At 36.6% G+C, this 72089-nt stretch overlaps 1 protein-coding gene across 2 annotated transcripts; it reads left to right on the forward strand.

Annotated features, from left to right (window-relative positions):
• Positions 1–5939: 5939 nt before the first annotated feature.
• PTAR1 (protein prenyltransferase alpha subunit repeat containing 1) lies at positions 5940–47415 on the forward strand. 2 transcript variants are annotated; one of them, XM_068552560.1, is made up of 8 exons: positions 5940–6123; positions 16003–16172; positions 27259–27325; positions 36401–36505; positions 38582–38795; positions 44034–44338; positions 46484–46518; positions 46600–47415. In XM_068552560.1, the coding sequence occupies exons 1-8, from the start codon at positions 6038–6040 to the stop codon at positions 46824–46826; spliced, it is 1209 nt and encodes a 402-aa protein (XP_068408661.1). In that variant the 5' UTR covers positions 5940–6037; the 3' UTR covers positions 46827–47415. The 2 variants fall into 2 exon arrangements, with proteins under 2 accessions (XP_068408661.1, XP_068408660.1); XM_068552559.1 differs by having other exon boundaries at positions 46484–47415.
• Positions 47416–72089: the final 24674 nt, after the last annotated feature.

Raw genomic sequence — 72089 nt, forward strand, 5'->3', positions numbered from 1 at the left:
AAATATGGTATATTTTTATTATAAAATTTCTGAGTTGAAAAATTAGCTTAAGAAGTGAGATGAAAAGAAGAGGAGATATAGCTCTGTCTTACTTTTAGGCAGTTACCGAAGAAGTCTCAACTAAACCTCTTTGGTAATAAACATGAAGCTTTTACTACTTTCCTAAATTTTCACTTATGATTTTTTAACCTAAGTCTATTACATGATTGTCATGTTTACACTGAAGAATAAGAAAAACACAAAGCAAAAAAATAACTTCTTAAGAATGTACTCATATTTGGATACTTCTTTCCCTTAGTGATCCACTAAATGGCATATTACTAAGAAATTCCTAGAAAAATTTGACATCTTCAGTACATGAGAAACATTGAATCCATCATAGAGACATACCCATCTCCCTAGCTGTTTCCATATGCAAGGCCTGGATTGGCTCTTCTTCTCTCCAGACATTTTCTCCTGTTCTTTTCTGAAGATTACATCATGGGTTTCCTGGGCCTCTGTGTTCGGGAAAAGAGGATAAAGGAAAAGGATGACATTTTGGAACTATCAAATGTCAAGAAAAATAAAACACCAGTTACTCAGCAACAAAAACCATATTATGCAATTAGTATCTTCATTCCTCTATCATCATGGATTCCAACATCAGTACTAACTGATCATTTAAAGTCATTGTCATGATAAGCATCTTTATAACATTTACCTACTTTGTCTGGTTAAAAAAAGTTCATGTTTTGATTAGGAAATTAATTATAATAGCAGTATAATTCTCTTTAGAATATTAAACAATAGAGTTTCATTTTGAAAGTTAGTATTAAGCTTCATCTTAGTTTACTATTGTGTTTTAATACTGATTTACCTGTAATGATGTTGTGTCAACTCATAGAAATAAGTAATAATTTGTATAGTGCTTCCCAGTTTAAAGGTGCTATCACATGCATTTTCTTATCTTCATCTCAACAATTATAATAGTGAAGTGTTACAGGGAACAATATTCAATATCTTATAATAACCTATAATGGAAAATAATCTGAAAAATATATATATATGTGTGTGTATATATATATATAACTGAATCACTTTGCTGTACACCCAAAACTAACACAATATTGTAAATCAATGATACTTTAATTATAAATAAATAGTAACAATAAAAAAGAATAATGAAGTACTAGATATATCAACTAAGTACAAGAATAGATGGCATTTGCAATTCATGATTTTGTGACTTTAAAAAAAATAGTTCTTGATCATACATGAAGTTTTGTATTTGGGAAAATAAACCTACACACTGAGGCAGAATGTATACCAAAACTCCCCTAAGTTTTATGTACATGTCTTTTTAAATTCATTTATTAATTTCTATTCCTTTTCTTGAAATGGTTTTTAATAAAAACTTTACAGATAACACTACTATTGATTTTTCTTAAGAATTCATAAAAAGACATTGATATTGTAACTTCTTGACTAGTATTATATTTCCCTTCTCCTATTTCTTTGTAAGTTCTTGGATTTTAAATATTAGGACAGTGATTAAGGTTGAGGTTGGGTATACTGTAAGTATATATTTAGTCACAATGGTAATATTATAATAAAGCACTTAAAATTGAGCACTTAATTATTTTAATGGAGGAAATAAACTTGTTTTTGTAATAATAGCACACGGTAAAAACATGTTTAGTACTATTTACACTCTATCTTGCATAATGTTACCATAGTAAAATGGACTTCAATCCAAATAATGGAGTAAATAAACAACACATCATAGTGATAAAAGTGGAATAATACAGAGCAAAGATGAAAACAGATTATAAGGTCATTTACAACTCTGCACAAAGATAATTACAGTTGACCCTTGAACAACAAGAGTTATTTTTTTTGCAGTTTATTGATTCTTTTATTTGAATTTTATTTTATTTTTTATACAGCAGGTTCTTATTAGTTATCTATTTTATACATATTAGTGTATACATGTCAATCCCAACCTCCCAATTCATCCCCCCCCACCCCACCCCGCTTTCCCCCCTTGGTGTCCATACGTTTGTTCTCTACATCTGTGTCTCTATTTCTGCCTGCAAACAGGTTCATCTGTACCATTTTACAAGAGTTTAAACTGTACAGGTCCACTTATACACAAATTTTTTTTTCAATAGTAAATACTACAGTACTGTGATCCAGGTTTGGCTGAATCCCCAGATACTGAACCACAGAAAAGGAGGAACTGGAACCAGGGATATGGAGGGCTGACTGTAAATTATACGCAGATTTTTGATTGTGTGGAGGGTCAGCTCCCCAAACTCTCACGTTGTTCAAAAGTCAACTGTACTAGGTCTGTCATTAAAACCACCTTGGTGTCTTTCTTCCCACCAGCGCCCGCAACACATACATTAGGTTTTTCATTGTAGAAAGTTTGGAACAACCAGAGTAATATAAAGAATGTATATTTATAAGTCTTAATTATCTCTAGTAGTTCTATCATATGGAGATAACCATTGTTAACATTTTACTTTATATCATCCCAGTCTAATACTTACATTATATTTATATTCTGTACAATTTGTTTTGTATATGATGAAATAAAATTCATTTTTTATGGCAAGATGAGAAAAATTTAAACATAAAATTTTCCTCTGCCTGGTTGGGCTTCCTCCCTCCCCTTTAGCATGTGTTGTGAATTTGTTAGCCAGACCTCCTTAGGAGATAATGTTGCTTCTTAATCTCACAAAGAGCCACAACTCCTTAAGAAAATAACCTTCCTTCTTAATCTTGTAAGGGGCCATGATAACCCATGACCCACTACTTTGTATGTGTAGATCTGGATTGTGTAAACTGTCAATGATACATTATTTGACGTATCACAACTTGTCTCAAAAACTTATATAACTATGCATTGAACTCTAATAAGTGGAACGGTTCTCAGAGCTTTCTGAAAGACTATCTCCTGGGTTATAATCCTCAGGTTGGCTTGAATAAAATTTTCCATTTCTTCCTTAGATCAACTATTGAATAATTTTTTGTCAACATATATATATGTTAATGCAAGTTCGTGTGCCCGACGCACAGTGAGGCCAAACAAACTGAAACGTCGGAGTGTGGAGCAGAGAAAGGTTTACTGCAAGGCCAGGCAAGGAGATGAGGTGGCTCAGGCCCTAAAAAGGCCCTAAGCTCCCCCAAAAGGTTTCTGCAAAGCACTTTTAAAAGCCAAGTGAGGGAGGAGGGTTGCAGGGTATGTGATCAGCTTATGCATAGTTCTCTGATTGGCTGATGGCGAGGTAGCAGGGTGGTGTCACAAGGGTTAACCTTATCAGTCCTTACGCTCCAGGAGGCCTGGGGCTATGTGCTCAAGGTCATCAAGTAGTTCTTCCATTTGGTGAGGGGGGGTGGGGGATGTTCACATCTGCAAAACAACTCAGGAAATTTGCATCAAATACTATTATCTAGGTACTTCATAGAGGAGCTAAAGCAGAGGATATGGGGGAAGGCCTGTCCTGGGAAGGCCCCATGGGGTCCTTCTCGGTTACATATATAATTGTCTTATATGCTGTTTTGGTACTTGTTTTTGTCATTATATATCTACATTTTCCCCCATCATCAAATAGTCTTTTAAAATATGAAAGGAATGATTTGGGGGAGGGTATGGGAGGACTGTCAAATACATTCACAGGACTGTCAAATAGTCTTCTAAAATATGAAAGGCATGATTTTGGGGAGATTAATTTTTAAGCGAGTCATGGTTGCTTAAAATCAATCTCTAAGAAAATTATTATGCATAAGAGATAGTTGGCTAATTAACAAATAAATATATCCATGTTTTTATTAACATATACTTTTAAAAACTTCTATTACAAAAATTATATTTTGTTCTTCGTGTTACTTAGAAAATTCTCCTATAAATATACTTCCTCCTAAGAGTTTGCTACATATTCTCCTAGTTACAATGAACTTTTAAATGACTAAACAGTATTTCATCATATAGATTTACTGTAATTTAATCAATCCCCAAAGTTGGGCATTTAAATTCATCATATCCTATTCTTATAAACATATCATTATTAAAGTCACATGAATTTCAATTCTCCTTTGAACCTCAGCTTCCTTATTGGCAAAATAAGGGAACTGGGTCAGAGTCCTAGTATGCTCTAACTATAAAAAATTCAAGTTCTAAACATAGCAGATCTTTAATAATTGGGTGAAACAATTTGTGAACTCTTAGAAGAAATATGACACATACAATTCACACCTTTCAAGGTAGTAGTGTGTGTCTGTGTGTGTGTGTGTGTGTGTGTGTGTGCTGGAAGGAGACACACCTAATCATATAGGATGTTATCTTCCTGGAATATCAATTTCACTTCAAGATTTGGGAATAAAGTTTGCTGTTGCTGTTGTTTTTCCTGCTAAATATATTAGAGTGAAATACAAAAATCACACTAATTTTTAAGATAAAAATAAATTCTTTGAAAAAAATGTCATATTTCTGAGTGTGTCCTTTAAGCTCTGCCCCAGAAGTCAGGATTTATTTCCCACTTTTACCAGGAAAGGATGCAAGGCTCTGATTAATCGAATAGGAAGAAGGCTTATCAGTGAACCCAAACCATTTCAGAATTGGTACTACATTTTAAGAGTAATTAGGACATTTGAAGTTGTCTTTGGCCCTGGAATCTAAATACAAATTCACTCCACTGCCTCATTTGAGAACTTGTCAATATGTTAAGGTTTGTTTGACTTTACTAAATCAAACCTGTCCATCTTGCTTTTCTGTAATTTTATGAAACTTCTAGCTCATTTCTTTTAAAACCAGAAGGCCAAAGTCCATACAGCAGGTGTAGCCTTTCTAAACGTACCCATAGGGAGTATCGACCACTGAATATAATTTATATTTCTCATTCACTGCTTTATAATTTTGCATCCAGTGGATGGTTTACTTTCACAATCATCAACCCTACTTCAAATGCTCTACGTATGTTTACATTAAACAGTGAGTTTGCTTTAAAAAAAAATAAAGTTTCTAAAAGATAAGACTTTAAGGGTTAAGTAAAAAGAACCAAAAGCAGCCGGATTTTTTCTAACACAGAGGTTGAAAGAAAATCTGATACGTGAAAATTTGAATTACAGCATTTCAAAATCCAAATGGACTAGAAAGCCAGTTTTTCTTATAAAAATTATTTATAGCAAGGCAAATAGCTATTAAGGGCAAACCTTGCCAGGGACTTGGTTTTTTAACTCCAAAACTAACACGCAACGTTCATAGGACACCAAATGACGTGCAAAGCAACGTACACTCGATGTAGAAAATCTAAAAAATACCTCTGTACTTTTACTCCCTATACGGAGAGAGCAAATAACTTTTCCTTTCCTTTCCTTTTTCCTCCTTTAATCCATTTATTAAACTTTTTAAATTAACTCTTTGAAAGCGTCTGCTTAGTGGCCGAAATTGGCACGCAGGTACAGAAGGAGGTCACCAATACGGTCCGGCTGGGCCTCATTCAGCCAAGAGCATCTCTGGACGGCCTCATCCCTCCAACTAAGAAAACACAGGGAACAAGCTCTCAGAAAGCCAAGGGACTAACTGCTTAAGAGGATCTTCACTCTCGGTTAAACTTTCCTCCAGGAGCATTCTGGGACTGGCTCCTTTCCTGAACAGCTGAGGACGGGTGGTCTGGGCGGGGTATTCAGGCCAGACCCTGACTCTGGGAGTGACCTTAGGACCCCTCCCTCCTCGGCCCCCAGCGGACTAGAAATTAAAATAAAATGTGTAATACAGCGACCTGAGGTAACTTTGCAAATGAGTCTGCAGCATCTTCTCGGGCGCTTAGAAACTCGCTTACGAGAGGAAGTCAGGGACCAAGCTGCCAGCCTCAGCCTCGTCAGGGTCCACACACCGGCCGACCGCGGGCTGACCCGGAAGTGCTCGGCGGCGGCCTCCACGGCGGGGGCAGGGGCGCGGCCAAACCGGCGCACACGGGCGCGCTCCCCGGGAACTCCCGCGGGTGGCTCGGCGCTTTCCCGGAGGCGCTCCCGAGCCGCCGCGGACGCCGCCAACATGGCCGAGACGAGCGAGGAGGTGGCCGTGCTGGTGCAGCGGGTGGTGAAGGACATCACCAACGCCTTCAGGAGGAACCCGCACATGTGAGTCGCGCGCCGGCGGTGCCCCCGCCTCCGCCGCCTCCGGGGGTCGTCGGGGGCGGGAGGGGGCGGGGCCAAGCCTCGAGCCGACCTCGGACTGCAGGTCTTGACCCGCGCGCTGCTCACAAGAGCCGACGGAGCCGGGTCGGGGCCCGACAGTTGTCGGCCGCCGCGGGGCCAGCATTCCGCTACCGGAAGAAGCTCTCGGGCGAGTCCTTAGAAGTGACCTCGGAAAATCAAAACGTTGCGACTTTGTTTGGTTCACCTCCCTCCCACCCCTTTCCCAGGAGTTCACGAAACTCGAAAGACTTCACCCGTGTGTCCACGTCCCACATCCGTTTAAAGTACACGGTGTGGGTCTGTATGTGCTTTGTTAACACAACTCTTTTGAGATTCATCCCGGACCTTGATAAGAAGGGGTTACTGATCATCTTATTCTCCATGGGCCAAAACCCCCTCAGTTTACTAGCCGAAGGTAGCTTGAGGCTGCTTTTGACTTTCGCCTCACCTGTCCCAAAATTATAGAGGAACTTCGATGAAACATTTTGTTTCGAAGGTGAACAGGGCATTCTCAAGAGAGTAGCTTCTGTAGGCACAGGTTGGGTCTGGTGGGAAGCAGATGAAACCTCGACACTTTTTAGCATTAGCTGATTCATAGTTACAGGAAGCATATTAACTCTTTTTTTATTCAAACGCTGCTGCCCTCTTTAAGTAGGACACCACAGAACTGACACATGTATCTTTTCCTCCTTCCTTTCCATTTTACTTGGAGTACTCCGGGAAGATCCCGTAAGAGACTGTATTCTCTCTGATACTTCTGCTTTTATGTAACGAAAAAGAAGCTGTTAAAGGAGAGATATATCTACACATTGTACAAAAGAGTAAGGAGGAAGCAAGAGAGTAGCTATTTTCCTATCCTTCCTCCCTTCCTCCCTCCTCCCCTCAAGAGAAAGAAACATGGAATCCAGTTTTACATTGTTTTCACTTTATCTAATTGCTTATGGAGTTTTTTTTTAAATATTTTATTCTTTAAACTGGAACGCATGAATTATTCTTTTTAAGCAGTCTAACTCCTTAAGCTTTTCCGCTGAAAAGAGGTGCCAAACCTTCATCTAAATGAAGTGTTCTTTTCCTTCAAGGTGATGCCCTCAGATGTCTTGCTCCCTCGTGGCACACAGTTGGAGACCTGCAACTGTGCCTCATTAAAAACAAGACACTGCTGGCCTCAAAACACACCTGCCACCTCTGACAGCGTACACTTCCTTTCCCCTTGTGACTGCTGCCTTTTTCAGAATGAGAGTGTTTGGAATGATTTCCTGGCAGTAACCATAGTGGGTACTGGGCCTTCTAAAGAATGCTTTGATGCCTTGTTGTATATCAGTCTTTCAGTCCCCTTTTGAGAATGAGAGCTTTAATGCAAATAAGAGACATTCTCAAAAAAAAAAAAAAGTTGGACAAATGAAATGACTATTTTCTCATCATTTGGGGTTATTTTTCTTAAAGAAATTGAGGAGTTAGAAAGAAGCCTAATAAGTAAAGTAATCATCTTACTTTGTCTTCTTTGAAGTAGACTAGAAAAGCATCAGTATTTCATATTTGAAAAAACTTGAGTTTGAGTGTTCATTGGCCTGGCAGGTTGACACAGTGCAGTTTGGAACACGTCCCAATTCTTCTGGATCATATTTACTGAAACTCATAATGGACTTTAATGCCCCCCCAGTCGCATTTTTTATGATGAGATCTCATCAGTGTGCTCTCTGCCAGTGCATAACTTATAATTATTAATAAGCATTTGGGTCATTCAGTATTTTTTAAAGTTTGAAATAATTTGGGCATTTGAAATAATATGAAATAATGATATAGATCTGAAATTTTTAAATAGCTTAACTCATTGTTTAATATTAATCTTCAGCTATATTTTAGTACATATTCCCTACAGTAGCAATATCTCCAGTAATATTACAATGCGTCTTTAAAAATGTCTTATAATTTGGACTTTTCAAAATTGCTCATACTTCCTCCCCTCATCTAACCCTTTTACTTCCAAAATGTATACGCTCTATTTCTAGTTAAAAGAAAAAGGCATCATTTACCTTAAAAGTTAGTACCTAGTTACACTTTTCAGTATTATAAAAGAAAGTTTTTCATTCTTTACTTTTTGTTTTCCTCTTTTCTACAAATACAAGATAGATCATAATTTTATTAGCCAACATCTACTACAGTAAATATATTGACTTTGTCTCTGGAAATTTCTAGCCAGTAGGAGTTGAAGATATAATGGGTGAAATGTGGATTTTGTTACTGGTGGGTATGGATAGGTTACCCTTTCTCAGCCTGTTTCTTCTTTCTTTTTTTAAAAATTTTATTTATTTTATTTATTTATTTTTGACTGCGTTGGGTCTTCGTTGCTGCGCACGGGCTTTCTCTAGTTGTGGTGAGTGGGGGCTATTCTTCGTTGCAGTGCGCGGGCTTCTCATTGCAGTGGCTTCTCTTGTTGCGGAGCATGGGCTCTAGAGGCTGATGAAAACATAGGAAAATCACCTCACACAGTGTCTTGCACTTAGATGCCACTAGGTAGATAGACTTAACCTGAATCCCTGTGTTCCTTAGGAAATATATTGGCCAACTGAATGATGAATGTGAAGCACTTTATAAACTGAAAAATACCATGAAAATGTTGTTTGTGTGGTTGACTCCTAGAGAATACTTTGGAAAAATAACTGAAGGCTTGACCCAGCGACAGGTATTAGCTTAATGTACAGACCCTGTGCTAGTGTGGAGGACAGCTGTTTACAGTGTAATTAGGGTCATGTCAAAGTTCTCTTATCCAGAAAGTTATTATTTTTTATTACTCTGTAATATTTATTGAATTCTCACTGTTTATGTAGCTACCATCTTCACAGTATGGAATAGGAAGAAGTATAAAATACAGTTCTTGTACTCAAGGCCCTCAGAAATATCTGTGATGTTGGAAATGTTCTTTATCTGTACTGTACAAATGGTAACCACTAGCCATATATAGCTATTGAGTGCTTGAAATGTGGCTAGTGTGAAAGAAGAACTAAATTTGAAGTTTTATTTAATTTTAATTGATTTATACATAATGGACACATATGCCTGGTGACCACTGTATTGCACAGTGCAGGTCTAGATGGAGACCTAAGACTTGTATGTGTGAACAGTGCATTTACCCTGCAAAGCAGTGTATAATAAGGGCTGGACTAGCAGTATGGTAAGCAAGTCGTACGTGAGTCTATTAGAAGTTAAAAGGGAAGCTGAGTATGTCTGGGCTAGTGCTCTTAGGGGAGGCGGGTTTTTGAGTGGCACTTGGAAGACAAGGTAGGATTTACAGTCTTGGAGACCTCTACAAGAAGCAGTGAATGGACTAAAAGTAACAAAATGTGATTGAAAAGATAAAGTAGGGACAGATTATGGAAGTCCTTGACTATCTGACTTAATTTCATTCATTCCATCGGTACATTCAGCAAAAGAATGTTTCTATTTGATAGATACAATGCTGGTCTCTAGGTATATGGGGCTAGGATTGGGGTATACATTGATGAACAAACCGCACTTGGTCCCTGCCCAGTGGAACTTTAAACAAATCAACACACAAGTTATGAAAAGAGCCCCAAAGGATAAGAAGGATAGTTTGAAAGAATAATAACAGAGAGGACTAATTTAGGATGGAAGGTCAAGATAGTTTTCCTGAGGAAATAGCAATTTGAGACATGAGGCTTGGATAAGAGTTGGCTCAGGGAAAATATACTTCCTAGGCAGTGGGTAGGCCCCAGTGAGAATTTTTGAGTAAGGCAGTAGTAATGAAAGGCAGTTTCACATCGTCTGCAAGTTGAAGTGAAGAATAGGAAAGCGTAGAATCATTAATTGACTTCTTACACTTGATTTTTATCTATTTATTTGAACAATAGTATAGTTGTAAAAGTTGGGTTTGCAGTCTCACAGTCCTGGATTTGAACCTTGGCTTGTTATTTACTAGCTGAGTAGTCTCAGATGAGACTCTTTCCTCATCTATAAAATGGAATTAAAATTCCTACTTTATAAGATTAATGTGTGGAATAAATGAAATAGTGTATGTAGAACCTAAAACAGAGCATTGCATATAATAAACACTCAGTAAACAATAGTAATTTGTGTATCTGTTTTCTAAATAGGGTCAGTAATATAATTTCAGTGATAGTAATCTTTAGAATTGAGAAAGCTTATGAGGTCTCTGAAATATCTTAATCACCAGTAAAGTTTTAGTTAACAATATGCAAGGGTCAGTTCTTTTAGATACTTTTCTAACTTTTTGGTCATTCTGGAAAGAATTCCAGTTTGAAGGAAAAAAAAATAACTATTAGATTAAAAAGGTTTGTACCATTTGCTGAATCTTGGGCTGTTGTCTCTTCAGTCTTTCCACATTACAGGGTTCAGTTTTAGTATTTGGGGACCATCCTTACCTCCCCGACAGGAAGCTGGTCAATATTACTTTTGTAAATAAGTGGACCTACTCCAGTTAGACTGATGTTTCTGAAAAGTACAGACAAGAGAAGCTGTCTAAACATGAGGAACAAGGTCAGTATCAGTGCTGTACGAACCTTGAACTTCATCTGGAAGTTAGTGGATCCCCATTGTGAAGTGAAGCACTAAGGGAGATATACCATGCTGTGGATGATCTTTTTAAGTAAATATGTAGGTTCATTCCATGTTGCTATTCCTTCGGAGCAGCCTTCGAAGGTAACCTAAAAAGTGAGCACTGTGGTTTCTCGTTGAGAAGACTGGAACTTGATCGCTGTCCCAAATTTTCATGTTTGTAAAAATCCCATGACCTTGTTAATGCAGATATTTACTTGAGTATCCTGGTTAAGCACCAGGAATCTAAATTGCCAGAAACCTAAAAAGAACAAAGAATGGAATGTGGTGGTAGTGAAAGAGTCAGAAATTTCTCTTATGAGACTATTTCATAAGGAAATAACTGGAGATGTATTTGATGTTTACAGCACATTCATTGCAACCATGAACGATACAAAAATTATATAAGAAAATGTTTAATGTGAATTGTTAAATAAAAAAAAAAAAAAGAATTATAGGGGCTTCCCTGGCAGTCCAGTGATTAAGATTCCGTGCTTCTACCACAGGGGAAACGGGTTCCATCCCTGGTCGGGAAACTAAGATCCTGCATGCCATGGGGCATGGCCAAATAAATAAATAAATACAATTTAAAAAAGGATTATAGAAGAGTATGTCCAATATAATCCCACTTTTGTAAACTACTTAGAAAAAAAGGATGCATACCCAACATTAGTGGTGGTAGAGGGATGACAAATGACTTTTAGGTTTTTTTTCCCTGAATTTTCCAACTTTGAGTATGAAATTAGAATTTAAATAGCCAGAAATCTTGCTAGAACTCTAAAAGGAGTTAATCTAAAGCCTGCTTGCTTTCACTGATGCCTTTATTTTCACTGTAGTGTCAAAGGTTTGGGGCTAAATAGTAGGAGATCCAGATTTTGAATTAAGCCACTAGCACTATGACCTTGAGTAATCACCTTAACCTCAGTGGATCTCAGTTCCTTCATCTGACAAAATGAGAGACTGGAGGAATGAAATCCCTTCCAGTTTCAAAATGATTCTGGAATTCTGTTCTAAATTGTCTGAAAAAAAGTGGGCTATGACCTAAGGGACTAGGCATAGGAGAAATCTGAAGTCAAACACACTGTTATTTGGAATCTTACTGACCTACCTTTATGAAGTACATGTTATATTTTTAGGAAGCAGCAAAGCACTGTATCTTAGGGTCAAATAACTTGACAAAGGCTTAACTTTCTTTGCTTTAGCTTCCCATTATCTGTTAACCAAGGAACTTTCCTGGTTGACCTCAGGCTCTTAACTGAATTAATGGTAATATACTTCATCTCTGCCTGGTACTTTGTAGCTTACCACAGTCTTTACATTGTATTATTTGCTTTTCATAACTGGCAGGGAAGGCATTGTTATTCCTGTATTTCAGATGAGGATACTGATGGCAAGTGCCTAGTCAAATTCACATTGATCAGTGGTAGAATGGAGACTAACTAGAACCCTGGACCTTAGAAGATTGAGTGCTTTTGTCTCACATCCTCCTACCTCTCTTTTAATGTTTCTTTTTTTTCATAGTGCTTTATATTCCCTGATACGACCATTTTCATTCTCTTTACATGAGAATAGCTTTTGGGTTTCTCAGTCATAAAATTTGAAAGCTGGATGAGACCTAGCAGCCCATTTCCCTTATTTAGAAATGTAATGCAATTCCTCTATTTTACAAATGAAGAAATTGAGGTCTACAGAGGCCAAGTGGCAGGAGATAGAGAGATATCTATATCATATTGACAAAGCTAGGATTTGGACCCACGGCATTAGAAGGAAATCAGAGGTAATGTTCTTCTGGAGAGTCAAGAAGTGATATTCTTTGAAAACTATTTGAATATTATCACTGAAGTGCACTGATAATCAGCGTTGCAGTAGCAGTTATTGAGCACCTGCTATATCCAAGGCATTCTTGTTTTTTAAAATTATTTCTTGGAAGGATAATAGCCAACTAAAGCAATGTGTTTTTATTTGTGCAGATGGTTCTGTACTTTCATTTAGGTACCAGATTATTAGTTGGGCATTTTATGTGTGGTGTAAATAGTGAGCAAGGCAGGTTTTTACATTGTGAATTTAAGTAAAAAGTCCTCCCCCCAAAATGGACTATACTCAGAAGCTAGGATTCTTTTATTCTTGTTACTCTAACATTCATATTGTTGACTTTTGCAGTTCTTTGTAGTGTTGTAGGTGGTTGTTAGATCTCAGAAAACAGACTTTCTTGAAATAATTACACTGAGTTTATTATTTTTTAACTATAATTCTAGTTTTCTTAAAATATTCTGTTTTACATAGTAATACCTGAACACCAGAAAATACCAGCCATTCAGACATGTATTTAGTCAGTTATAGATCTAGATGTGGCTAGTTGTCCTAATAGTGTGTTAGATTAGATTAGATTTCATATCACCAAATACAAAAATATATTTTGAAATACTGGACATTGGCCTCAGATGCTCTCTCAGCATTGCCCCATTCTTCCTAAGAACTTCATTTATATTACTAGAGTGGCAAAGTGTTAACATTTTATTATAGATATTGACACAACTCCCCAGCAAAACCATCAGCTTTGTGTAGTCTGGGACCACCTTGTTTTATTCATTTTTGCATTTTCAGAACCTAACACAGTATCCCATTCATTGTAGTACTCAGGAAATGTTTAGATAGTACTGGCATGGTGTATCAAAACACCCGAGTCAACTGAGTCAGTTGTCGGGACAAAAAGCCTTAGGTCCCAAAGTCTACTTGGGAGTTAAATCAGCTCAAAAGAATGGTTAGTGACTTGCAACCCCTAGAATACCCTCTTGTATTGATATATCCCTGTGTCACTAATAAAGTGATCAGTAGCAAGTAGGTTACTTCTGAGCTATCCAGTTTAGAGTTTCCAGGACGGACTTTATTTTAGTTCCACAGCCTCCCACCAGTTTGTGATGGTGGCCTAACAGATAGAGTGCTTTTCTTATAACCTGTAATTGAACAGTTTTCCTCTTTGCATTTGTCAGTCAACATACTGTCTTGGCAGGGGAATCCAAGGGCATAATAGATGCTGTCACACACAAGCTCTGAAAACCAGTTCTTTATTCTGTTTTTTAAAAACACATTTAAAAAAAATCTGCTTAGACGCTCTAAAAATATTTATGTCAACTGCTCTTGTTAAAAGGTTTCTTGTAAGTTATTCATTAATTAATGGAAGAACATACTATTTGAGAAAGGATGTTTCACATAGACAAGAACTGTAAGTTCTTTATAGTTGAAAGGAATGAGTGCAGGTTTTACAAAAATATTTTTGTGTTTGCTGGTTCATTTACTGTGTAAGTCAACTGCCCTATATATTGTTTATTAAATCTCTGCCTGTAATGTAAATTTTCTTTTTTTTTTTTATTGGAGTATAGTTGCTTTACAATGTTGTGTTAGTTTCTGCTGTACAACGAAGTGAATCAGCTATATGTATACGTATATCCCCATATCTCCTCCCTCTTGGACCTCCCTCCCACCCCACCCCCCATCCCACCCATCTAGGTCATCAGAGAGCACCGAGCTGAGCTCCCTGTGCTATACAGCAGGTTCCCACTAGCTATCTATGGTACACATGGTAGCGTATATATGTCAATCCTAATCTCCCAATTCATCCCACCCTTCCCTTCCCCCACTGTGTCCACATGTCCATTCTCTATGTCTGCATTTCTATTTCTGCCCTGCAAATAGGTTCATCTGTACCCTTTTTCTAGATTCCACATATATGCGTTAATATACGATATTTGTTTTTCTCTTTCTGACTTACTTCACTCTGTATGACAGACTCTAGGTCCATCCACATCTCTACAAATGACCCAATTTTATTCTTTTTTATGGCTGAGTAATATTCCTTATATATATGTACCACATCATCTTTACCCATTCATCTGTCGATGGACATTTAGGTTGCTTCCATGTCCTGGCTATTGTAAATAGTGCTGCATTGAACATTGTGGTACATGTATCTTTTTGAATTGCAGTTTTTTCAGGATATATGCCTAGTAGTGGGATTGCTGGGTCATATGGTAGTTCTATTTTTTGCCTGTAATGTAAATTTTCAACTTAAGTTGAGGTGGATTAAGGGATATAGAAGCCACCACAGATGAAAATGGTCAAATCCTGAAATGTATTTTGTGTTTTAACAGTATTTACATATTAGCATGTTTTTTATTTTAGAAATGTATAAAGAATTATAAAAAAGAAAAGAAAATATGGCCCACAGTCTCACTGATAATATAATTTTATTAATAATCTGGTCTACATATATTTATTAACAGGCAAGCATAAATACATTTTTGACATTTTTAAAATCACAAATAATATGTACAAGTAACTAGAAAATTTAAACTGTATAAAAATAAATCCTCTTCCCAAAAGGTTCCTGGTATCCTTTCAAGAAATTTTTTAATGCATCTATATATCTTTTTAAAAGATTACACAGGGACTTCCCTGGTGGTCCAGTGGTTAAGAACCTGCCTTCCAATGCAGGGGACGCGGGTTCGATCCCTGGTGGGGGAACTAAGATCCCACATGTACGGGGCAACTAAACAACTAAACCCATGCGCTCTAGAGCCCACACACCACAACTAGAGAGAAGCCCACAACTAAGAGCCCACGCACCGCAATGAAGACCCAGAACAGCCAAAAGAAAAGGAAAAAGACTAGGACTTTGCCCTTAAAAAAAAAAAGATTATACAAAGGGCTTTGTGCTGTACACTGTGTTTGGCATTTTGCTTTTTTTGTTTTATGTATCTTAGCACCCTTTCCATACCAGCATATGCAGATTTACCTCATTTTTTTTTCAGCTCTATCACATGGATGAACCACATTTATTTTACCAGTCTTATATTGTTTGATACACATTCAGAGTATTTCCAGATTGTTGCACTGTTGCCATGAATATCCAATGAATTCATATATTTTGGCACAGGATAATTTCTGAACAGTAGAATCACTGGGTCAAAGGGCATATGTACTTTAAAAATTGACAGACATTTTCAAATTTCTATTCAAAGATTAGACCAGTTTTCATTCCTGTAATGGCGAGTACAACGTACTAATTTTTCCATACTCTTGTCAGTATTAGCAGACTTTTAAAAGATTATTATTTCTACCAATCCAGTGGTGAGCTAAATATTTTTAAGAAAGGGAAAAATGTACAGTTTTTTAATATTCTCTAGGATATGAAAATTTTTGAAAAGGCTAGTATTCTTATCTTTAATTCTTTTTTATGTTTTACATATTAAGAGATGAAATTGGCCTGATCCCATGTCCTGAAGCTAGGTATAATCGGAGTCCCATAGTCCTGGTTGAAAACAAACTTGGCGTGGAGAGCTGGTGTGTCAAGTTCCTTTTACCGTATGTCCACAACAAACTCCTTTTGTACAGAACAAGAAAGCAATGGCTGAACAAAGATGGTAAGTATGGAGTCTATCCTCTTTCTTTGATTTTTAGAAGCAGCATGAAATATAGTGGGAGGAACCCTCTCTGATGTTGCCATTCCTGGATTCTAGTTCTGGCTTTTTCATTCACTGCCTGGGCAGGCGTTTAACGTCTCTGTCAAGTGAGGAGCTTGGACTCATCACTCGTTTTCTAATTTTGCATCCATGATGATTCTGTGGAAGGTGCCTCAAGCAGGGTGCCAGACCCTCTACTGCAAACAGATATTCTGATTTTTTTTTTTTAATGTATTGGGGTCATTTGTAAGATATTTGAAGAAAGCATCTTATGGCTAAAAACAGTTTGAAAATCTGTGAAGTGGACTCTAGTCCCTACAAGCTCTGATTCTCTGGTTTCTAATCCTTTAGTACGTTATGAGCAATAGAACTCATTTAGTAGCAGTCCAAATGAGGTAACCAAGGTGTGATGGTGGTAGTTATACTGTGAACCAGGTCAGTGGTTTATGATGGTTGTACTTTGACTCCCAAGTAAGCTCTGGCCCACTGTGTTCTTCTGTTCCTATGCTGAAATGAGCAAAAGAAAACCATCCCATTTCTTCATTTTTTCTGCTTCTCTGAGGTAGTTCTTTGCTGCATCAGACAATCCCTATTCATCCCACCTGGTGTCTTTTCCTTGTTTTCCCCCTGTATGTGATGTTAAGCCTCCATGTACACAAATTCAGTTTACTTTTTAGGTAAACGTAAGACCTGAGTTCTCACTTTTTTGGAGAGTGCTCATCCAAGACCATATTCTTTTTTTTTTTTTTTTTAAACATCTTTATTGAAGTATAATTGCTTCACAATGGTGTGTTAGTTTCTGCTTTATAACAAAGTGAATCAGCTACAGATATACACACGTTCCCATATCTCCTCCCTCCCTCATCTCCCTCCCTCCCACCCTCCCCATCCCACCCCCCCAGGCGGTCACAAAGCACCGTGCTGATCTCCCTGTGCTACGCGGCTGCTTCCCACTAGCTATCTACTTTACATTTGGTAGTGTATATATGTCCATGACACTCTCTCATCCTGTCACATCTCACCCCTCCCCCTCCCCATATCCTCAAGTCCATTCTTTAGTAGATCTGTGTCTTTATTCCCATCTTGCCACTAGGTTCTTCATGGCCTTTTTTTTTTTTTTTCCTTAGATTCCATATATATGTGTTAGCATACGGTGTTTGTTTTTCTCTTTCTGACTTACTTCACTCTGTATGACAGACTCTAACTCCATCCACCTCATTACAAATACCTCCATTTCATTTCTTTTTATGGCTGAGTAATATTCCATTGTATATATGTGCCACATCTTCTTTATCCATTCATGTGATGATGGACACTTAGGTTGCTTCCATGTCCTGGCTATTGTAAATAGAGCTGCAATGAACATTGTGGTACATGACTCTTTTTGAATTATGGTTTTCTCAGGGTATATGCCCAGTAGTGGGATTGCTGGGTCGTATGGTAGTTCTATTTTTAGTTTTTTAAGGAACCTCCATACTGTTCTCCATAGTGGCTGTATCCATTTACATTCCCACCAACAGTGCAAGAGGGTTCCCTTTTCTCCACACCCTCTCCAGCATTTATTGTTTCTAGATTTTTTGATGATGGCCATTCTGACCGGTGTGAGATGATACCTCATTGTAGTTTTGATTTGCATTTCTCTAATGATTAAGGATGTTGAGCATTCTTTCATGTGTCTGTTGGCCATCTGTATATCTTCTTTGGAGAAATGTCTGTTTAGGTCTTCTGCCCATTTTTGGATTGGGTTGTTTGTTTTTTTGTTATTGAGCTGCATGAGCTGCTTGTAAATCTTGGAGATTAATCCTTTGTCAGTTGCTTCACTTGCAAATATTTTCTCCCATTCTGAGGGTTGTCTTTTGGTCTTGTTTATGGTTTCCTTTGCTGTGCAAAAGCTTTGAAGTTTCATTAGGTCCCATTTGTTTATTTGTGTTCTTATTTGTGAAAATGACTCTACTTCCCAAAGCAATCTACAGATTCAATGCAATCCCTATCAAACTACCACTGGCATTTTTCACAGAACTAGAACAAAAAATTTCACAATTTGTATGGAGACACAAAAGACCCCGAATAGCCAAAGCAATCTTGAGAACAAAAATGGAGCTGGAGGAATCAGGCTCCCTGACTTCAGACTATATTACAAAGCTACAGTAATCAAGACAGTTTGGTACTGGCACAAAAATAGAAATATAGATCAATGGAACAGTATAGAAAGCCCAGAGATAAACCCACGCACATATGGTCACCTTATCTTTGATAAAGGAGGCAAGCATATACAGTGGAGAAAAGACAGCCTCTTTAATAAGTGGTGCTGGGAAAATTGGACAGGTACATGTAAAAGTATGAAATTAGAACACTCCCTGACACCATACACAAAAATAAACTCAAAATGGATTAAAGACCTAAGTGTAAGGCCAGACACTATAAAACTCTTAGAGGAAAATATAGGCAGAACACTCTATGACATAAATCACAGGAAGATCCTTTTTGACCCAGCTCCTAGAGAAATGGAAACAAGACCATATTCTTGACTGTTTCTGTAAAGCTCCTTCCCCTTCCCACATACAGCAGTACCTTCAAAAGTGCTCAGTATATCTGGTAGCTAATTTTGAATAAGAACTTTGTTTCTTAGAGAATTTTAATTATAAGTTCAGTAGCCATTACCAAGGGCTTACTCCTACCTGAAGCTGTTCTAAGTACTGTGGGGGATAAAAAGATGAATAATACCTGTTTCCTTTACTCAGGAAGCTTACAGTTGAGTGAGAAACAATCTCTTCGTGGAGAATAGTGTTGCCAAAGGTGACATACCGATTTCCTTGTGTTCCTCTTGGCATTGTCCTTAATATACTGTCATAATAGGTTAATAACACTTTTCCCTGTTTAGACCAGTAGAAAAGGTAATCTGATTTGAAGATTTAATGTGAAATAGTTTCTATTTTCTGTTTCACTCAATTAGTCCACTGATATATATATATTTCTTAATTATAAGGCTATGTCTAAGTTTATGGCATAGCTTAAGTTTGTGGCAGAAACTTAAAGGCATAAGTTTAGGCAGAAACTTAAAGTTAAGGGCATTTATCTGTTAGACCCTCTTTCATTCTCCATTCCATTACCCTGTAGTAGTTTTCATCAACATTAAGGTACAAAGTAGCACCATGTGAATCCATCAAGTTATTTTTTTGCCTAACAGAGCTATATTGTGTATGTTCTGGCACACAGAAATGTATAATTGAGCCAATACATAACTAACTCTGCAGGGGGAGACAAATGATGCTCTTGTAGAGAAGAAACAGTATGAATTTGAAAGTGTCAAAGGCTGTCGTTTCAGATCATTAGCTTTTGCCCATTCATGTATGCTAGCCCAACCCGCCTTCTTCCTGTAGTCTTCCAAGTTCTTCTCTCCATTTCCCTGTTTCTTGTCTTTCTGGGCAGTGCACTGTAGGCTTTACTAAATCTCCTCATCATGTAGTTTTATCTTGATAGACCCAGGAGAACCCAGGCAGAAGATCAAATGGTTAAGCTCACTCACATGAATTGCTGACATCTAAGGTTTGAATTCTGATGCAACTGTGCGTGTGTACAGAAGCAACTTGATTTTATCTTAACCTATGTCTTCATGGAAGTAGTTTTCACTTTCACTTTTGGGGGGCAGCAACAGTATAGTTCAATGCAGTGTCATATATTACTCAGGTTGTATATTGTATTATTGGTAAAAATATGGAAGTGAGTTTCTGATTTGACAAAAAAAGATACCTGAAAATGCAGACTAACATAAGAGTGTTCTGCTAAACTTGTGAACTGAAGAACACAGTGGTGAATTTTGCTAAGGAAAGAAAGTTAAAAGTATTAGGAAAAAGCAGCTATTTCATGAAAATGCTATACTTTTAAAATTGTTTTTGTAGAAAATATACATACAAGAGCCAAGTGAAGAAAGCTGGCAGTTTAAGAACAATTTCAGAAATGCCGGTGTCTTTGTGATTGATCATGCCAAAATCCTAGGCATTCCCTTAAGAATGTATTCTGTAACTGCAGGTGACCTTTATTCTGGGGATATATTTTTTTCTTTTTAACCAAACTGAATTCATGCTCTCATTAGTGTGCTGAATTCCTTAGATGTTTGAAAATCATCTGTATTAGTCAGGGTTCTCCATAGCAACAACCAATAGAGATTTTATGTATATATATACATAAAACGAGATTCATTATGATGAATTGGCTCACATGATTATGGAGGCTGAGAAGTCCCACAATCTGCTTTCTGCAAGCTGGGGACCCGGAAAAGCCGGTGATTTAATTCAGTTTGAGTCTGAAGGATTCAGAAGCAGGGGAGCCAGTGGTTTAAATCCCAGTCTGAAAGCTGGAGAAGATAAGATGAGGTGTCCCAACTCAAGCAGACAGAGGAAGCAAAACAGGGGTAAATTCTCCTGTTTTCCTCCTTTTGTTCTATTCAGGTCCTCAACAGATTGATGTTCACCCACATTGGGGAGGGCAGTCTACTGAGTCTGCAGATTCAAATGTTAATCTCATCTGAAAACACCCTCACTAATAGACTCAAATCATGTTTAGTAATGTTTAATCTGTGCACCCTGTAGCCAGTCAAGTTTAACCATAGTTTAACCAAAAGTAGCCATCACAGCCTCCCTGTTTAATTACTTAGAGAGAAACTAATATTTTTTAAAAGTGTGCTGCAGTAATAGCCATATTTGGTTTGGGAGAGGGGTGATACTGTAATTCTGATTTATGAAAAATCCATGGCAGAAACAAAAAGCAAGAGAGAAGTCCATAGCATTGGAGTCCTGACTGAGTAGTGCTCTGTCCCACACTCTATCTCCAAGTCAGCCCTTCCATCTTTTTGTTGTTGTTGTTCTTCCCTCTTTCTCACAATGCTTGCTCTCAGTCCATCACTGAGCTCTCTCTTATCTCTTCACTAATTATTTCTCATCTGGACAAATATCATTACCTCATAGTTGGTCTACCCCATTTTCAGCCTCTTTCTGTAATCCATGTCCGTCATGCCACTAGTCAGTCGTTTCAAACAACACTTCTTAGAAACACAGTTTGAAAGATGCTTTTCTGAAATATATATCTTCTTGTTTCATGATGCTTAGAGGGACAAGGTAGAGTCATTATCCTTGGCATGGTATTCAAGGGCCTTCACCATCTGTCCCCAGGCTGCATTACCAGCTTTTTCCTCTACTTTATATTCAGCATCAGAGGTTGTAGACTCTCAGCCCCCAGGCTGAAGCCAGCCCACATGTTTATTTCATTTTGGCTTGTATAATGTTTTTAAAATTGTTTTTAAAACAACTTTGTTGTTGGATAAACATTTCAAATCAGGATGAACTTCTAAAATTAGGATGGAAATATGGATTTCTGCCTTCACTTGAAAAATCAGAAGCCTTGGATGCATCCGTTTCTGCACAGCAGCAATTGGCTGAGGATCATAGCCTCTGCTTTTCTTGACTAGGCAAGCCTATTCCAGTTGACTGCAACCTCCTCATGTCCTTCAGACACTGAGGCAGTGTCATTTGCTACTTACCAGGTTTGCTTTGCCTCTTTTTTGCCATTTATTTGAACCCTGGAAGCATTTGAGTTTGCAGCTGTTTGATGTACATTCCAGCCACAACAAACACTGTTCCATTCTTGGACTTTGCTGTGTACTACTGCCTTAATTCCATGCCTTTGCTGAGGTCAGGTTCAGGTATAATGTTGTCATTATTGTTGTGTTTGCCAACACACACACATGTGAATCCTCTTGACTGCTCCAGGAAGCAACAATTATTCCTCTGCACTCCTGTGGGAGTCCTTATTCATACTGCATGCATAGTAGAACTTACCACACTTTATTGTAGTTGATTATTTAAACAGTGTTTATCCCAGCCAAATTGTGGGTTTGTTAGAAAGAGGGGTTATAGCTTGTCTTTATTTACTCAGCACTTTTATGTATTCAATAGACATTTGTCAAATAAGTAACGAGTTTGGTAAGCAAGAGGTTTTAGCTTAGTCTGGCTATTGATTCAGTGACTGTATTCTGTAATAAACAGGACCTTTCTGGTATTTACCACTAGCCTCACCTCAAGCCTCTCTTGTTGTGGTAACCTGAATGTATTTTAGAGGAAGAGATTAATTAATCCAAGTTGACCTTGGATTTATTTTTAGATGCATGAAAACATATCTCTGTTAGAGACAGTTGTCAAACCCAGTGTCCAATACCAGGTGACTGCTCACCTTGGGCCATTTCTAGAATGCATTGAAGCCAAGAAAGCATATTGGTCTTTCTCTGACTTTTCTGTAACATCCTTAGATGTTCTCCTTGTTACAGCTGAAATTTAGGTACTTTTTTTCCTGTGTGTAATGTGCCCTGATTCATTTTCTCCTTGTGATGTGATGATGAGCTAGTCATATATTGGAGTGTGTGTAACAAAGGAATGGTTATTTGCTGGTATATGTTGTGGTGTTTGGAGAGAGATCTGTTTAATTTCAAGAGACTATAGGGATATCAATAGCTCACATCTTGGTAAAACTGCAAAGAAATGGTATATAGTTGATGAGATGGAGAGAGTGAAATAGTCAACTGTTGATTATACATGTTTATCTTTAGCTCTTTGGTTCAACCCTCACTTGAAGACAGCAAAGTAATTGTAGACAGTGTGCTAGGTTGGAAAGAGCATCTTCTTTGCAAGAAAAACAGACCTGGATTTAGACTCAATTTATCAGCACACTGAAGTCATTTAGCAGTGATTTTAGGCAAATTACTTAACCTTTTCCTATTTCCACACCAAAAGAAGAGAATTCTCAGAGGTCTCAGAGGGTTGTCGTGAGGATCACATGAATTAGTGTACGTAAAGCACCCAGCATAGAGACTGGCATGTCATTGACTCTCAAGACACACTAGTTTCCTTTCTCTCATTTATCCAGAGCCAGTGAAGAAGAGGAGCAGAAAAATATATATAATTCAGTAAGGATTCTTTAATCATGTCCAATATTTATAACCTAGTTACTTCTACTTCATTGGCCCTTTTCCATTTCTGGTGTTCTACTTCACCCCCACCTCTTGGATCTGACTGGAATGCTTCTTAAAGGAGGTCCCATCTGAACTTAAGTCCTGAATCAGGAAGAGTTAGCAGTTTATCAAAGAGGAAAGGGGAAGGGCATGTGACTGTATGTGTTACTAGGCATTACTGGTGGTTGGCCAAGGCTGTTGATAAGTTTTAAGTGTGTTTAGAGAATAAGTATGTTTAGAGAACAGGGGGGATTTGAGAAGGCTCCCTCCACTCAGCAGTCGCTGCTCAGCCAGCTCAAGAGATTCTTTTCCTCCCTCTGGTGGCATCCAATCCCAGTATCATTTATAACTGGGCTAGGAGATACAGGCTTTGTAAAAGGAGTTATCACTGAGTGCTTGCTGTGTGTCAGGTATTGTCCTAACACTTCATGGGTATGAATCATTTAATACCCCCATGAGGTAGTACTATTATTAGCTCAGTTTTACATATGAGGAGGACACTAAGGCACAGAAAGATTGATGTGCCTCGGAACTTTCCAGTCAGTACTAGAGCTGGGCTCTGAACCCAACAGCTGCTGTTGCCCTGCTAGGGGGAGACCCTCCAGTAAAAGAAGTGCTCTTCACACATCCACAAAATGAAAAGTGGGGACTTAGGTATTTTCTGTGTTAGCTTTTGCCTTGTGCTGCTATACAGAAGTATCTTGTGGAGGATGAACTCCTCTTCATTTATGGGTGGGGAAGGAGAGTTGCATTAGAAGTACAAACAAATAGCAACTATGATTGGTCAAATACACATTTTTTTTAATGCAGAAAGGGAGAGTCCAAGAAACTAAATACCAGTTTATCTCATTATCTGGGAAGTGTAATGGATTTTGAAAAATTGTGGACTTAAAAAAAAAAATTCCAGAGGCCTTCCCATCATGCACATTTTCATACAGCCATTTAATAACTAAGTGGTTTTTTGTTATTGTTTATTACACAAGTAGAAATTTAGACAGCTTCGCTATAAGAACAACTGCCTCAGTTTTTCTGACTTCTTTGATTAATTGATGTTGAGAATATTCATTTCTTGATAAGTAGTAATGGTGTTTAGTCGAACAAGTATTTATTGAGTCAAACTGTGTTTCAAACAGCTATGGAGAAATGGGATGAATCTCATTGCTTACAACACTAAGGTTGATGTTATGATCCCCATTTCATAGGTAAGGAAACTGAAGTTCAAAGACATTAAGTTATGTAGGCAGTAAGTGGAGAAGTTGAGATTTGAACCCAGGCAGAATGGCTTTAAGGCCTGTGCTCTTACTACTTCTCTGTGATGTGGGCAGACTTGGAATTTCTTTTGGGCAGAGGCCATATTTTTTTCATCTTTGATGAATGAATGGCTAATTTGAAGGTGTATTAGAGAGGACCTGCATCCAAAAAATATACAGTCTCATCAAGAGGGTAATATTTATATAAGTTCAGTAACAAAGTAAGATATACACAGAACATAGAGATGAAAGATTGCTTTCAACCATGTAGGTCAGGAAGGCCTTTATAGAGAAAGATGCTTTTTTTTTTTCTTTTAACTTCAGGGATAGGAGGACATTTCTGGCAGAGAGAATAGGAAGCAGGTAAATCTGAGTTGTAGACAGATGGGCAGTATGTTTAGGGAATGGGGGGTGTTTGGTTCAGGTGGAATGTAGCACATGAAGGCAAAGTAATGGAAAGCCAGGCTGACAAGGACATGGGGACCAGATTCTGTTTTCCAGGTACATTTCTCCAGCACCCTCAGCTTTAGTCACGCGCAGGGTACCCATAATCTTTTGAGAGCATACTGTGTGTGAAGTTCCCTGCCTCTTTACCTTTGCTCATACTTTTTTCCACAGTCTGTAGTGCCCTTTACTGTCTTACTCCTTTATAGTCTTCCCTGGGTACTCCAGTAAGAATTAATTGCAGCTGCTTTGGTGGTCCCCAAAATGTGGTATATGTTTCTACTTCGCAATTATTTTAGTTTGCCTTATAATTGTTTACATATTCTCTCCAACTAAAGGTTAACCTTCTAGAAGGCAAGATGAGGTCTTGCATTTCTCATAATATCCATTCTCTCAGTCCTGTGGGCCCAGTTTAATCTCTGCACATAGTCAGTACTTGGTATATTTTGGAATTAAAGGAATAATGGTATAGAAAATTGTATTTAATTTCCCTGGTAAATGTTAAATTAGTGCCAAAAACTACTAAAAGTAAAAGAAGGAAGAGGTTTATTAGATTGTTCTTTATAGACATATTGACATTATATAATATATACATCGATATTATATAGTATGTTTGTAATATAGACATTTCATGATGCTTGTAATGAGGAAGATAAAGTTCAAAAATAAATGTGTGCTAATCCTACCTTTTGTTGCTCATTTATCAAATGTTATAATATATTCGGTAGTAATGAAATCATAGGCTCACAATAAATGTTAATCTCTTATTGAGATGGTTGAGAATTGAATAATTGATTTTCGTGTTCACTAAAATATTTTAAGATGACTATAGGGATTCACTTATGTGTATTTACTCTTAGATTTTTAAAAGTTTATCTTTTACTTAAACAGAGAATGTCCCAATTATTTATTGTGGACAGACATTTCAATTGCAGTATAATTGAGTTATTAAAAGCAGTCAGACGCTGTCATTGCATATACTAATTGGGTGACTCTGGGCAAATTCCTTAAACTCTCTAGATGTCCATTTCCAAATATCTTGGATTATGATTGTGAGAATTCAATGAAATAATGTAAATAAAATAATAATGTGCCTGATATATAATAATGCTAAATTATTATAACAGTTTTTATTATTTTATTTACTTAGCATTTAATATGAGCTTGGTAGAGGTTACTGTAATTTAGTATTATGCCCTAGGATGATCATCTTAATCCTAAAATTCTTTTTTTCAGTTTTAATAAAATGAAGACGATATGTCTAAATATTACTGACTTTGTTTTATTAAATATAGGCTTATGGAGCTTATTCAAGACCATGATAGATACATAGCTAATGAATATGAATAGACTATACAATGAAAATAGAAAATAGTAAACAAAATCAAAAAATGTTTGTATTAATAATTGTAATTAAAGATGTAAATTAAAACAAATAAAGTACAATTTTTTTATCTGCCACATTCATTTTTAAAAATATACTTACATAGGTCAAAGTTACAGGGACGTAAGTACACTCACGTTACTCTTGGTGATGTAAATAGATACAGTCCATTTGGAGAACAATTTGGAAGTGCTTAGTAGGAGCCATACTGATATATTTGTATTGTTTGACATAGTAGTTCTACTCCTGGAAAAATATCCAAAGAAAATAATCTATGAGACAAAAAGTATGCTTAAAAATGTTTGTAGTAGTATTATCCATAACAGTAAAAACAAAACAGGAAACAGCCTAAAGAATAAGGTAAATGATAATATATTAAACTAAAGGATTGTTATGCAGTTGTTAAAAATGCATACTGTAGCAATATAGGAGAATGCATATGTAATAATGTTGAGTGAAAAACAGAACAAAATTGTGCGTTTATCATTGCTATAACTGTAAAAATGTGTGTAAGAAAGAATAATCTTTGCAGGGGAATGTAAATGAATTGTTAACTAAGTTGGATTATATGTGATTTTCTTTTTGAAAATTTGCACATAGTCAGTTCTTGAAATATTTGTGAAATTAAATGAATAGTGGTATAGAAATTGTGTTTCTTTTTTTGTGCCAAAAACTACTAAAAGAATGAATAGGTTAGTTTGATTATTCTTTATAGACGTAAAGTGGTTTCAGTGTCAACTTTTAAAAAGTTATACTTATCATAAGTAGAAGAAAATCTTCATGTCTTTGTATCTGAGGATAATCTTTGTGTCTCTGACAGCTTAGAACAAGGTTATCATTAAAATTACTATGATATGAGATATAAGTATAATGTGATATATATATATAAAATAGGACCTTAAAAGAAAGAGAAGCCACACCTTCAAGGGTAGGACTATTTGTTTTTAATATGACTTCTCTTTATTTTAGAACTGATAGATGTCACATGCACCCTGCTACTTCTAAATCCAGACTTTACCACTGCGTGGAACGTGAGGTACGTCATTCTCATCAGTGATAAAATGACATTGCCCAAATTTCTGAAGACATATAAGCCTCATGAATTGTTAGCTTTTTGAAAAGTGAAATATAAATCACATATTCATGGCATCTTAAACTTATTTCTTCTTTATAATATCTCCATGACAATTCTAATATACACTTTGCCCCTTTTTGCATGTTTATGTCTGTTCTCCCTAAACTTCTTGCCTGAAATATAAATTTTCATGTTGAATTACAGTATACCATTTGATACATGCTTTTATCTTCCTTCCTTTTTTAGGGGGGTGGAAGGAATCAGCATAATTGGTTGTATTGTAAAGTGTTGGTTAGTATATTTGAGAAGCACTGCAGTGCAATAGAAAGTGTACAAGTGAGCATTCAAGGTCACAAACTGTTACTTTAGTCACATTGTGACCTCTGTGGGCAAATCATTTGAAGTCTCTGGCGCTCAGTATTTTGGAGAAGGACCACATTTTATTAGTATCTTAAGTTCTTTTAATTCTGATTGTTGTAGCTTTAAACACAGAATACTTTACAGAAATATTAAAATTCAAGCCAGGTTCATTTTTTTAAATTTTCATTTAAACAGTATGTATGGTTTTTAAAAATTGGTGGTTCTTTAAACTAACACAAATTTTCCTGGAGGAAAGCAGGATACAAATTGTAGATAAATAAAAGTGAAGTCAAAAAAAAAAAAAAGTGAAGTCCTGTTGAACATTGTAAATTCATTTAAAATTTCCTATCGAAAAGAGCCATAGATTATAGCTCTTTATATTTAAAGATGACTTAAACAATACTTTAATTTTCTGTGAATTTTAATTCCATGTTAGTGTTTTATAATACCCACTGAATTTTATGTTTGTAACTACTAGTTTTATTAAATTTAGGTAACCTCTATTATTTTTTTAAAATTGTCTTTTGACTGATAATGATCATATATTTAAAGAGTGAGAAAGGATAGAATGAGATAGAATGCTTTAAAAATTTACAAATTTTAGAATTCTGATTTTCTTTCATGGAAAGCTCCACAGTGGTTAGGGAGTAGACTAATGTTTAAGAGTGACTACTGTATTCCAGGGACCATACTACAACTTTATATGTTATCTCATTTAACCCAAACAATACTTGACAACATTTGTTCATTCATTCATCAAATATTTATTGATTAACTATATACTCTATGCTACGTCCTAGGCACTGGGAATAGAACCATGAGCAAAACAAACAAAAATCTCTGTCCTTATGGAACTTTTATTCTAGTAGAGGAAGAAAAGCAATAAGGACATTAATAAGTGAAATATATGGTAGATCAAGTGTTGGTTAATACTATGGAGAAATGGGAAAGGAAGGTAGGGAAGACCAGTAAGAGAATGGAAGGAACGGTATTGCAGTTTTAATAGGGGACATTTGAGCAAAGACTGCCATGAAGCCAGGGATCAATCTCTGTCAGTTTTGGACTAAGAACATTCCACGTAGAGAGAACAGCAAGTGGAAAAGCCCTCAGTCATGACTGAATGTTCCTGGTTATTCTGGAACAGCAAGGAAGCCAGGGTAGCTGGAGTAGCATGAATGAGGGAGAGAGTAACAGGAGATGAGGCCAGAGAGTGATGGGCCAGATCTCACTGGGCTTTGTAGATCTTCATAAGCTGCTGTAGAAATTTTGACTTTTACTTGGGGTGAGATAGAAAGTCATTGAAGGTTTTCAAGGTTAGGAGGGACAATATCTTATGTTTTAAAACTCTGGTTCCTGTGTGGAAAGTAGACTGTAGGAGTGCAGGGAGCAGTTAGGAAGTTAAGAAGTGGTTGCAATAATTTAGGTGAGTGATGATGGTGACTGAGGTAGATAAAGCTCAGCACTAGAAGTGGTGTGAAGCAGGTAAGATTCTCACTGTATTTTATAAACTATGTAAGCTTTGACTGTATTTAATAAACTAATTTTAAAGACACAGATGATAAGTTGGATGTGAGAGAATGAAGAAGGTCAAGATTGACTCTGGTTTTTGGCCTGAGCAACTGAAAGGTTGGAGTTGCTGTTTACTGAAATGGGGATGTCTGGAAGAGGAGCAGATTTAAGTGCGTGAGGGGGCAGGTGCTGGTTGGAAGTCAAGAGTTCAGTTTGGGACATGTTAGGCTTGTGTCCAAGTAGTTGTGTATGAATCTAAAGTTCAGGCGAGAGTTCTAGGCCATATATAATCTGGGAATCACTGGAAAATGTATGGTATTTAAAGCCATGAGATTGTTTGAGATACCCAAAGTAGTGGGTATAGATATTAGAAGAGAACCAGTCCAAAGACTAAGCACTGGGACGCTACAGGTTTCTAGAGCTGCACAGTTCAATATAGTAGCCACTAGCCACAAGTGGCTATTGAGCCCTTGAGATATGACTAGTCTCCATTGAGATATGCTGTAAGTGTAAACTACACATCAGATTTTGAAGACTAAGTACCCCCAAAAGTAAAATATCTTTCTTATTAGTAATTTTTATATTGATTACATGTTGAAATTATATTTTGGGTATATTAATTAAATACAATATTACTTTATACTTGTTTTTAATGTAGCTGTTAGAAAATTTTTAATTACATATATGGCTCACATGTTTGACTCACATTATATTTCTATTGGACAGCGCTGTTCTAGAGTTTGCAAGATGAGGAAGAATCAACAAAGGAGACTTTTAGGAAGGTACTATAAACTTAAAACTGAGCGCTTTCTTAAGGGTAGAGACCATGTTTTTTTTTTCCCTTGTTTCCCTAGCCTCTAACACTTTAGTGCCTGGTATACAATAGATACTCAGTTTGCAGACTGGGCACTGAAAATAATTAAATTCAGTGAAAAAGAAATGAGTGTAATAGAGAAGTGGGAGTACCATTTTTATTTATGTTCACAGATTCCTCATCATTACAGAGGAATTTAAAATCCTCCCACAAAAAAAGATTCTTACTAGCATAATGTATATACACAAACACATATAATTCATTGTATATTCTATACGGCAGTTTAGTGGTGAAGAGAAAACCTAGTTCTTAAGGTTTTATAAAGATGGATCTTAGTCCTGTTTCATCAATTAACTAGCAGTTGACTTTGGACAAGACCTTTAACTTCTCAGGAGTTTCAGTTTCCATATCTGTGAAATAAAAGATCTGAATTAGGTGATTTTTTTTTTAATGATCCTGTTGAAACAGTGTTTTGATTGTGTGTGGTTTGGTCTTATGAAGGGAAATTGCTCCATGAATCTGACTTAATGATGTTAATAGCAGTTAATCTTGAAGCTGTTCTAGTAAGATGATTTAGTAAGTTTTGTGCTAGATGAGTAGAAAGGAAATCTTGATTTTTAAGAAACCCGTTGTAGATACGTGTTCTAGTAAATTTTAATTTGTATTGGTAAGATTGACATATAAAGACATAGAATCATGAGTACATTTTCAGCAAAAAACTAACAACTTTGGAAGTAAACTGATCTAACCCTGTAAGTTCTCACAAATCAAATACTCAACATTTTATGTTTAATTGTTGGTACATTTCTTCTGCAGTAACTTGGGGAATCACTGAATGATCTTTGGCTGTATTTTATAAACTGCTAAAAGATGTTGTAACATATCAGTAGTTCACTTTATAGGTGTCGCAGTCTTAGGAAGAAAAACAAGGGCAAGAATAAGTTTTTGAGCTGATCTGTGATTACAGTATGTGATGCATATAGTTTAAAAACCCAGCTGGTTCTAGGAAAAAAATGACTGGTACTTTTTTTTTTTTTGCTTTGAATTTGCTTTGAAAGTTGGTGAATTAATTGATGAAAGAGGTTGACTTCATAATAATGTCCTGTTTTTCCCTCAGTCTATGGACATACAGAAGCAAAACATCTTTGAGCAGCTAGAAGAGCTGACACCAAGCTCCAATGATTCATATTGTTTACTCAAAGTAAAGATTGATTTAAATTTAATTGGTAACTTTACTTGACGCAGATTTGATGTTTGGTTCAGACACTTTGAGCTTGGAGAACTTGAGCAGGTTACTGAATCTCTCCCAGCTTTTGTTTCCTCATCTGTAAAACTGAGGTAACATTGGGTTGTACCATATAAAATTGTTCTTTTTGTAAATCAGAAATGATTAAATACAAACTTTCAGATCCTGGTTTCTAACACCATTCTCTAATAAAAGGAACTGGGCTTTTTGGAGAAATGGCTGATTCTAGGACCAGGCTGGGAAATACACCAAATGAGCCTGGAACATCTTTGAGAGCCAGAAAGTAAGGAAGTGCTTCCATTGGCCAAAGCTGGAACAGTTTGAACAGTAAAATAACATAGTATTGGATTATACCCCAAAGTAGAAAATGGATATCCATAAGTCCATACTGATAAAAGAAATGCTCAAATAAACAAACAAATAAGAGACAATAGGCAACTCTCCCATACAGAAGAATTCCAAATAATTTATCTAGGTAACTCCCCTCAAAGAGATGGAACGTATATCTTCACTCCTTAAAGTGTAACCTTTTTCCAAAAAGTGCAGTGGAGGAATCTAGCGTATACTGCCTAAGCCAGGTATTCAAGGTCAACATCAACAGTGAAAAGTCATGCTGATATTATGTACCCATGATATATGATGAAAATGGCACTTTACCTCTGTGGTCCCCTCAAAACCCATAACCCTAGTCTAACCATGAGAAAAATATCATACAAAATACCCAATCAGTACTCTCAAAACTGTCAAGGCCATCAAAAACAAGGTATATCTAAGGGACCGAGAGGAGCCTACAGAGATATAACAACCAAATATAATGTGATATCCTGGTGGGACCCTGATATAAAAAAAGGACATTTGGTAAAAACAAAGTGATTCTGAATAAAGTATGGACTTCCAATACTAATCTATCAATGGTTCATCAGTTGTGACAAATGTACCATAATAATATAAGATGTTAATAATAAGAGAAACTGGGTACAGGCCATACAGAAATTCTCTGTACTATTCTTAAGAACTTTTCTGTAAATTTAAAACAATTCTAAAATAAAAGGTTTATTTTAAAAAAACAAAAAAAAAAGTGAATATTGGCAGTTTCATATTATTTAACATAATACAGGATCTTTGTGAGAATTGAAGTAGAAAATATATGTAATTCACTTAACACACTGCCCGATTCAGGAGAAGTGTTCAATAAATGGTAGTTTTTATGAGGATGACTTTTATTATTATCATTATTGTTATTTCACACAAAATAACTGAAGATTAAGGGGTGAAAAAACGGTGGCATAAGTTTATTCAGTATTTACTATATGCCAAGTACTGAGGCTAACTAGTTGAGATTTAGCCACGGACATGATACACATGGCCCCTGGTCTCCTACAAATTTTGAATAGAGTGACAGCAGAGAGAAGCCATAGTTTGAGATGGTAGAGAAGACATAAAAACTTTATAAAATAAGATAAACTTTGCAGAAATATAAAAGCACAGGAACTCATATAGAGGAAGAAAACACACTACTTACCTTAGTAGTAGTACTAAGTACTATGTAGTAGTAGCCTGGAGGCTCCTGTGGGTGTGTTTTAACCAACACTAGCTGATTTTCATAGTAATGAACTAGAGTCTTCAAGGGAAAGTAATGAGGTTTTTCATATACTGTTTAATTAGTAAGTGAAATGTGTAGCAAAAATTTTAAAGGAGTAACTTTTATTGTTTGAAAAATCTGCTATGTGAGAAACCTCATTCCTTTTATCATTCTACTTTTTATTATTTCTTAAAGCATTAGTCTCCTTCCTTCTCCCACATTTTAAAAAAAGTCAGCCCTCACATAATTTAATCCCATAACAAGGTTGCATGTGTAGCATAGCACTGTTTCTTACCACCCTGCTCTCTATCCCAAATGACACAGATGCCTTGTCCTTTCCTAATTAGTTTTTTCCATATTTATTTGATGACCCTCACTTCATGCCTTCTTCATCTGTTAGCAGTGGACCACCTAAGGCTTTTAGGATGAATATAGAAGCCCAACTTATTCAGTATGCCAGAAAATAAAGCCACCTCAAATTTAAGACAATACTCCATTTCCTCAATAACAGTCCAAAAAAAAAAAAAAAAGATTTTTTTAGGCTAATATCAACATGTAAACTTTAAGGTAAGTACATGAAATAAGCAAATTTCTTCTTAGGATATTTAATTTTTCAATTTAGTTACACACCTTTAAAATAACATGTTACCTGAAATATTTTAATTTATAAATTCTTCATTTTGCTACTCACATTTCATTAGACAGTTCAAACTTCTCACATGGCTTATTGACATCAGTGACTTTGTCATCACGAGAACTATTTTTTGAGTTATCTAGCACAGTTTTCCAGAGCACATCGTGTTTACTTACATTTTAGTTGTTTCAGATACAGCACTTTCCAAATCCATGTGTGACTGGAAGTTTTATCTCAGACGAGATTCCTACTTGAATATATTAAAGCAGGTGGTTTTTTGTTGGATCTCTAGGTCATATGATAGCCATAACTTAACCACTTACCATATTTCTTTTTCAAGTGATCTTTTAAAAGCTTGTTTTATAATGATCCAATGCCTACAATGTTCAGTCCTTCCCCAGTAATGTTTATTAAATTGATAGTAAAATTTTGCTACCTTTTTTAATGATTCTATCAGACGATCTTTTTAAGCATCCATATATACCATTGATTGAGGTTGTTTCAGACCAAGATAATCTTCACAAATATGACTTTGTTGTTCAACATAAAGAGATTAAGAGATGGCCCTTATTTAAGAAACTTTGTAAAGATTCATTTGTAAGGTAACTTCCTCTTTTCTGAAGAAAATTTTATTTCCCCTTATATATAGACATATATGGGAATATAGGTAGGCAGTTGCAAATAAAGGAGAGGTTTTAAATTTAGTAAATGAAAATTTGGCTTAATACAATAAATTCTCTACAGTAGTGGGGTTTTTTTTTTGTTTTTTTGTTTTTTTTTTTTTTATAAATTTATTTACTTTTATTTATTTTGGCTGCGTTTGGGTCTTCGTTGCTGCGTGTGGGCTTTCTCTAGTTGCGGCGAGCGGGGGCTGCTCTTCGTTGTGATGTGCAGGCTTCTTATTGCGGTGGCTTCTCTTGTTGCGGAGCACGGGCTCTAGGTGCGCAGGCTTCAGTAGTTGTGGCTCGCGGGCTCTAGAGCGCAGGCCCAGTAGTTGTGGCACACGGGCTTAGTTGCTCTGCAGCATGTGGGATCTTCCTGGACCAGGGCTAGAACCCGTGTCCCCTGCATCGGCAGGCGGATTCTTAACCACTGCGCCACCAGGGAAGCCCTACAGTAGTGGTTTTAAAACTCTAGTGTGCCCTGGAGGGCTTGTTAAAACACATTGCTTTGCCCCACTGGAGTTTTTGATTCAGTGGGTCTGGGGTGAGACTTAAGAATCTATATTTCTCACAAGTTCCAAATGATGATGATGTTGCAGTTAGGGACCCTACTTTGAGAAACAAGTGCTCTACAAAGTAGTTTAAATTACATAGAGCAATATTTTGCCTTCTTTTACACTACAGGTATCCTGACTTATTGTATGAACAAAACGTTACTGATTTCAGAAGAGAAGGGATCTAGAGCTGCAGAAGTAACTGGCTGTTGCATTAAAATATTCTTTTAATGACATAGATTTCCTGCACATTGAAAGAAAAATAGTCAATAAATCATTTTTTAAAGCAGCCATAAACCTTGGTATCACTTCAGATTATTTTACAGAGTGAAGTTACTGACCTGAAATAAAATTGATTGTACAATGCAAGTATTTATTATCACTATATAGTATTTTCATTAAAAAGGAATTTATTTTCCTTATCAAATAAAATTTTAGAAATGGTACATTGCTGTTGGAAAGAAAATGTATTGTGGTATTTAGGAACTAAATCCATCTAAGTAGTTGAGACATATGAGCTGGACTCTGGTTTTGTTGAGATTAACATCTCTAAAATAAATGAATGATCAGCCCTACCACAGGAAAGACATTTTAAAGTTAATAAAAACTAGCACGTGACCTAATTTTATAATAATACAGTAGATAAATTGAAAAATAGGAGTGTAATCAGTAATATCAGAGCTTATTATTAAAAACTTATCTGAGAAATTCAGTCTAAACTTAAATTATAGTAACCTGAGAAATAGGTGGAACTCTCTTGCATGACATACTTTATAATTGCACTGAAGCTTTGAACAGTTCTAAAACAACAACAAAAAGCTCATATTCCTTTTACTTCTGTTTATATTTCAAAAAGGAATGGTCTAGTGTATCAAGAGCCATCCAAGTATTTCACCTGGTAATATGTCTTTTGGAAACTTATCCTAAGTAGTATTACAAACAAAAGTTATAAGCACAAAGATTTTTGTTTCAGAATTCTTTTAGAATAGCAAAAACTTGGAAGCAACCTAAAATGTCTAATTATAGGGGGAAAGGTCATTAAATTACAGGATAGCTACTGAATGAAAACTATTTGACCATTTAAAATGTTCATTTTAAAGATTATATAGAACTGTGGGGTAATTCTTAATATATAAGAGCAGAATATAAAATTATATTTTAAAATACATATGCATATGACGAAAGGTAGAAGGGAAAATTCAAAAATAATAATAGTAATTTTGTTAGGGTAGTTATTGAATGAACGATTTTTTTCCTACATCTCAGTCCAGTGTGTTTGTTTTTGTGTTCTTTTTGGTAACAAACTAGACCATATCAAGTCCTACTTAGGAAGCTACAATTCTTGACTTGTATTGGATCTGCCCTACAGATACTGATGTCAGGCCTTGTAAGTTTTGGAAATGATACAAGCCAGAAAACCCCTTTGCCTTCTACCAAATAGATAACTAAAGTTCCACTGTTGATTTAAGAGCTTCTGTTTCTGTTTTTTAATTTGTTATTTCAAGATTATGAGGATACATTCTTGATTACTGTGTGACATTTATGAGAGTTTTATGTTTTCTTTTTTTTTTTTTAGTTCTTGGAAATTTGCTTCACAATGAGGTTATATTAATAGTCATGCAGTATGTTTCTGTAGAAAGACAAAGTAATGGTTCTTTTTATTCTTCTTTTACAGAAAAGAGCTGATCCTCTCTGGCACTTTAAATCCAATTAAGGACTTACATCTGGGAAAACTGGCCTTAACTAAGTTTCCAAAGAGTCCAGAAACATGGATTCACAGGTTTGGTTAATTTACACCATAGGGTTCTTACTTAGAATTTAGAATGGCTGGAGAAAAAAAAAACAAAAACCACAGAATGTGAAGCAGGTCACACAGTGATTCAGAGTATGAATTCTAAAGTCAAATTATATCTACATTTAAGTCTAGATGCCATCACTTTATATTTATGTGATCTTCAGAAATTGTTTAACCTCTTCAAGCTTTGGTTTTATCATTTGTAAAATGGGAATAATAATTATACCTATCTCAGAGTTAATGGTTAAGTATACATGAGATAATGCGTGTAAACACTACCACAGTGCCTGGCATATATGAAATACTCAGTAAATTTTAGCTATTATTATTAACTATCTGAAGCAATCATGGAAATTGCATTTAGATATTCAACTGTAATGAGCAACTTGAGTTTTATTAAACTTGGATTTAATTCATTCAAGTGTGTTCCTGGTAAAGATGGTGGTGGTGATGGTTATGGTTATTAAAATTAACCAAATAAGGGCAACTGAGGTGAATGGTGTGTGGGCTGAACTAAAGTTGCTAAGACCATAAATGCAAAGAATATTTTTAGGTTAAATGCCTGAAGCAGATATCCAAAGTGCATGTAAGAACTCTTTTCAAAATCCTGGCTATCTGGAAGCATCTTACTCTTGGATCCCATGTAACTACTCTCTTTTGACTAAAATGAGATGGTGTGGGGTTACTGGTTGGGGTCAGTGGGGAGAATCTCTGAAGAAATCTGTTCTTAGTTTATTAAGCCCCTTATAACTTTTCTTAAATCCTGAGTATTTTTAGGATCTTAAAGTCAGTTGAAGGAATCTTAACTGTAATCTTTCCTTTGGCTAGCCTTGCAGAGCAGCTACTTCCAAATGATATAGTTAGCTGTATTTTCTCCCTACTAGAAATAGGGATAGCAGACTACAGAGAGGTATATGATTGTGTGCATAGAGATTAGGAAACGGGTGGTGGCAGGGGAAGGGAATTATTAAATACACAGCCATCAATTTATTGGCTTGTTTATTATTTTATAAAGCAAGTCTTGGTTGTTAAAAATAACTTCTATTATTTGAAAATGACAAAATGAGTTTTCTTACTCAATTTTCTGTACCCTGGGTTGGAAATTTTTAAAAAGTAAAAAGAATGCTTTCTTATGAGAAAATATTTGTAAATCCTAAAGACATTAAGTGGTTAGAGACACTTTTTTAGTGCTTTTCATTTAAATGTATGCTAGTGAAAATCTTAAATAGACAAGGGGAAAATCTGTGGATAAAGACATTTTAAAACCTCCTTGGTGGTTTAACTAATCATATTGTATTTGTTTCCTTCCAGATTCTATGCTATAATATAGAAATTTTGCTTCATGAAAGCTTAATACAGCTTCTTGTTTGCAAACAAATACACATAGGACAAGGCATGCACATATAATGAAAAGTGAACCGGGACTTCCCTGGTGTCCCAGTGGTTAAAACTTCTCCTTCCAATGCAGGGGATGCAGGTTCAATCCCTGGTCGGGGAACTAAGATCCCACATGCCTCACCGGCCAAAAAACCAAAACATAAAACAGAAGCAATATTGTAACAAATTCAATAAAGACTTCAAAAATGGTCCACATCAAAAAAAACTTAAAAAAAATAAATAAATAAAAGTAAACTATGCTCCTCTTGAGTATTTACCAGCCATTAATTAATATCACCCCCTCCCACACACACAGTACCACCACACACACACACACACACACCCGTTGCCTTTACATTTCCTGGCCAAATGAAGTTTTGAAGTTGTCATTTTGGAACTGATGACATTCTGTTTTTGACAAATGTTAACATTTTGGAAAGCTTTTTCTTTAATCTTTGTCCTTTATTCCCTGCCACCACCCATATCCGTGCTGCTCAAATTAATTGTGTCTTTAAAAACAAAAACAACAAAACAACCCCCCCCCCAAAAAAAAAGTTTGAAAACTGGGCATTATTTTGCATTGTCTATGAATGGAAATTAAATTGAGAAAAAGAAAACTCTGGTTGTTTTTCCTCTGTGGTTTATTTTCTTTCCTCATTTCTTTCCCACATGTTACCTTAACAGGCGATGGGTGCTACAACAGCTAATTCAGGAAACCTCCTTGCCTTCCTTTGTGACCAAAGGAAGCTTGGGAATAATTCCTGCAGAAGGGACACAGCAACTAATACGAGAAGAGATGGAGGTCTGTGGTGAAGCAGCAGGGAGATACCCAAGCAACTATAATGCCTGGTCCCATCGCATCTGGGTTTTACAGCACCTGGCGAAGCTAGATGTCAAGGTAGGGCTGTTATTCTATGTCCCTAGGCATACTCCCTGCCTGCCATTTAAATCTTCTGGTAGTATATAGTAGTTCCTTCCCAGAGGAGCTTTAAAAGAGAGAAGTAGAGGAACTAACGACCCAGTAGGCCGGAGAGGATTGTAAGAGCTGATACCTCCCGAGAAACCCTGGTAATTTTTTTTAAAAAGTTTGCATTCCTCACCAGCACAGTTTTGACACTCTTAAGGCTAGTCCATTGGTAGAACAAACCAGGTTTAAGCAGTAAGGAAGACTGAGCGTAACTCATTTTGCCCTGAAACAGGAAGAGATTATTAAACCTTATAGAACTGAAATTGTTCTTTCTTGGTAGTCTTTTGTTTTATGACTTAAGGTGCTAATCAGCTGGCTGCCTTTTCACAATCTCCTCTGCTGGGGAGGGAACAGAAGATCTCACCCAGGTGTTTCCAAACTTGGCTGAGTCTATAAATTACCTGAGAATTCCTATGTCCCACCCCAGGCCTACTGAATCGAAATGAAGGTAGGATTTAGAGATCAGTATTTTTCACAGGCTCAGAGGGTTATTTGGATGCAGAGCCAGGTTGAGAACTGTCACAGCCTAATCCTTTTAGTTTAGAAATGAGGAGATGGAAGTTTCCATAGAATTTTTTTTTTTTTTAATTTTTATTTATGGCTGTGTTGGGTCTTCGTTTCTGTGCGAGGGCTTTTTCCAGTCGTGGCAAGCGGGGGCCACTCTTCATCGCGGTGCGCGGGCCTCTCACTATCGCGGCCTCTCCTGTTGCGGAGTACAGGCTCCAGATGCGCAGGCTCAGTAATTGTGGCTCACGGGCCCAGCCGCTCCGCGGCATGTGGGATCTTCCCGGACCAGGGGTCGAACCCGTGTCCCCTGCATTGGCAGGCAGATTCTCAACCACTGCGCCACCAGGGAAGCCCTCCATAGAATTTTAATGGCTTGGACTTAGCCACAGTTGTATCATTTATTATTCATCAGAATGAGAGCCAGGTATCCTTGTGCTCCTTCTTACATACTACAGCTTCTCTATTTTTTCTTCACTTCTTGTGGTATCAGTGCCTTAAGAATCTAGGGTACTCTTCTAAAAGCTTCCCAGGCTTGAGACAATTTAAAGGGGTCAGAATGTCTCATGTGGTGCTTTCAGATTAATGGCGAGGCATTCTCTAATTTTTACTCACCACCCCCTTCCTACGTCTCCCTTCAGGTCCCCTCTCCCCTCTCTGTGTCCTAGCCAGAGATTCCTCCAGGATAAATAGGAGAGCTTTCACTTCTGAGGGATTTTAAGCAAACAGTTCTGGAAGAGAAGCCCTTCCCTCCAGTTTACATGGCTTTGCATTTCAGGAGGGGAGGCTACCTAATGGAGTGGGAAGAGAAAAGACAAAAATCACATTAACCTGAGTTCAGATTCTGGCCCTATTAGCTGTGTGTGTAAAGTAAGGCTTTAATGTTTTTGTCTGTGAGATAGGGGCTCTACTGCCTGCCTCAGTGGATTTCTGTGAGAATTACTTGTGTTAATGTGTATAAAGTACTGGGCACCTAATAGAGGCTCACTAAATTTTATTTCCTTTCTCTGCTCCCCATAGATAGAAAACTTAGATGAAACTTGCCTACCAATTTGCTAGGTCAACTCAGTGCAATTCATTCATGAAAAAGTAGTGAAACCCTATCATTCCCAGACACTGTTGTATACACTGGGTGAGGCATAAAGACAAAAAGCTTGCTCTCAACAAATTGAAAAATCTAGTTGAAGAAACACATACCAACAGTTACAAAGCAGTGTGACACTTGCAGGAACTGAGGGAATCTCCGGGTACAGTGGGATCACAGAAATGGCTCCTCATCCAGACTGGGCTCATTGGAAACAGCTGCCAGAGGGAGGGATGCTACACTGTGGGGGTGTCTGGAGAAATGAATTCAAGTTATCTGGTGGGTTGTGAGGGATATGGAGTGCTTTAAAACCAGTCATCTCTGCTCCACAACTTGGTATCCTGTGGGAGGTGGAAAGAGGAAAGGGGAGGGTTGAGGATAAAGGAAGACAGAGTCCAGGTAAACTGAGAGGTCTTTGGAAACTTTCCTGCCTTGATGTGGACCTTTTAAAGTGGCATTCCCATAAATCAGAAACATGAGGCCAAGGAGAAATTCTTGGTTCCTTGAGACTGTCCATTGTTGAAGATAACTCGTTAGTAATGTGTTGACTCATCTGCCCTGGTCCACTGCTAGCCTCACATGTTGTCAGTCTGCCCTCCTCTGCCCTTGGGGGGACTTGGCACTCTTCCTGTCACCACTGCCACTGTCTCTCACTCTCAGTGAAGAGTGCTGAATTTACAAAATCCCCTTCCTGTTCTTGTAAGCCATTGGGCCCAGCTAGGAGATCATGTACTATGCTTTGCCTGTTAGAGGAAGTAATCACAGAAGTACCAGTTGTCTAGAGCAGCTTAAAAATACATATGAACTGAGTGGCATTTTTTTACTTAGAAAACTGAAAATGATTTTTTAAAGTGCTGATATTCAGCATTGATAAGGGTATAAAAACAAGCATTGTAGAAATTGGTATAATCTTACCAAAGGGCAACATGGCAGCATTTATCAGACATTACCCCCCAAAATGTGTGTTATCTCTAATCTAGCAGTTCTGCTTCTAGGAATTCATCCTAAAGAAAAAATGGGAGATGCAGTATGATATAGTGATTAAAGGCTCCACTCAGTGGTCATACAGATGTAATTTGAATCTTGACTCTCCCACCAATTTGCTGTGTGGCCTTAAGAACGTTTCTTAGCCTCTCTAACCTTCAGTTTCCTCATCTGTAAATTGGGGATGATGATAATTCCTACCTCATCGAGTGACGTAAATTAAGTGGGAGAATCTACATAACGTGGCTATCACGAGTGCTCATACTAATTGATCAATAAACACTAGCTATTACATTGAATATGGGAGTTTGGTATATAAAAATACCATTTATAATAGTGAAAAACTGGAAACAGTCTAATCCTCTAGTAACAAGGGATTGGTTACATTACAGTCCATCACAAAGTGGAATATTTTATTGGTACTAGAAATTATATTCTAGAAGATTATTTAAAGAAAAATGTTCATTATAGGTTAAGGATATAAAACTAAATAAGAGATGGGCCTACTACAATTTTTTAAAATATGTTATTAGCATTGAATGATATTTAATGTGTTTAGAACAGTACCTGGCGTATCGTAAGTGCTCAACAGATATTTATACACACAAACACAGTGCTGTTACAGATATATTTTCTTATATTTTCTATAAGCATGCGTTTTCTAGTCAGAAAAAAAAAGGTTAGAGAATAAACAATGTTTACCAGTGCTAGGGAGTGGAATTATGAGAGGTTTTAATTTTCTATTTTTTGTTCCCTGTGATGTTTATGTGTTTCAGTGGACATATACTGAAGTAAAATTTTAAAATAGTCTAATTTTTGAGGGTGGGGTGGAAGGAAACAGTCACAGTTGAACAGAGTTCATTACTACTAGCCAATTAAAAGCTGATATCGTGTGTCACCTGAAAAAGCACATAGGGTAATTTCTCCAAAAAAGATATACAAATGGCCAAGAAAGACATGAAAAGATGTTCAACATCATTAACCACTGGGGAAATGCCAATCAAAACCACAGTGAGATACCATTTCACACAACTAGGATGACTAAAATAAAAAAGACAATAACAAGTGTTGACAAGGATGTAGAGAAATTGGAACCCTTATACATTGGTGGTAGGAATGTGAAACGGTGCAGCCACTGGGGAAAAGTTTGGCATTTCCTCAAAAAATTAAACATAGAAACACCATATATGACCCTACAATTCCACTGCTAGGTATATATCCAAAAAAAATCGAAAACATATGTTCATACCAAAGCATGTATGAGAATGTTCATAGCAGCATTACTCATAAAAGCCAAAAAAAAAGTAATACCCCAAATGTCCAGTATCTGAGGAATAGAAAAACAAAATATGGTATATCCATACAGTGAGTGGTATGTTATTCAGCCATAAAAAAGGAATGAAGTTCTGATAAATACTATAGCATGGTGAACCTTGAAAACATTATGCTGATTGAAAGTAGTATTCCATTTATATGACATATTCAGAATAAGCAAAGCAGATTAGTGGGTGCCAGAGGATAGGGGGAATGGGGAATTAGAGGACTCCTAATAGGAATAGGGGTTGTTTTGGCGATGATGAAAATGTTTTGAAATTACAATCATCAGAGATAGGCAAATCAAAACCACCTCACTCCTCTCAGAGTGGCTGTCATCAAAAAGTTTATCATCAAAAATAACAAATGTCGGCAAGGATGTAGGAAAAAGGGAACCCTAGTACGCTGTTGGTGGGGATGTAAATTGGTGCAGACACTATGGAAAACAGTATGGAGGTTCCTCAAGGAACTAAAAATAGAACTACCATATGATCCAGCAATCCCACTCTTATTTTTTCATAAATGCTGCTTTTCTTTTTATCATTCCATTTGAAATTCTTTAGTTTGCAGATTTAAAGAATTCACTGCTGAATTTTGTCTTACCTACTTAAAAAAGCCATTTATCATTGATGTTAAGTAAGTTTGAGACAGATAGTGAAAGTCACGAGCACATGAAAATTCCTGTTGTTCTTGCATCATGTTTTTGTAGTAAGCCCTTAGAATTAAGTAGTGAACAAAACAGACATGGTCTCTGCCCTGATGACACTTACAGTGAAGAAGAAATAATTACATTGAGTCTGTTGTTGAACAAATAAGTTCAAATAAGTTAGGTATAATACAGATTCATTAAATGCAAAAGAAAGTTTCCATCAAAGTGATCTCTGAATTTATATTTTCCCTTCAATATAAGCATTACTTGAAAATGAACACCCAAATGTCTATCATTATTTTAGAATCTGGCTTTTCTATGTGTGTGCCAATCAGAATGTGATTCATCAAAGTCTAGGGAAAGGTCCTTAAATTCTGCAGTAGTAAAAAAAAAAAAAAAAAAAAAAAAAATCAATTACTTTATAAAAGAAAGGGAAAATTAGAATTTACTGAGCTTCCGCTAAGTGCAAGCTTCCACTAAATGACAACACTGTGTTGGACATTATATACAAAATATTGGTAGGAATGGCATTGTCAAAACAAGAAATGAATCAAAAGAGAAATCCAAAGCATTAATGGAGAAAGTAAAACCTTTGGCAATTCCTCATTTCACTTCCCTTTTTTCTTCCTACAAGATTCTTCTTGATGAACTATCTTCTACTAAACACTGGGCGTCCCTGCATGTTTCAGATCACAGTGGATTTCACTACCGCCAGTTTTTATTAAAGTCTTTGGTTAGCCAAACTGTGACAGATGGTTCTATATTGGAGCAAAATACCTTGAGAAGTGAGCCAGCTATAGTTCTTCCAAAAGATGAAGAAGCAGTGGCTTCAGCAGAGGAATCAAGGATAAATCTTCCCCATCTTCTAGAAGAAGAAGTTGAATTCAGCACTGATCTTATTGATTCCTACCCAGGACATGAAACCCTTTGGTGTCATAGGTAAGAGAAGGGAAGATCTATTTCCTGCATAAAACTGTGTGTGTCCTTATGAGAGCTACAGAAGGTCTTACATCTGACTCGTGCCTACTTGGGTAAATATGGTAATCTGATTGTGGAACTTTGCCTGAGTGCTTCAGAGGAGTTTGTGTTACCATATACTTCTCCTCATGGTCATGATCAATATGAAGTTCCTCATGCAGATCTTTGCCAACGGCTCAAGATGGTGGTGTTCATCCTTGACTGCGCCACAGAATAAGGTGTGTTACTTTCAAACTAAAGAAGTTTCTGGACTCCCTCCTTGGAGATCCTGATACTTAGCATATCTGGGATGGAGTGCTGCCATCTGTTTTTTAAAATATAAAGAAAAAACCCTAACGGGTAAATTTGATGCACAGTCAGGGCTGAGACCATTGATTAGACCCTGAGAATAGTTACGCATTTTTATTCTTCTTCCCAACCGTGATGGCCTGCAGATTAATTTACCTTAAGTATAATCTCTTGACACTTTTTGCTTTTTTAAAGTAAAATGTACTTTGGGAGTGAATCAGGATTATTAGGAAGGAGTGAAAGAGGGTTAGCAACCTCATAACTTGAGTTTTAAGAACCTTTGACGGTACTTTTCATGTTGAAATGAAATCCAGGTATGGAAACCCCCGATTGATTTATTTTGGATTATCATTTAGTGGGAGGCATCTCTGGCATTATATCTACAGATTTTACTTCAAGTTACAGGATTCTGTTTGTAGACAAAAGAGTTGCCTGTGTTAGGCAGGAGGTAGGCATTTTAAATATTTGTGTATTTTTTAAGTTAAATGTGATTTGTTCCCTTTTTCCAGTCTAAATATATTTGGAAGATATATTAGAAGATGGAAGACAATCCCCCTCTTTGGCATCTTCATAAATGCAGAATTTTCTTTTTCCCTTAGAAACAAAACATTTTTATTCCACATTTTTAGGAGAGAAGATAGATCTTGACTTGCATGTTTTGCTGTTACAGATTTTTTATTGCTGTTTTATATTTAGACACATTAATAGCAAGACTCAAAGAATATTAAAAATTATATTTGTGTTTGAGAGAGAGCTAGATCATTAGAACAGAAACTTTCTTTGTTTATATAAAGATTAATTGGATTTTGGAGTGGGGAGAAGAGACAGTTGGGATGACCTGTATATTACAGGAATGAATTATATTAGTTTTCTACTGATTCAGTGCCCTTAAGCAGCTTATCAGCCCTTTTAAGATTTGTCCTCTGTAAAATGGGTGTTATATGCTCCTTTGTCTGCCCCCAAATAAGCTGGGAAAATGAATAGAATTCTCTTTTAAGGGCTTAGAGTTGTTAGTATGAATGATGAGGTATAACAACCTAGAAACTACCTAAGGTAGTTTACCTTATTTCGTACAGAGATGTGCACCCCTTTGAGTCACAATTTTTGGAAATTAGGCACATGGATCTTCATTTTTAACTAATAACTCCAGATGATTCTAAGGGCAGGAGAACTCTCCTTAGAGGAAGAACAGGAACTGTGTCTTTTAACATACCTTTCTCAGAGCCCAGCACATCCCTACTGCATGTCGGTGTTTAATAAGACTATAGTGCTGGATTTAGGGGAGAATTCAGAGGGTTTCTAAGATAATAAGTCCAACCACAGCAGTTCTGTTCTTATTAAAGAAAGTATTGGATAGAGGCCATACACTAAGCCTCTAGAGGAGCTATTTAATTCTCTTGTTTCTGAAAATCACTTGTCTTTTAGGATATCAATGAGGTTAATTTTTGGTTTTGTTTTATATTTTAATTTATAGCAGAGATTGAGCTAAGACCCCTTTCTAGTTTCATATTATAGTAACAAGGTGTAGTAACTCCAAGTGATTGTCATCATCTCAGTCAATGTTTTTTAAACACCTTTGGGGTAGTATTCTTTCTCACAAACCAGTAATCTGGGTTTGTGAGGCTCCGTCCAAATACCCAGAGACTACATCTTAACTATTCTTCCTCCTTCCCCCAGATAGCTGTGGGTTACGAAGGGGGCACTGAACTGAGTACTGTATGTTTTTAAATTATCAACTTTTTTGTTTTTTCTGAAAAGCTTGACTTTGTGATGTGACCTTTCTTTTTCTATTCTCTTCCTTCCCCTCCTTTTTCACAGGCGGCATGTTTTCTACCTTCAGCATCACTTAAATGGTAGGTTTCCTCACAGCGTGGTCCAGTTGTCACCTGCAGACAGCCCAGGGGGGACTTTGAGTGACTTGCACCTCATCCCAGCAGGACCACACACGTCTCAGGCAATGGAGGTGGATGGACTCAGTGACTCTAGCAAGCAAGGCTATTCCCAGGAAACCAAACGCCTGAAGCGGACCCCTGCTCCAGACTCCCTGGGCCTGGAAATGGAACACAGGTTCATCGATCAAGTATTGTCCACCTGCCGGAACGTGGAGCAGGCCAGGTTTGCCAATGCATACAGGAAATGGCTGGTTACATTGAGTCAGTGAAAGAGGTGGATTAGTCCTGCAAGGTTCCCCTTTTAGTGCAATATTGCTTTCCTTTCTTATTTACATAGTTGCATGAACTGTTTGCTATTATTGTCTAACTATATGTGCTTCATCTTTAGGTTAAAAGTCCATAGTAAACCTTTCATTTTATTTATTTTGTTAAGAACTGGCATTCCTTTGGGGATAAAATAATTGTGTAGTTCCTTCCTGCTGAACAGTGAGTCTTAATTTTTTTCTTTTGAACTTCTCATCCTTTATAGTCCTATACTTGAGGCTTTTCTCATTTGGTTCTCCAGATTGGTTCACACACACCTCAACCCACCTCAGTGTGGTTGCTGCATAGGCTAGTTTGTTTTTTTTTTTAATTAAAAATGTATGTTGTAGTTTAGCTTAAGAACAATACAAATTCAAAATTACTTGATCTAATTGTTGTTTTGAGAATCAAATGGCCAGATGGATGGATGTGTGAAAATACACACCATTTCTCTTTCTCTAGTATGTTCTACTCAAGTCATAGACCAACATAACCAAAGTCAGAAGTATTGGAATTTATATGAACAACATGCTTCCAATATAGTCCATTTTAAAAATGGTTATTTTTTTAAAAACTAATTTTAAGAGTTTATGTAATTGTAGTGGAAAATTATTTTTACTACTAGCTTTGATAGGTTGTTTTTACCTCAATTAAAATGAATTTCAAAAAAACCTAGAATGCTGTTTTTAGTTATTACTACTTATTTTCCTCCAAATTCACCATGAAAAATGGGAGGCTTATGCATAGAAATGTGTCCATTAAAAATCTTCCTTTTTAAAATTTAAGTTATTAAGGATACACTGGATAAACTATAAAGTTTTTGTGAAGTGATTATTAAAAGTTTACTGGCAAAAGCCAGGGGGGATGATAGTTTTGAAGGTTAGTTCTTCAGTCTTTATTTTAAAAAATAAAACAATTTTAAAACTTTGATGCTAAATTTATCAGGGACAAGGTACCAAAGTATCCACCTTTTAGCTGTATCTTATCTTTTCAATAAGAAGGGCTGGGTTTTTCAGGTAGGTGAGGCAGGTGTGGGGAAAGTGCCAGGTAATGTCTAATGTCTTAATATGAAAGAATGCTTTGCATTTCTTCTTTCCACACACCTTTCTCTTTATTTTCCCAATCCATTTTTTTGTCATCTCCACTTTTGTATATTTTTCCTTATCTGTTGTATTTCATGGATGTGTACTAAACATATTCTCCTCTCTGTTTCCAGTTAATTCCATACCCCATTAAACACACACACACATACACACACACACACACACAAAATATGAATATGAACTGCCTCTCTAAAAGTTCCCCTAATGATGGAAGTTGTCTATTATCCTGTGTGTGTTTGAAATGTAATAGTGGCAGAAACAAGTGTGACCACTATGCTTTGCCTGTTTTCCTCTTTATATGCTAGGTCACCTGTAGGGTGAGAAGACAGATGTAGGGAAAAGCAGACCTCTCCTATACCACTGTTACGGAGGCTCTGGACTTGAGTGAGGAGCATTCCTTTAAGGGAAAAGAATAGGTCCTTTATTTGTACATCATGATTTTGTTGAGTGGCAAACTGTTGAGTGAGACTTAAGAACACCAAAAAAATTGTCAAGACTGGTCCTTGTAGACAGAAGCTGCCTGCCCTTCTCTCTAAGGGCAAAAATTACCCTTTTTTAGCTTTTTGTAGTATTTAGGTGAGAAAATGATTGGCATTATGAGCATAATTCTATGACCCTTTGTGTACAAAGCATATTTTGATTCAAATACCTCAAGGTCTACCTAGACCTCTATGGATAAAACTATTAATTTATGATTTTTAGCACCTGTGGGGCTTGGGGGGCAGACTACACACAGATGACATGGAAGATTCAGCACATTCCACTAATATATGTTGCCAAATTCTGGCCTCACTCAGTATTACCGTTCTTCCAAGCATCATTTTAAGTATCCCAAGTAGTAGGGCTTCTTATGCTTTGATGTGAGAGTGTCGAGACATGAATACAGACAATCCTCTGTGAAACATCAGCTAAATTTAATAATGCTCCACATCTTTTTATACCTTCCACAGAGTCTCTTGCCCTTCTTTGATGTTAACTGCTTTCATGCGTTTTAAGTCTCTTAAGCCACCCTTACGTGAAGCCACGCAGTCCTTTAATATATCTTGGTCTCCTGTCTTCCTAATAGCTTTAAGTAGGGAGTAAAAATACAGATATCCAAAGGATACTGTTTATATCTGACTTTTGTGTGCTGCTTTATTTCTAAAATTTGCAGTTTTCAAGTGTTCATTCACTGAAAAACCTAGTATTTCCCTGATGGTTGTATTTTTTCCCTAAATGGTTGACATCTAAACTCACTAGCTGTAGCATGATATTATCTCTTGGACTGAATGAGCTCATGCAGTGGAAAGGATGTGTCTATTTTTAGGGACTCATTAGTCTTCACTTATTTTTCTATAAATATGTCGTTAAAGGAAAAGATGATTTAGATTGACACAAAATTCATCCATCTTTCACTGGAAGAATTGTAGGCCATCCTGTGGATCAAGAATACTACTGACAAGCAAAAAAGCAATAAGATCTGTAAATATCTCTACCACTACCCCTCCCCAACCTGACTTTTTTTTTTTTTTTTTAAGTGTACCTATTTTGGTAACGTGTTCCCAGATTCTGTGTGCCTTGCACATTGTAAGGACTCATTAAATATTTATTAAATTTATGAATGATTAACTGAAGATGAGAAAGATCGATCATGAGTGATGCATAGAGTGAGTTATGACTGAGAAATTGATGGAATAGAGCAATGGATTGTGAATGAATGATGTACTCTGCCTTCATGATACTTAAGGGGAGCTATTGCATATAGAATAAGTTAATTTAGATTTTTTTTCCTTCATTAAACTACTTTGTTTATGCTTGTTAAGTCCCAGCCAAGAAATGCAGCTGTATAATATCAAATAACTGTACTATAATATATATTAAAAATTCATAGAAAAATGAAGACCATTTGCAAGAACACTACTTTCTACTCACTTATGATGTTGGAGGACAGATCTTGCCAATAGAGCCATAGCCACTCTTGGAGTATCTGAGGAAACTGATTTCAAAGACGTGTTGATCTGTATCTGTGCATGAGTAGTCATTTTAGACTCAGAACCCTTTCTTTTCTAGGCTTTAGCATTTTATTACCTCTTTGAAAACTCTGGGCCCAGACTTTTGAGTCATATCTCTTATTCCTATGGTACAATTCTAATTTAAATTAAAGGCTTCGTTATTTATCGGATTAAATATACAGGAAGTCACTCAAAGCCACTTAAGTCTTCAGATAAGGGCTTATGTAACACAAGATGTGCAAACAAAAGTTCTTGGATTTTTATGTGGCATTTTGTAGGAAAGCATATATGGTGGTAGGCTGTGTCATTTAGATATATTCAGGTCATGTGAATTCATGCTTGTTTAGACACATACATACATGTGTGTAAAAACTTTTAATATTTTTGAGAACAAATTGTCAGCCTAGTATTTTTCTCTTAATAGCACAAGATGGTATCTGACATGAGGGCTAAATATAATTTAGGAATGCAACTACCACTTGCTATGCAGCAATCTAATTTCTACCATATTTCCCCTGTATTACAGAAGATGTTAAATATTTAGTTTATCAAAGGAAGTAAGAAAACACTTTTGTTTTTGCAAAAAGCTTTTGTGAGCTTAGTTATTTTGTTACTAGAAAATTATATTTTAAAACTTTAAAATATCTAAAGTATGCTAGAAAATTTGAGCAGCATTGTAACAACTGAACTTTTTGTCTTCTAAGTAAATTTCTCAAATAGAACTGTGCAAACCCTAGCACTTTACGTGCTGCCGCCTCCCTATACTTGAGTATACTCTGTAATGTGCTCCTTTTTATTAGAGAAGTTCATGGAGGCACAGGAAAGCATAGGCAAATTCAGTGTTACAAAGGCAGTGAGCGGGAAAAATCAACCCTCTGAATTCTCCTTACCATCACACAGTGTCTTTTAAAAAATAACTGTATATACTGTGTTCATTCGAGTGCCTTTCTTACTTTTTGGGGGAGCAAGATTATATTTAAGTCTAACATTTAGGTAGAAAACAAAGGATGAAAATTTTATTAAACAGTTGATTAACTCATTTTATTTATTCCAATTGCTAGGCATGGCCCAATGGAATATTTTATCCTTAAGTGAGTTACTGATAAGAACAAGAAGGATGCTTTGGTTTGCGTGTCATTAGTTATCATTTTTAAGCATCCTACCAGGAAGAATTAGTTCTTTCTCAGTGACAACTAATGTTTTTGGGGTTGGAGGCCTCACATTTAGAGGACGGCATATGCATAAAGATCAGCCAAAAACCCTGTGCAGCCCATGTTTAAAGGAAAACAGTGGCACTCTGCCCTAAAAGAAACGCCATACAGTTGTCCTAAATGAATCCTTTGCCTCATCTTAAGGACATTTAAGAACTCCATCCCAAATTTAGGCCTACGTAAGATAGTTGAGTTGGGGGGAAAAATGGAACCTTAATCTTTTCAAATATTGGAGGAAAAGAGGCAAATACTGAGATGAAATTTAAAATGTGGCTTTTTATGTATTTGGGTATGGAGAGGGGAGGGATAGGAGTTCCATATTTCCAGATAGCAAATGATTGTTAATTGTAATTTCATTAAAATATATAGCTTAAGATTCCAAAGTGCTTTTCAGAGAACTGTCGAATAATGTATTCCTAACGGACAGCAATAGGTCATGTTCATAGTGGAAACAGAAAACTATTGTGTCAGTTGTGGATCTGGGGGGTAGGGACTTCAGGCTCCCAACTTTGACTTCTGTATTCTCACTAGGCCATGTTAACACTGTAAAACCAACTCTTTACTTAAAAAAAGAAAAAAAAAAAAAAAATAGAGAGCAGCAGCTTACTCTGCTGATGAAATCTTGTGCTTCCAAGAATATTAGCTATATATAGCTTGTGCTTTCTGGACAATAATATGGTCCACAAAGCTAACCCTGGCATTTCTTTTATTAATCTGTTATTATTTCTCAGGGTGTAGAAGATTTAGTAAACTTAGGACAAAATTTTATATTCAGTGGCCAAAAAAAGGCAAAAATATGCTAAGTATATTACTAGCTCTTAAAATTTTAGTATAGATAGTATTTTTTATAAACTACTACCAGTGCAGTTAGCTCTGTGACTGCCTCATTGTTCATCTCACTGCTTCAATCCCTATGGTTCTATTATGAATGTTCTCTTAAACGTGTCTTCTACGGAAATGACTTCTGTATTGCATTATTTTCCATGTTTTGCAGAGGTAGGAGTGCTTTAGTTGACATCAATCTCAGTTTTTAGAAATTCTATTGAGAAAGTGATTACTGTTGGTTTTCAAACTGACAACTCTTCCTTCTTAAAACTTCAGTTTCCCTGAAAGAGTGCTTTGTGTCAGATCTTGTACATGTTCAGTATGTTGCATAATGCCTTGCACCTTGTAGGAATTCAACAGGTCAGAATTGTTAAAGGCTAGAAAGTTAAAACTAGCTTATGTATCTCTGTCTTATCATCATTGTCCACATTCTTAGCTCCAGGAGAAATACAGTATTGTGCTTAAGATACATAATCAGGTTCAAACATACAAGGCAAAGATATACAGCTGTACAGCATTGTAAGTGCAATTTAGATACTTTTAAGGCATACATATGTGTGTGTATTCACATATATGTATATATATTTAAATGAGATTTGGAATTTCAACTTATATACTGGTTTTATAAAGAATTTTATCCAAAGGACTTTTATTTTCATACTTGCTTGAAGTGCTCCTGTTTAAAAGCAGTTTTCTTTATTAGACCAGGCCCCTCAAGCAAAGTTGGAAACCTAACACAAGTGCCCATTTGCTTGAATTAACCAGATATTGCTGTAAACTGTTTATAGTAAGTCTTTGGTTGCTTACAAACCATGACATTTTGACTTTTCTTCCATACCTTTAGGGAATCAGCCTTAATTTTATGTATGGCAGTCACTTTCCTCAAAGTACTATGCAGCATACTTCAAATGTTTATTTATCTTTATAAAGTGATCAGTAATAAATTTGAGGTTTTTCAGTGTCGTAGGGATGAACAATTTCACATGTCCAGATATTGACTCATACAGCATTCTGTTAGAAATGCTAATATGTTATCCTCCCTCACAAATGTCGTTTTGCATTTGGAGCAGATATTTTTTTTCTTGTTGGTTGAAAAATGAGTATAGGCTGACTGCAATCATAGTAGGTGCTCAATAAGTATTTAGTTGATTATTGATCTAACATCAAAGTAACAGCTTTCAGAAAGGAGACTGTTGTCATCTTTTCTTTGAGGAGTATATTTTTAGAGTAATATATGTTTGAAACTGAAAATTTTTCTCATTTGACATGAATTATTAGGCTTATTTAGGTTGGAGTTAGTAACGTGTAATAAAAATACTGTTTATGTAGAAATGGTCTGAAGACAGGAGATGTGAAAAGTTTAAGTAGTATCTCTTTGTGCAAGGCACATTCATAAATGTGATTAAATGTCTTAATAGGCTGCTGAACTCTAGAGAAAACTGCTGTAGTCTTCTGCAATCAATTTCTATGTTGGTATATCTAGTATTATCTAGTATAGGTACTGTTTATTTCTCCCTAAATCTTGGTTACTTTCCAGTGTCTTAAAAGTAGTCATGGTAAGGAATGAAGTTATATTAAATAACTTCTACTTGTTTTTTGAGAACGTGTTCAAAATGAAGAAGAAATTTTTATGAATAATATAGTAGTTTCAGAGTCTATTAATTTGTGGCTTTCAGAACATTTTTGACAGACTTTACCTAATGCAAACAGAGTTAAACAGTTTAAAAACAAGCATTCCAACCTGAGCTGTGAGAAGCAGTGTGTGCAGCACAAGCGTATTTAGGGATTGCCTCCTGGCGAGGTTCTTGATGCATGGCTATGACGCAGGCTTCTGACTGAGGTGACCACTGTCGGTATTGTATTTTCGTGCTTGTTGTTCCTAGGAAAATAATGGAGTATGTACTAGGTTAACTTGTTTTTGAGTTGGACAAAATAAAAGATGAGGTATTATGAATATACCAAATATTTATATCCTCTACTACAAAAAAACTAAAAAAGGAGGAGGGGAAGAAAATGATAAAAGAGCAATGATCTTTTTTTTTTAATAGCTTCTAAAAAACATTTTTTCAATCCAAGTCTCTTGGACACTAGGTAGTTCCTTACTTTAACACTGAGGGACTTTAAGGGATAGTTCTTAGATACTATATTCTGCTATTAGAATTCATTATGTGTGTTAATTTTATATTGCTTGAAGATTCTCCAGAAAATGGAGTAATTAAGTAGGTTGCAGTCAGTATTGTTTTAAGATTTTCTTGTAGGTTATGGTTAAATGGACAAGTTACATGTATGATCTGTGGTGCAAGGTCAGATCCTGGGCATTAAAGATAAGTTTGGCTAACTTATTTTACTGAAGATACTAATTGTCTTCACTCTTAAACTATTTTCCCCCAATATAACAGTCTGCATTGAATTTCCTTTAGCTCTAACCATATTCTAGTTGACGTTTTTTAAGGATTAAATATTTTGTGAATTCTTTTTACACTTAAAATGTGTAATTGCAGAGGGATAAAAATAAATTTTGCAATAACGTACATACAGAGTGTGCTTACGGTGTTCTGAGAGTTAGTACTCCAGAGCGCTTTAAGTGTGAATGCTAAGTGCTAAGGCTGATGTAATGACTATAGACCATCTGTATCAGCGCTATCCAGTAGAAATAAATGTGAGCCACATGTGTAATTTAAAATTCTCTAGTAGCCACATTAAAAAAAGAAACACATAAAATTAACTTTAATAATATATTTTAATTAACCCAATATATTAAATATATTATCTTTTAGGTATGTAATCAATATACAAAATAGAGGTGTTTTACCTTCTTTTTTCTCATAGTAAGTCCTCAAAATTCAGCGTGTTTTGCACTCATGTGCATCTCAATTCTGACTAGCTACATTTCAAATACTCAAAAAGCCACTTGTGGATGAGGGCTGCTATACTGGACAGTGTAGATTCATAGAATACAAAGTATGGCTTTACTTTAAATTGGAGATGGTGAGGTAGGCATGAAATTATGGTACTTTAAAAATTATTTAGTATACTTAGAAAAGCATTGAACAGAATTGTCCACTCGTTTTTTTCTTTGTCTTCATTTTAAATTTTCTCTAGAAGTAGGGTCAACCAGTTTCAATTTGCCAAGCATTATTTAAGAAGGAAGGATTTCCATGCATGTAAAATACCATGATATGCTGATTATAACAATATATTATTAACACATTTTTCAATGTGTTCACTAAATTCTGTCCTGTTTCTTCAAAATAATAGCTTAAATTGCATGTTAATTGTATATCTGTACCTATTTTGTTTTTATATTATTGTTATAATACAATAATTTGTATTAACAAACAGCCCTCAGATTCTAATCTGCCTATGTAGCTGTCCTCCAGTACTTACTGGTACACTTCTTAAGTTGTAATAAGTGGCAGAAAAGTAGAATGAACCTTTCTTTTTCCATTATATTTGTTTTTATCATGTGACCATGTACCAAGCCAGCTATAAATTATTGTATTTCTGTAGAATATGGAAAATAGTGTTTATGTCTTGTCTTTGCTAAATGTTTGCAATTTCTAAGTAAACTTTTCATCTCCTAAAATGAGTGTTAAGTGTGATTTTATTTTTACTTGTGGTGGTGGTTTAAACTCAACTTCAGTCTCCCAATCTGTCGTATTTAATTGCTGTGATAGTGGTAGTTGGGTGGAGGTGTGAGCTGTTGTCTGTGTGAAGCCAATGATTTGACTACCTACATTTGTAAAAAAAATTTAAACATATCACTTGTGTCTAGGACATTAAAAAAAAAATGCCAAAAACAAATTAGAGCACAGTTGTCTTTAGAGTGCGTTAACGATGACTAGCTGACTTGTGAAATCATCATTATGACTACATATGCTTTTTCCCATATACTTCAGATGAATGTAGGGAGCAGGGAATTACTTGGTTATTTCAGTGTTACACCCCATGTTTTCTTTTTTTTTTGAAATGTCTTTATTGGAGTATAATTGCTTTACAATGTTATGTTAGTTTCTGCTTTATAACAAAGTGAATCAGCTATATGTATACATATATCCCCATATCTCTTCCCTCTTGCGTCTCCCTCCCTCCCACCCTCCCTATCCCAGCCCTCTAGGTGGTCATAAAGCACCGAGCTGATCTCCCTGTGCTATGCAGCTGCTTCGTTTGCAAATATTTTCTCCCGTTCTGAGGGTTGTCTTTTCGTCTTGTTTATGGTTTTCTTTGCTGTGCAAAAGCTTTTAAGTCCCATTTGTTTATTTTTGTTTTTATTTCCATTTCTCTAGGAGGTGGGTCAAAAAGGATCTTGCTGTGATTTATGTCATGGAGTGTTCTTCCTATGTCTTCCTCTAAGAGTTTTATAGTGTCTGGCCTTACATTTGGGTCTTTAATCCATTTGGAGTTTATTTTTGAGTGTGGTGTTAGGAAGTGTTCTAATTTCACTCTTTTACATGTAGTTGTCCAGTTTTCCCAGCACCACTTATTGAAGAGGCTGTCTTTTCTCCATTGTATATTCTTGCCTCCTTTATCAAAGATAAGGTGATCATATGTGCATGGGTTTATCTCTGGACTTTCTATCCTGTTTCATTGATCTGTATATCTGTTTTTGTGCCATTACCATACTGTCTTGATTACTGTAGCTTTGTAGTATAGTCTGAAGTCAGGGAGCCTGATTCCTCCAACTCCATTTTTCTTAAGATTACTTTGGCTATTTGGGGTTTTTGTGTTTCCATACAAATTGTGAAATTTTTTGTTCTAGTTCTGTGAAAAATGCCCTTGGTAGTTTGATAGGGATTGCATTGAATCTGTAGATTGCTTTGGGTAGTATAGTCATTTTCACAATGTTGATTCTTCCCCAAGAACATGGTATATCTCTCCAGCTGTTTGTATCATCTTTAATTTCTTTCATCAGTGTCTTATAGTTTTCTGCATACAGGTCTTTTGTCTCCTTAGGTAAGTTTATTCCTAGGTATTTTATTCTTTTTGTTGCAGTGGTAAATGGGAGTGTTTCCTTAATTTCTCTTTCAGATTTTTCATCATTAGTGTATAGGAATGCAAGAGATTTCTGTGCATTAATTTTGTGTCCTGCACCTTTACCAAATTCATTGATTAGCTCTAGTAGTTTTCTGGTAGCATCTTTAGGATTCTCTATGTATAGTATCATGTCATCTGCAAACAGTGACAGCTTTATTTCTTCTTTTCTGATTTGGATTCCTTTTATTTCTTTTTCTACTCTAATTGCTGTGGCTAAAACTTCCAAAACTATGTTCAATAACAGTGGTGAGCATGGGCAACCTTGTCTTGTTCCTGATCTTAAAGGAAATGCTTTCAGTTTTTCACCACTGAGAATGATGTTGGCTGTGGGTTTGTCATATATGGCCTTTATCATGTTGAGGTAGGTTCCCTCTGTGTCTACTTTCTGGAGAGTTTTTATCATAAATGGGTGTTGAATTTTGTCAAAAGCTTTTTCTGCATCTGTTGAGATGATCATATGGTTTTTATCGTTCAATTTGTTAATGTGGTGTATCACATTGATTGATTTGCATATATTGAAGAATCCTTGCATTCCTGGGATAAACCCCACTTGATCATGGTGTATGATCCTTTTAATGTGCTGTTGGATTCTGTTTGCTAGTATTTCGTTGAGGATTTTTGCATCTATGTTCGTCAGTGATATTGGCCTGTAGTTTTCATTTTTTGTGACATCTTTGTCTGGTTTGGGTATCAGGGCGATGGTGGCCTCGTAGAATGAGTTTGGGAGTGTTCCTCTGCTATATTGTGGAAGAGTGAGAAGGATAGGTGTTAGCTCTTCTCTAAATGTTTGATGGAATTCGCCTGTGAAGCCATCTGATCCTGGGCTTCTGTTTGTCGCAAGATTTTTAATCAGTTTCAATTTCAGTGCTTGTGATTAGTTTGTTTATATTTTCTGTTTCGTCCTGGTTCAGTCTCAGAAGGTTGTGCTTTTCTAAGAATTTGCCCATTTCTTCCAGGTTGTCCATTTTATTGGCATATAGTTGCTTGCAGTAATCTCTCATGATCCTTTGTTTTTCTGCAGTGTTACTTCTTTTTAATTTCTAATTCTGTTGATTTTGAGTCTTCTCCCTTTTTTTTTTGATAAGTCTGGCTAATCAATTTTATCAATTTTGCTTATCTTCTGAAAGAACCAGCTTTGGGTTTTATTTATCTTTGCTATCATTTCCTTCATTTCTTTTTCATTTATTTCTGATGTGATCTTTATGATTTCTTTCCTTCTGCTAACGTTGGGGGGTTTTTTGTTCTTTTTTTAATTGCTTTAGGTGTAAGGTTAGGTTGTTTGAGATTTTTCTTGTTTCTTGAGGTAGGATTGTATTGCTATAAACTTCCCTCTTAGAACTGCTTTTGCTGCATTTCATAGGTTTTGGGTCATCGTGTTTTCATTGTCATTTGTTTGTAGGTATTTTTTGATTTCCTCTTTGATTTCTTCAGTGATCTGTTGTTATTTAGTAGCGTATTGTTTAGCCTCCATATGTTTGAATTTTTTACAGTTATTTTCCTGTAATTGATATCTCATCTCATAGCATTGCGGTCGGAAAAGATACTTGAAATGATTTCAATATTCTTAAATTTACCAAGTCTTGATTTGTGACACAAGATATGATCTATCCTGGAGAATGTTCCATGAGCACTTGAGAAGAAAGTGTATTCTGTTGTCTTTGGATGGAATGTCCTATAAATATCAATTAAGTCCATCTTGTTTAATGTGTCATTTAAAGCTTGTGTTTCCTTATTTATTTTCATTTTGGATGATCTGTCCATTGGTGAAAGTGGAGTGTTAAAGTTCCCTTCTGTTATTGAGTTACTGTCGATTTCCCCTTATATGGCTGTTAGCATTTGCATTGAGGTGCTCCTATGTTGGGTGCATAAATATTTACAATTGTTATATCTTCTTCTTGGATTGATTCCTTGATCATTATGTAGTGTCCTTCTTTGTCTCTTGTAATAGTCTTTATTTTAAAATCTATTTTATCTGATATGAGAATTGCTACTTGAGCTTTCTTTTGATTTCCATTTGCATGGAATATCTTTTTCCATCCACTCACTTTCAGTCTGTATGTGCCCCTAGGTCTGAATGGGGTCTCTTGTAGACAGCATATATACAGGTCTTGTTTTGGTATCCATTCAGCCAGTCTATGTCTTTTGGTTGGAGCATTTAATCCATTTACATTTAAGATAATTATCGATATGTATGTTCCTATTACCATTTTCTTAATTGTTTTGGGTTTGTTTTTGTAGATCTTTTCCTTCTCTTGTGTTTCCTGCCTAGATAAGTTCCTTTAGCATTTGTTGTAAAGCTGGTTTGGTGGTGCTGAATTCTCTTAGCTTTTGCTTGTCTGTAAAGGTTTTAAGTTCTCCGTCGAAGCTGAATGAGATCCTTGCTGGGTAGAGTAATCTTGGTTGTAGGTTTTTCCCTTTCATCACTTTAAATATGTCCTGCCACTCCCCTCTGGCTTGCAGAGTTTCTGCTGAAAGATCAGCTGTTAACCTTATGGGGATTCCCTTGAATGTTATTTGTTGCTTTTCCCTTGCTGCTTTTAATATTTTTTCTTTGTATTTAATTTTTGATAGTTTTGACTAAATTGTGTCTTGGCATGTTTCTCCTTGGATTTATTCTGTATGGAACTCTGTGCACTTCCTGGACTTGACTACCTCCTTTCCCATGTTAGGGAAGTTTTCAACTATAATCTCTTCAAATATTTTCTCAGTCCCTTTCTTTTTCTCTTCTTCTTCTGGGACCCCTATAATTCGGATGTTGGTGCATTTAATGTCCCAGAGGTCTCTGAGACTGTCCTCAATTGTTTTCATTCTTTTTTCTTTATTCTGCTCTGCAGTAGTTATTTCCACTATTTTATCTTCCAGGTCACTTATCCGTTCTTCTGCCTCAGTTATTCTGCTATTGATTCCTTCTAGAGAATTCTTCATTTATTGTGTTGTTCATCATTGTTTGTTTGCTCTTTAGTTCTTCTAGGTCCATGTTAAATGTTTCTTGTGTTTTCTCCATTCTATTTCCAAGATTTTGGATCATCTTTACTATCATTACTCTGAATTCTTTTTCAGGTAGACTGCCTACTTCCTCTTCATTTGTTTGGTCTGGTGAGTTTTTTACCTTGCTCCTTCATCTGTTGCATATTTCTCTGTCTTCTCATTTTAACTTACTGTTTTGGGGTCTCCTTTTCACAGGCTGCAAGTTTGTAGCTCCCGTTGTTTTTGCAGTCTGCCCCCAGTGGATGAGGTTGGTTTAGTGGCTTGTGTAGGCTTCCTGGTGGAGGGGACTGGTTCCTGTGTTTTGGTGGGTGGGGCTGGTTTGCCTTTCTGGGGAGCAGGGCCACGTCCAGTGGTGTGTTTTGGGGTTTCTGAGCTTAGTATGATTTTAGGCAGCCTCTCTGCTAATGGGTGGGGTTGTGTTCCTGTCTTACTAGTTGTTTGGCATCGGGTGTCCAGCACTGTTGCTTGTTGGCCGTTGGGTGGAGCTGGGTTTTAGCCTTAAGATGGCGATCTCTGAGAGAGCTCTCGCTGATTGATATTACGTGGGGCTGGGAGGTCTCTAGTGGTCCAGTGTCCTGAAGTCAGCTCTCCCACCTCGGGCTCAGGCCTGATACTGAGCCATAGCACCAAGACCCTGTCAGCCACATGGCTCAGAAGAAAAGGGAGAAAAAAAGAAAAAAACAATAATAATAAATTTTAGAAATGTATTAAAATAAAAAGTAATAATTACAAAAAATAAAAAGAGAGCAACCAATAAACAAATCCACCAGTGACAATAAGTGCTAAAAACTATACTAAGATAAACATAAAAATCAGAAGGAAATCAGTCGCAGATAGCAAACCCCAAGTCTACAGTTTCTCCCAAAGTCCACCGCCTCAGTTTTGGGATGATTCGTTGTCTATTCAGGTATTCCACAGATGCAGGGTACATCACGTTAATTGTGGGGATTTAATCTGCTGCTCCTGAGGCTGCACAGAGAGATTTCCCTTTCTCTTCTTTGTTCACACAGCTCCTGGGGTTCAGCTTTGGTTTTGGCCCCACCTCTGCATGGAGGTCGCCCTCAGGCATCTGTTCCCTGCCCAAACAGGAGGGGGTTAAAGCAGCAGCTGATTAGGGGGCTCTGGCTAACTCAGGCCAGGGGGAGGGAGGGGTATGGTAGTTACAGTTGGAATGCAGGGCAAGCCTGCAGCAGCAGAGGCCAGCGTGACGTTGCAAAGCCTGAGGTGCGCCATGTGTTCTCCCAGGGAAGTTGTCCCTGGATCATGGGACTCTGGCAGTCGTGGGCTGCATAGGCTCCCAGAGTGGGGTGGGGTGGGGTGGTGGTGGGGTGGGGTGGTGGTGGTCATGGTGGGGTGGTGTGGATAGTGACCTGTGCTTGCACACAGGATTCTTGGTGGCTGCAGCAGCAGCAGCATTAGCGTTTCATGCCCGTCTCTGGTGTCCGAGCTGATAGCTATGGCTCATGCCCATCTCTGGAGCTCGTCTAGGCGGTGCTCTGCCTTCTGTGGGCAGACAGGGAAGGATCCCCTCTCCTCGCCCACCCTGAAACAATGGTCTCTTGCCTCTTAGGCAATTCCAGTTTTTCCCAGACTCCCTCCCGGCTAGCTGTGGCGCACTAGCCCCCTTCAGGCTGTGTTCACGCAGCCAACCCCAGTCCTCTCCCTGGAGTCTGACCTCTGAAGCCTGAGCCTCAGCTCCCAGCCCCCACCCACCCTGGCAGGTGAGCAGACAAGTGTCTCAGGCTGGTGAATGTTGGTCGGCACCGATCCTCTGTGCGGGAATCTCTCCTTTGCAGCACCCCTGTTGCTGCACTCTCCTCCGTGGCCCCGAACCTTCCCCCCCACCCACCCCTCGTCTCCACCAGTGAAGGGGCTTCCTTGTGTGTGGAAACTTTTCCTCCTTCACAGCTCCCTCCCAGAGGTGCAAGTCCTGTCCCTATTCTTTTGTCTTTTTTAAATTTTTTCTGTTGCCCTACCGAGGTACATGGGGATTTTCTTGCCAATGGGAAGTCTGAGGTCTTCTGCCAACATTCAGTAGGTGTTCTGTAGGAGTTGTTCCACATGTAGATGTAATTTTTTTTTAATTAATTGATTAATTAATTTATTTATTTTTGGCTGCATTGGGTCTTCGTTGCTGCGTGCAGGCTTTGTCTAGTTGCGGCCAGTGGGGGCTACTGTTCGTTGCAGTGCGCAGGCTTCTCATTGCAATGGTTTCTCTTGTTGTGGAGCATGGGCTCCAGGTGCACGGGCTTCAGTAGCTGTGGCACATGGGCTCAGTAGTTGTGGCTTGCGGGCTCTAGAGTGCAGGCTCGGTAGTTGTGGCGCATGGGCTTAGTTGCTCCGCGGCATGTGGGATCTTCCCAGACCAGGGCTTGAACCCATGTCCCCTGCATTGGCAGGCGGATTCTTAACCACTGCACCACCAGGGAAGTCCCTGTAGATGTATTTTTGATGTATTTGTGGGGAGGAAGGTGATCTCCATGTCTTACTCCTCCGCCATCTTGAAGCTTCCCCCTCCCATGTTTTCTTAATCTTGAGTCTTGCTTCTATGTAAGACAGATACAGCATTCAGAGTTACTGAAAAGGTATAATACAAAAATAGACTCCAAAAAGTATTTGATGAAAGGGACACTTCTTTTACTGAAATTTTAAATATTTCAAAAGGGTGTTTTGTGGGAAGAGGACTTTATTACTTTGTCCCATGACTACTAAGGATTATATTTTAAATAATGCACTACTATTATCACTGTTTTTGGTAGGAATTAGGATATAGAATTTATTTTGCATCGGGCCAAAGTACCACAAACAGTGTTTAGTACCACAGTATTGTTTTTGCTTTCATAGCCTAGGGAAGGGAAGTAGCTTACCAAAGACAGTCTTGATTTGAATTAGTAATCAGATTATATAAGAAGTCTGAGAACAATTAATATTACCAAAGTGCTTTGCTTAATAGGATGCTTCTTGAACAATAACAAAGGCAGGATAATACACTAGCCAATTACAACTTTTAAATATGATAAACCTTTCATGCTTTGTCTGTGTTTAGCAGTATCACTTTCCTTATGCTGGAAGCTCAAATTTTTGCTTTTGGTGCTTTTTGTTTTTTTCACTTTTAAATTAAATGGCACGGCTTCTGTCTTTTCACTCACTCCAGAATGGCTAGATTGGACATCAACTATATTTAAAATAACAAGTTACAGAAAGCCCTTTTCTTATGAGAAGTACAATATTATTATATGTGTCCCATGTTACAGTAGAAGGTGAAAATAGAAGCAATAATTTCTATAGTGTCTTTTCTTTCACAGAAAGATTCTTAGAGTAATCCTGGTTGCCAGGAGGAATTCCCTTACCACTCCTTAATTATATGAACAGACAGATCATACTTTTGAATTTACATTTTTAGTATCAGAATCCTCTGAACATATATAAATCCCCTGAAGATATATAAATCTCTTATATTAGATTTCCTCATGTACCTCTCACAGTAATTACAGATGACTGATGGAAGGTCTACTTTCTGTGTAGGGGAGAAATGGGCTGAAATGGCCCTCCATCATATTTTTGTATTCTAATATTTCTTAAATTTCTAGTGATCTCCTTAGACATGTTATTGAGAGAATACTGGAAAGTGAGTGAATAAATAGGATTGTTGCCACATTAGACACCCCATTTGTTTTATTTTTAAGGAAGTTTTGTAGAGTCTTCCCACCTACTAAGGGCCCCTGCAGCAAAAATAATCACTAGTTCTCTCTTGTCTGTAACTAACTGGGGACACATCTAATTTGTGACATTGATCTCATACAAGTCTTAATGTTAGTTATTCCATGTGAAGAAATTTTTAAATTTAAGCATTTTATGTAGCATTTATTATAGTAAAAAATTAGAAACAACTTGAATGCACAACAGTAGGAGATTCAGTAAATTGGCTTTTTCCTACAATGGTATAATATGCACCCTACATAAAAACAGAATATGTATTTACATGCAAAAAACTCATATTTAAAAAATAAGTTATAAAGAACTATGTAAAGTAAGATTCTAATTTTATTTAAAAACCAAAATTAATTCCCATTTCCAATAGTGGCACTCCTACTGGACACAACTAAAACTTTTGGAAAAATTACTAAAATTTTTCTTCAAGGCAAGATAAATAAAAAGAAATCCACATCAAACTGAAACTGCAGGACACCAACAGCAAAAGAGCCTTAAAACTGAAGATAAGACATCACACCAATAGCTGACTTTGCATCAGCAACATTTAAAGTCAAAAGAGAGTGGGAATGATAAATTCAATGTGCTGGAATTATGTAACTGCCATTATAGAATTCTACATACAGAAAAAATTATTTGAGGAATTATATATATATTATCCATTATATATATCAAATTAATATATATAAATTATATTTTAATTTAAATTTAATTATTAAAATTAATTATATATAAATTATATGTTTGATGAATTATATATATTATATACATAATTGCATTCATGTAAGGTTTTAAAAATAGATGGTAAAATCTATGAAGAAAGCAAACAAAAATTATTACTGTAAAGGTTAAGATAGTGGTTGTATCTAGTTGGGGAAGAATGGAACCATGATGAATGCTTGCATCAAGATGGGGAACTTCTGGGATGCTGGTGGGGTTTTGTCTTGAACTTAGGTCATGGGTACATGTTTTATAAATACTTACATATTTTATGCACTTTTCTCACTTATAGTCACAATAACAGAAGAAAAACATTAAAAAAATCAGACTACAAAGTTATTTTTAAATTAAGGTACCATATTTATGGAGTAAACACCATATAAAACATTCCTCCCCAACTGATCTGTAGATTCAACAATCTATCAAAATTCCAGTGGGTTTTTTCAATGAAATTGATGAACTACTTTAAAATTTATATGGAAATGAAAAGGATTTAAAATAACCAAAATGATTTTGAAAAGATGGCTTACTATAAAGATGGCTTACTCAGTAATTTAGACTGAGTTTTGGCATAAGAATAGACAAATCAATGGAACAGAATAGAGCCCAGAAACAGATCTACACACAAAGAGTCAATGGACTTTTGACCAAGGCACCAAAGTCATTTCAATTGGGAACTCTATAAACGGTGCTGGAACAACAAGATATCTATATAGGAAAAATGAGCCTCAACACTTAATCTCTTGTAATATACAGAAGTTAATTTAAAATGGATCATAGAATGGAACACAAAATTGAGAACTCATAAAACTACTACAAAACAGGAGAATAGTTTTCCAACCCTGAGGCACACAGCTTATTGGACAGGATACAAAGAGCTCTAAATCTGATTTAAAAATTTGAAGCTAGAAGGTCATGAAAGGGGTAGGGGTGTGTGCATGTTCAGGAAAGACCTGAGAAGGGCATAAGCTGTCACCTCTCACAGCACAAGCAGGAAGTGAAGGCTAAGACAGTTATAAGCTGCCTGGATAATATGGAAGGCATGACCCAACATGCACACAGAGTCCTAGCAATAACTGGGATATCTGACTCAAGAAAATCTCTGTTCAATCATTAGCTAACCACTATGTAACTGAGTAAGACTTCAGTGAATACACACCATAAAGAATATGGACTTCACAAAATTAGTTCAGAAAAGTCACTGAACAACAACAACCAGTGACAATAAACCCTGGGAATGAGGAAGAATCTGATGCATTGCATTATTCAAAATGTACAATTTTCAAAAAAATAACACATGGAAAAGAACAAAAAAGTATGGCTCATACCCAAGGAAAAAAGCAATCAATAGAAACTGCTCATGAGAAAGAACAACTATTAGACTTACTAGACAAAAACTTTAAATCAGCTATTTTAAGTATATTCAAAGAGCTAAAAGAATCATGGCAAATAAGCATATGAAAAAACGCTCCACATCATATGTCATTTGGGAAATGTAAATTAAAACACTGAGATACCAGTACACACCTATTATAAAGGCCAAAATCCGAATTCTATCAAACATTTAGAGAAGAGCTAACACCTATCCTTCTCAAACTCTTCCAAAATAGAGAAGAGGGAGGAACACTCCTAAACTCGTTCTATGAGGCCACCATCACCCTGATACCAAAACCAGACAAAGATGTCACAAAAAATGAAAACTAAAGGCCAATATCACTGATGAACATAGATGGAAAAATCCTCAACAAAATACTAGCAAACAGAATCCAACAGCACATTAAAAGGATCATACACCACAGTCAAGAGGGGTTTATCCCAGGAATGCAAGGATTCTTCAATATACGCAAATCAATCAATGAGATACACCACATTAACAAATTGAATGATAAAAACCATATGATCATCTCAATAGATGCAGAAAAAGCTTTTGACAAAATTCAACACCCATTTATGATAAAAAACTCTCCAGAAAGTAGGCATAGAGGGAACCTACCTCAACATAATAAAAGCCATATATGACAAACTCACAACCAAAATCACTCTCAATGGTGAAAAACTGAAAGCATTTCCCCTAAGATCAGGAACAAGACTAGGGTGTCCACTCTCACCGCTATTATTCAACATAGTTTTGAAAGTCCTAGCCATGGAAATCAGAGAAGAAAAAGAAAAAAAGAATCCAAATCGGAAAAGAAGAAGTAAAACTGTCACTGTTTGCAGATGACATGATACTATACACAGAAAAGCCTAAAGATGCCACCAGAAAACTACTAGAGCTAATCAGTGAATTTCGTAAAGTAGCAGGACACAAAATTAATGCAGAGAAATCTCTTGCATTACTATACACTAACAACAAAAAATCAGAAAGAGAAATTAAGGAAACACTCCCATTTACCACTGCAACAAAAAGAATAAAATACCTAGGAATAAACCTACCTAAGGAGGCAAAAGACCTGTATGCAGAAAACTATGACATTGATGAGAGAAATCAAAGATGACACAAACAGATGGAGAGATATACCATGTTCTTGGATTGGAAGAAGCAACATTGTGAAAATGACTATACTACCCAAAGCAATCTACAGATTCAATGCAATCCCTATCAAATTACCAATGGCATTTTTCACAGAACTAGAACAAAAAATTTTACAATCTGTATGGAAGCACAAAAGACCCCGCAGAGCCAAAGCAATCTTGAAAAAGAAAAACGGAGCTGGAGGAATCAGGCTCCCTCACTTCAGACTATACTACAAAGCTATAATAATCAAGGCAGTATGGTACTGGCACAAAAACAGATATATAGATCAATGGAACAGGATAGAAAGCCCACAGATAAACCCATGCACATATGGCCACCTTATCTTTGACAAAGGAGGCAAGAATATACAATGTAGACAAGACAGTCTCTTCAGTAAATGGTGCTGGGAAAACTGGACAGCTACATGTAAAAGTATAAAATTAGAATGCTCTCTAACACCATACACAAAAATAAACTCAAAATGGATCAAAGACCTAAATGTAAGGCCAGACACTATGAAACTGTTTGAGGAAAACATAGGGAGAACACTCTATGACATAAATCACAGCACGATCCTTTTTGACCCACCTCCTAGAGTAATGGAAATAAAATAAAAAATAAACAAATGGCAGCTTCCCTGGTGGTGCAGTGGTTAAGAATGCACCTGCCAATGAAGTGGACACGGGTTTGAGCCCTGGTCCGGGAAGATCCCACATGCAGCGGAGCAACTAAGCCCATGCGCCACAACTACTGAGCCTGCGCTCTAGAGCCCACGAGCCACAACTACTGAGCCTGCGCTCTAGAGCCCACGAGCCACTACTACTGAGCCCGCGTGCCTGCAGCCAGTGCTCCACAACAAGAGAAGACACTGCAGTGAGAAGCCCGCGCACTACAACCTAGAGTAGCCCCCACTCACCGCAACTAGAGAAAGCCTGCATGCAGCAATGAAGACCCAATGCAGCCAAAAATAAATAAATAAAATAAATTAATTTAAAAAAAATTTTTAAATAAAAATAAAAAATAAACAAATGGGACCTAATGAAACTTAAAAGCTTTTGCACAGCAAAGGAAACCATAAATAAGACGAAAAGACGACCCTCAGAATGGGAGAAAATATTTGCAAATGAAGCAACTGACAGAGGATTAATCTCCAAAATATACAAGCAGCTCATGCAGCTCAATATCAAAAAAACAAACAACCCAATCCAAAAATGGGTGGAAGACCTAAATAGACATTTCTCTAAGGAAGACACACAGATGGCCAAGAAGCACATGAAAAGATGCTCAACATCACTAATCATTAGAGAACTGCAAATCAAAACCACAGTGAGGTATCACCTCACACCAGTCAGAATGGCCATCATCAAAAAATCTACAAACAATAAATGCTGGAGAGGATGTGGAGAAAACGGAACCCTCCTGCACTGTTGGTCGTAACGTAAATTGATACAGCCTCTATGGAGAACAGTATGGAGCTTCTTTAAAAACCTAAAAGTAGAACTACCATATGACCCAGCAATCCCACTACTGGGCATATACCCCGAGAAAACCATAATTCAAAAAGATACATGTACCACAATGTTCATTGCAGCTCTATTCACAATAGCCAGGACATGGAAGCAACCTAAATGTCCATCAACAGATGAATGGATAAAGAAGATGTGGCAATATATATATACAGTGGAATATTACTCAGCCATAAAAAGAAACGAAATTGAGTTATTTGTAGTGAGGTGGATGGACCTAGAGTCTGTCATACAGAGCGAAGTAAGTCAGAAAGAGAAAAACAAATACCGTATGCTAACGCATATATATGGAATCTAAGAAAAAAAATGGTTATGAAGAACCTAGGGGCAGGATGGCAATAAAGATGCAGACCTACTAGAGAATGGACTTGAGGACACGGGGAGGGGGAAGGGTAAGCTGGGACAAAGTGAGAGAGTGGCATGGACATACATACACTACCAAATGTAAAATCGATGGCTAGTGGGAAGCTGCTGCATAGCATAGGGAGATCAGCTCGATGCTTTGTGACGACCTAGAGGGGTGGGATAGGGAGGGTGCGAGGGAGATGCAAGAGGGAGGGGCTATGGGGATATATGTATACGTATAGCTGATTCACTTTGTTGTATAGCAGAAACTAACACAACATTATAAAGCAGTTATACTCCAATAAAGATATTTTTCTTAAAAAAGGCCAAAATCGAGAACACTGACAACACCAAATACTGACAAAAATGTGGAGCAACAGGAATGCTTACTCGTTAGTGTGGGAATGCAAAATGGTACAGTCGCTTTGGAAAACAGTTTGGCAGTTTCTTACAAAACTAAACATACTCTTACCATACAACCTAGCAGTTAAGCTCCGTGGTATTTGCCCAAAGGAGTCAAAAACTTATGTACACATAAAAATCTGCACACACATTTTATAGAAGTCCTATTTGTGATTCCCAAATCTTGGAAGCAATCAAAATGTCCCTCACTAGGTGAATGGATAAATAAACTGTGGTATATCCAGACAATGTAATATTATTCAGTGCTAAAACGAAATGAGCTATCAAGCCATGAAAAGGCATGGAGGAACCTTAAATATATTACTAAGTGAAAGAAGCCAACATGAAAATGTTATGGACATATTGTAGCCTTTCAACTCTATGCCCTGGAAAAGTCAAAACTATGGAGATAGTAAAAAGATCAGTGGTTGCCAGGGGTTAGGGAGGAGAGGGATGAATAGACAGAGCACAAAGGATTTTTAGGATAGTGAAACTATTCTGTATAATACTATATTGGTGAATACAGGTCATTATACTTGTGTCAAAACCCACAGAATGTACAACACCAAGAATGAACCCTAATATAAACTAAAGTCTTTGGGTGATAATGAGGCATCAATGCAGGTCCATCAATTGTAACAAATATACCACTCTGTTGGGGGATGTTGATAATGGGAAAGGCTATGCATGTGTGGGGACAGAGCATATATGGGAAATCTTTGTACTTTTCACTCAATTTTGCTGTGAACTTAAAACTACTCTAAAAAAATAAAATCTGTTTAGAAAAAAGTCTCACAATGGCAATGTAATTTTAGTATTTCAAACTTAAATTTTTTATTGAAAGCACGGAAATTTGGAAAGTCAAGACATTCTACACTTCCTTTAATTTTTAAAGGTGGTTTCAAAATATACACATTTGTGTTTCTGGATTATATTTGGACATATAAATATTTATTTATTCCTGTTTTTAAAAAAGAAAGGTCCAACTATATGCTGTCTATAAGACACATACTTTAGATTCAAAGACAGATACAAATAGGTTGAAAGTAAAAGGATGGAGGAAGATATACTATGTAAAAGAGAACAGCAGGTAGCTACGCTAATATCAGACAAAATAGATTTCAAGACAAAATTTGTTACTAGAGACAAAGAAGGACATTTTCTAAAGATAAAATTTTCAATCCATCAAGAAGATATACCAATTATATATACACCTAACAACAGCCCCCAAATATATTAAGCAAAGCTAACAGAATTAAAGGGAAATACACAATTCAACAAAAATCACTGGAGACCATAGTACCCCACTTTCAATAATGGATAGAACAACTGGATGGAATACTAACAAGGAAACAGAAGTCTTTAGCAACACTCTACACCAACTAGATTTTATAAACATCTCTAGAATACTTCACCCAACAACAGCAAAATGTACATTCTTCTCAAGTGCAATGGAACATTTTCCAGAATAGACCATGTGGTAAGCCATAAAATAAGTCTTAATAGATTTAAAAGGTTCAAATCATGCAGTTTTCTCCGACCACCATGGAATGATTTAGACATCAATAACAGGAAGAAATTTGGGAAACTCACAAACATATGGAAATTAACACACTCATAAATAACAAGTGGGTCAAAGACAAAAATCACAATTTAAAATATGAAATACTTTGAGACAGATGAAAACAAAAACACAGCATACCAAAACTTATGGGATGCATCAAAAACAGTTCTCAGAGGAAGACTTATGGCTGTAAATGCCTACATTTAACCAGACGGAAGATGTCAAACCAATAGCCTGAACTTCCACCTAACTAAACTAAAACAAAAGCGAGGGGGTAAATTAAGCCCAAAACAAGCAGGGGAAAGAAAATAATAAAATTACAGTGGAAATAGAAAATAGAAAAAACAATAGAGAAAATGAAACTAAAAGCTGGTTATTTGGAAAGATCAACAAAATTGAAAAATCTTTAACTAGACTGATCATTTTTAAAAAAGGAAGACAAATTACTAATTTCAGGAATGAAAGAGGGGCATTACTACCAACCTTACAGAAATAAAAAGGATTATGAGAAATACTGTAAACAACAAATTAGCTGACCTAGATGAAATGGACAAATTCTTAAAAAGACACACAAACTACTCAAACTGACTTAAGTTGAAAGAAAAAATCTAAACAGACTTATAACGATTAAAGAGATTAAGTCAGTAATTGAAATTTTTCTCACAAAGAAATGCCAGGAACCAGATGACTTCACTGGTGAATTCTACCAAATGTTTAAGGGAGAAATAACAATCCATCACAAAATATTTCCAAAAATAGAAGAGGAGGGAACACTTATTAACTCATTCTAGAAGGCCAATATTATCCTGATACCGAAAACAGACACACACACCTCAAGAAAACCAGACCAATATCCCTTGTGAATATAGACACAAAAGTCTTTAACAAACTATAAGGGTTCTGAATCCAGCAGTATATGAAAAGGATTATACACCACAACAAAGTGGGATTTATCTTTAGGAATGAAAGGCTTTTGTATGGTTCAACATACAGAAACCAAAAGATTTCACCTCAAATCTTTGTCATTCTCTTTACTACTTTGAGGAGAAATCTCCAGGAACAATATTAGATTATGTCATTTATTTCCATGCCCTGGTTTATGAATCCACTGGTAGGAATTTGTTCTAAGCCAGGTGCACTCACATAGCCTAGCTCCATTGAAGAATCTATGCTATGTTGATTACTACAAGAGTCACACTAGGAAGAAACGGCCCCTTCACAGATGGCTAAATTTTTCCAACAGGATAAAACAGGGTTGTTGTTTAACATGTTTTTAATGAGACTATCATTTGGG

Source organism: Eschrichtius robustus, chromosome 10 (genome assembly GCF_028021215.1).
Source record: "Eschrichtius robustus isolate mEscRob2 chromosome 10, mEscRob2.pri, whole genome shotgun sequence".
Lineage (NCBI taxonomy): Eukaryota > Metazoa > Chordata > Mammalia > Artiodactyla > Eschrichtiidae > Eschrichtius > Eschrichtius robustus.

Excerpts from the sequence above, each read along its gene's own strand:
- PTAR1 (XM_068552559.1), top strand. The coding sequence starts at position 6,038 with ATGGCCGAGACGAGCGAGGAGGTGGCCGTGCTGGTGCAGCGGGTGGTG. Across the intron at positions 27,326-36,400 it reads ACCACTGCGTGGAACGTGAG|AAAAGAGCTGATCCTCTCTG; the intron begins GTACGTCATTCT and ends CTTCTTTTACAG. Across the intron at positions 38,796-44,033 it reads TGGCGAAGCTAGATGTCAAG|ATTCTTCTTGATGAACTATC; the intron begins GTAGGGCTGTTA and ends TCTTCCTACAAG.